General features: G+C 44.1%; 1 non-coding gene across 1 annotated transcript; it reads left to right on the forward strand.

Moving 5' to 3' along the window:
* The first annotated feature begins 18,034 nt into the window (after positions 1-18,034).
* Positions 18,035-18,118, forward strand: Trnas-gga (transfer RNA serine (anticodon GGA)). The gene is given in 2 exon segments: positions 18,035-18,074; positions 18,084-18,118. It is a non-coding gene; the product is annotated as a tRNA-Ser (tRNA).
* The last annotated feature ends 53,971 nt before the right edge of the window (positions 18,119-72,089 follow it).

The raw sequence follows: 72,089 nt of genomic DNA on the forward strand, positions 1-72,089 counted from the left end.
TCGCGATGGCTAAATGTACCAGTCACGAATCTTTTCGTTCTTCTTTGGATCTTCTCAATCAATTGAATCAGACTCAAATGGTAAGGAAGAATAGTCTAAGACGGGACGAAGTAACGTATTGTAAGCTATTTCCTTTGTTGAACGACTGCATCGCTTCAGGATTCTACGAATAAACCGCAATCTAGAGTTCGCCTTAGGCGTTACTTGTGTAATCTGATCATTCCATTTGAGATCATTTCGAATAGTCTTACCCAGATACTTGACTGATGTTACCGCTTCCAAAAACTGATCACTTATTTTGTACTCATACATTAATGGGGATTTTCGCCTTGTTATACGCAGTAGGTTACATCTACTAATATTGAGAGATAACTGCCAGTCATTACACTACGCATTTATTTTCTGCAAATCCTCATTGATTTGTTCACAACTTTCGTGTGGTACTACTTTCCTGTAGCCTATAGCATCATCGGCAAACAGTCTAAGGCCGCTGTCAATACCATCAACCAGATCGTTTATGTAAATAGTAAAAAGCAGAGGACCTATTACTGTGCCCTGGAGCACACCTGAAGGTACGTTTGTTTCTGTTGAAGTCACCCCGTTCAGGACGACATACTGCTCCCTGTCTGTTAGAAAACTTTCTATCCAACCGCATATGTCATCGAATAGACCGTAAGCGCGCACTTTTTGTAGCAAGCGGCAGTACGGAACTGAGTCGAACGCCTTTCGAAAGTCGAGAAATATGGCATCAACCTGGAAGCCGGTATCTAGAGCCTGTTTTATATCATGCACGAAGAGGGTCACCTGTGTGTCGCATGACCGCTGTTTCCTAAAACCGTACTGGTTTCTGCAGATGAGCTTACAGAGTCTAGAAAGGTCATTATGTCTGAACACAAAATATGTTCCATGATTCTAAAACAAATCGATGTCAGTGAAATTGGCCGGTAATTATGTGCATCCAATTTTCTACCCTTTTTATAGATTGCTATAACCTGGGCGTTCTTCCAGTCCCGTGGAACTTTCCGCCGTTCCAATGATCTCTGATAGATGACGGATAAGAGTGGTGCAATATTTGTAGTGTAGTCAACATAAAATCTTACGGGGAAACCGTCTGGGCCAGATGGCCTTTCTGGCGTCTAAGGATCTTAACTGTTTTACAATCCCAGATACACTAAACACTATGTCAGCCATCCTTTCGTTTGCTCGATAATTGAAAGGGGGAATGGTGCTCCAGTCCTCTATCGTAAAAAAGTTTTTGAAAGCTAGGTTTAGAATTTCGGCCTTCTGTTTATCATCATCAGTTACATTACACGAACTTTCAGAAAAAACAGGACACATTGGACGACTAGAGATACGACGTTCACATTCACAGGACATGTACATTAGTATGTTCTGCACAAATGGTTAGCATTTCGGTCACCTCGGTTCAGCACGTATCCTGTTGCCTAATAGGCACAGGGTCCGTCATGGGCCCTGATAACTTGTTCCAAACGTTGTGGCATCGACGCGTATAAGGGGCGAATGGCGTCCTGAGGTATAGCCATCCACGCTGCATTCACCTGGTTCCAAAATTCATCTGTGGTAGTTGGGATTGGGTCACAGTGCTTCATCCGTCATTTCACCACATACGAAAAATGTGTCAAATCTTAATATGCCTGAATGAACGTATGCCTGAGAGAGTGGAAGCTCTCATCAAAGCTAAGGGTTAGCCAACACCATACTGAATTCCAGAATTACCGATGGACGGCTCCACGAACTTGTAAGACATTTTCAGCCAGGTGTCCGGATACTTTTGATCACATAGTGTAAGTATAAGCTACCAGTACATGACATACGTTTTCCTTATTAAATAAAGTCCGTAAAAGTAAAGAAGGGACAAAAGGAAAGCAACACGAAACAAGAACAGCTTTTGCTTGGTTACAGCAAAGACAATAATTCTGAAACTTCTCGTTCACAACAGATCACATTTACAAAAGGTGTTCGAAAAAGAGTAGCCTAGCAGAGCAATATGCAACACTACCCTCCTACCGGCGAAGACAGAATCGACAAGCCCAACCACTGCACGTGCCGCGAAGTACGTTATCTGCTGAAGTCACATTTCCAACATTTGTCACGATTCTTCGTGTATTTCCTGATATTTGCGGCTCCGTCTGTCTAGGCATTATGTACGTAGGTTTGTGGGTATTTAAACGTTAATAAGTATCACCCTGTATATACGGGGTGCCCCAAAATAAACACCGAAAAACTTTAGGGACAGGTTTCGTACACCAAAGCAAGAAACAAATGTCTGGTAAACATGGGCTCTAAAGCGCATACTTTCTATAACATCAGGTTTCGAAAGCTACTATTTTCTTTTTTTCTAAACTGTTTATCGTCCATGTTTCACTTCCATACATGTAAGGCAAATACCTTCAGAAAAGATTTCCTAACACTTAAATCTAAGTTCAGTGTTAACAAATTTCTCTTCTGCAGGAATGCTTTTCTTGTCGTTGCCAGTCTCCATTTTATATCCTTATTATATGTTCTTCGTCCATCATCACTTATTGTGTTGCCCAAACAGTAAAACGCATCTACTACTTTAAGTTTCTCGTTTCCTGATCTGAGTCCCTTAGAATCACCACATTTAATTAGACTGTTGTTGTTGTCTTCAGTCCTGAGACTGGTTTGATGCAGCTCTCCATGCTACTCTATCCTGTGCAAGCTGCTTCATCTCCCAGTACCTACTGCAACTTACATCCTTCTGAATCTGCTTAGTGTACTCATCTCTCGGTCTCCCTCTACGATTTTTACCCTCCACGCTGCCCTCCAATGCTAAATTTGTGATCCCTTGATGCCTCAAAACATGTCCTACCAACCGATCCCTTCTTCTAGTCAAGTTGTTCCACAAACTTCTCTTCTCCCCAATCCTATTTAATACCTCCTCATTAGTTACGTGATCTATCCACCTTATCTTCAGTATTCTTCTGTAGCACCACATTTCGAAAGCCTCTATTCTCTTCTTGTCCAAACTAGTTATCGTCCATGTTTCACTTCCATACATGGCTACACTCCAAACAAACACTTTCAGAAACGAGTTCCTGATACATAAATCTGTATTCGATGTTAACAAATTTCTTATTTTATATCCTCTCTACTTCGACCATCATCAGTTATTTTACTTCCTAAATAGCAAAACTCCTTTACTACTTTAAGTGTCTCATTTCCTAATCTAATTCCCTCAGCATCACCCGACTTAATTCGACTACATTCCATCATCCTCGTTTAGCTTTTGTTGATGTTCATCTTATATCCTCCTTTCAAGACGCTGTCCATTCCGTTCAACTGCTCTTCCAAGTCCTTTGCTGTCTCTGACAGAATTACAATGTCATCGGCGAACCTCAAAGTTTTTACTTCTTCTCCATGAATTTTAATACCTACTCCAAATTTTTCTTTTGTTTCCTTTACTGCTTGCTCAATATACAGATTGAATAACATCGCGGAGAGGCTACAACCCTGTCTCACTCCTTTCCCAACCACTGCTTCCCTTTCATTCCCCTCGACTCTTATGACTGACATCTGGTTTCTGTACAAATTGTAAATAGCCTTTCGCTCCCTGTATTTTACCCCTGCCACCTTTAGAATTTGAAAAAGAGTATTCCAGTCAACATTGTCAAAAGCTTTCTCTAAGTCTACAAATGCTAGAAACGTAGGTTTGCCTTTTCTTAATCTTTCTTCTAAGATAAGTGGTAAGGTCAGTATTGCCTCACGTGTACAATCCATTATCCTCGTTTTGCTTTTCTTGACGTTCATCTTATATCCCCCATTCAAGGCACAATCCAATCCGCTCAACTGTTCTTTCAAATTCTTTGCTGTCTCTGACAGAATTACACTGTCATCAGCAGACCTCGGAATATTTTTATTTCTTCTCCCTGAACTTTAATTCCTACTCAACATTTTCCTTTAGTTTCCATTACTGCTTGATCAGTACACATATTGGATGACGTCGGGGAGAGGCTACAACCCTGTCTCACTCCCTTTTCAACCTCTGCCTCCCTTTAATGCCCCTCGACTCTTGTAACTGCCTTCTGATTTATGTACAAGTTGTATCACTGCTGCCTTCTGAATTTCAAAGAGAGTATTCCAGTCGACAGTGTCAAAAGCTTTTGTCTAAGCCTACAGATGCTATAGATGTAGGTTTGCCTTTCCTTAAACTGTCTTCTAAGATAGGTAGCAGAGTCAGTACTGTCTCTCGTGTTTCTACATTTCTCCACAAAAAAAAACTTGCTAAAGGTATGCTTGTATCAATTTTTCCGTTCTTCTGTCATAGTAAGGCATGGATCCCTGTACTACCCGACATCAAAACAGAACGTTCATCGGTGCTGCTGGGCCGATCGTTGCCGCCGGTGTTCTACTAAGGGCAGCGCCATTTGCCCGGTCTTGGAAGGCAGCAACTGAGATGGGCGGCTCGCTTCCCGCGCCCGGGTTCCCGGGTTCGATTCCCGGCGGGGTCAGTGATTTTCTCTTCCTCGTGATGACTGGATGTTGTGTGATGTCCTTAGGTTAGTTATGTTTAAGTTTTTCTAAGTTCTACGGGACTAATGACCATAGATGTTAAGTCCCATAGTGCTCAGAGCCATTTGAACCATTTTTGAGATGGGCGGCGCATATGCCATGTTCGGTACGGAGGCCTATATAAGAAGACGATCTGCAGACTTGTCATCAGTTTTCGGCAGGTCTCAGCAGCAGAAACGTTCTATTGAAAATGGTGGAAAGTCGGATCGATACCTACAACGTGCTGACATGAGGAAAGTTTCCAACCGATTTGGCATACACAAACAGCAGTTGACCTGCGTTGCATGGTGAAACGTTGTTGTGATGCCTCGTATAAGGAGGAAGAATGCGTAACATCACGTTTCCAACTGTGACAAAGGTCGAATTGTAGGCTATCGCGATTGCGGTTTATCGTATCGCGACATTGCTGCTCGCGTTGGTCGAAATCCAATGACTATTAGCAGAATATGAAATTGGTGGGTTCGGAGGGTAATACGGAGCGCCGTGCTGGATCCCAACGGCCTCGTATCAGTAGCAGTCGAGATGACAGGCATCTCATCCGCACGTCTCGATCCCTGAGTCAACAGATGGGGACGTTTGCAAGATAACAACCATCTGCACGAACAGTTCGACGACGTTTGCAGCAGCATGTACTATCAGCTCGGAGACCATGGCTGCGGTTACCCTTGACGCTGCATCACAGACAGGAGCGCCTGCGATGGTGTACTCAACGTCAAACCTGAGTGCACGAATGGGAAAACGTCATTTTTCGGATGAATCCAGGTTCTGTTTACAGCATCATGACGGTCGCATCCGCGTTTGGCGACATCGCGGTGAACGCACATTGGAAGCGTGCATTTGTCGTCGCCATACTGGCGTACCACCTGGCCTGATGGTATGGGGTGCCATTGGTTACACGTCTCTGTCACCTCTTGTTCGCATTGTCAGCGCTTTGAACAGTGGACGTTAGATTTAAGATGTGTTACGACCCGTGGCTCTACCCTTCATTCGATCCCTGCGAAACCATACATTTTAGCAGGATAACGCACGGCCGCATGTTGCAGGTTCTGTACGGGCCTTTCTGGATACAGAAAATGGTCGACTGCTGCCCTGGCTAGCACAGTCTCCAGGTCTCTCACCAATTGAAAACGTCTGGTCAATGGTGGCCGAGCAACTGGCTCGTCGCAATACGCCAGTGACTACTCTTGATGAAATGTGTTATCGTGTTGAAGCTTCATGGGCAGCTATATCTGTACACGCCATCCAAGCACTGTTTGTCTCAATGCTCAGGCGTATCAAGGCAGTTATTGCGGCCAGAGGTGATTTTTCTGGGTACTAATTTCTCAGGATGTATGCACTCAAATTGCGTGAAAATGTTATCACATGTCAGTTCTTTTATAATTTGTCCAAAGATTACCCGTTTATCATCCGCATTTCTTCTTGGTGTAGCAATTTTAATGGCCTGTAGTGTATAAGCGAGATCAAACAAACACAGAAAAGTACCGATTATTCACTACTGAAATACTGGTATCGGTTTTCCACATCCCCAGCGCACAGGTGAAAACGGACTTTATATATATACAACGACGGCGCAAAGGATGAGCAAATTCGGTGACCCGTTCGGTGTCCGCCTCCCCTGTCAATAGCGCACCATTAGGGCGGCATTTCAGACGGGGTGGTTTATCGGCGCGCGTGGCCTGCCAGTCATATTAAACACGCCTGTCGGCGCCGCGACGCGAGAGTCCTGCGTGGCGAGAGCGGCTGTCTTCGCCGGCTCGGCGGTATACGAGCTGCTGGCGCAGGCCGGCCGGTGTCGGCTCGCCATTAGGGACGGCGCGTTGCACAAAACGCGGGCAGCGCCGCCGAATGCAGCCCTGCAGAACGCCGCGCAAACAAACAGCGGGGCCGGGCGTGGCGTGGCGCGGCATGGCGTCTGGCGGCGGCCAGAATCCGGGTCAACGCTCAGCCCGCCGCGCCGTAGCCTACACACCGTAAACTCTGGGCGGCGACGCCACGCGAGACAGCGCCAAGGCAGGTGGGCCGGCGTTGCATTCCATGCTCTGGTGGCCGGCGAGGCGGCTTCACACGCACAGAGCTCACAAACGCATGCTGGGCAATACCTCTCTCTCTCTCTCTCTCTCTCTCTCTCTCTCTCTGTGACCTGATCTACTGTGCTGTGCCAGTCACCGTAGTGCCCTTCCTGAATCATACGCCACTGTGTTACATCGCTGCTATGTGTGACGAGATGGGGAAGCATACACGGTGAATCACCTACAACTTGCACCGCAAATATTGCGGCTATTGGAAGTGCTATTGATCTGTGGTTTCCACAGGATGGATTGCTAGTCAGGGACTCGTATTCTTAGCCAATAAGTATATTTCAAATAACTTCCGGGAATTCAGACAGGTAACACTTTCAGCGACCGCCGATATTTCGGAGGGGCCAACACCCCGCCATTTTCAAGCCAAACTGTAACGAACAGGCGGCGTACATGCAAATTTAAAACCTCGGTTCTCGGACTGAAGCAGGAAAGATAACACACACACTGATCACTAGTGCCACCAAAGATGACCAAAGTCAGAGCTATCGATAGTGAGACTACTAATTCGCAGGTGAGGTAGCATTGACTCTGTCCCTCTGTTTTTTGACAAGGGAGAGAGCCGGATTCCAAATATAGTTTAAACAGAAACCTCCATCCCTGTTAACGAGGTTGCTCGCTAATTTGCCCGCATCTCGTGGTCGTGCGGTAGCGTTCTCGCTTCCCACGCCCGGGTTCGATTCCCGGCGGGGTCAGGGATTTTCTATGCCTCGTGATGGCTGGGTGTTGTGTGCTGTCCTTAGGTTAGTTAGGTTTAAGTAGTTCTATGGGACTGATGACCATAGGTCTTAAGTCCCATAGTGCTCAGAGCCATTTGAACCATTTTTGCTAGCTAATTTAATCTCAACTGCCTCCCTAATAACACTGTCTCAATAGCTGGACGTGCATGCCAATATCTCGGTGTTATTATATAACATGGGGTGACCAGTATCCAAGCGATCTTCGGCAATAGCAGATCTACTTGGCTGCTGTAATCGTGTGTGCCGTTTATGCTCAGTACATCGGTCCTCCACGGTCCTAATAGTTTGACCAATATATGCCATGCCGCAACTACAAGGAATACCGTATACACCCGCCTTACGCAGTCCAAGATCATCCTTAAAACCATCAACATTTGTTTTCTAAAAAACAGCCACGGTCTCCAACCATGCCATGATATGACAAAATTGCATCACTGCAATGCTGAGCCAGAAAGAATTTTCGGCTTCATGAGGAACACTTGATGAGCTGACAGAAACGGTTTGTCAATGACTATATTAGAAACTGAATTAATCGTTAAGATGAATTACTCATTTAAGTGTCTGCAGTTTCATCGATTTCTTGACAGAGAATGCAGAGGTTTTTATATTGTATTTTGAATGTTATGCATGCCTGTGTTTCGTATAGGTTACGTAACAATTTTCGATTTTGTTCAGAAAAAAAACCTGTATAGTGTCAAAACACAGTCCAGAGTCACATTTCATGGAATATTATCTAAATTTCTTTCTTATTTTTTTCATTTCTGATCGTTCATCCGATAAAAAGAGAGTGGCTCCATCTAGTAGCCGAATATGAAACACGACTGTTTCCGTACCACGGAGAGCTAGGTCATATTCAACTGCTGTTCAGCAGAGTCCATTCAGAATCTCTAGCCATTTACCATTTTAATGTCCTATAATACTTTTTTCTTCCGCTTATTCTTTTCCCCTCCTACTCCGATCCCCCACATTCCCATTTTTTTAAAGTCAGTGTTTTTCTCGACCGTCACAGAAATTTATCACGATAGAAACGTCGCCAGGACGCGCGCCCAGATTGCACACCCTAGTTCGGCCACTGATCCAGTACATCTTTCTCTCATTCTTAAGTCCCTCTACCTCTCCAAATTCGCCTAAGAAATAAATTTAAGCCAATTTATCCCTTGATAAGTTCTCGCTGACTAGACCCTTCATTCCCAGAAGAGTACATCTCGCACCACTTTATCTCTAAGTTTCTACACGTACCTATCTACCTCGTGTATTTACTAATCATCTGTTGCATAAACCACTGTACGCCACTGTCTTACGTCCAGCCAAAATGTTACCACCACGAGAATCATCACCACCATCACAATTTCTTTGTATGGTAAACCTGAACTCCACGGACGAAATTTCAGAGATTTTTCTGGTTTATTTTGTGAGTATTTCGGTATGACGGACCTGTAGTCTCCGGCGGCTCGTTACAGAGTAATCGTGTTTCGTCTGATTTTTTGCACCATTTATCATTGTGTCTGATCAGCGATGAAATATCTGCACAACAGAGCAAATGTCGACGACGCGCGCTGTGTTTATTGACTGGAAACAACCTTCTTCCATTCGCTCACGGTACTTGCTGTTGACATCAGTAACGACCACATTAGTCTTCGCCCTGCAGCCTAAATTCAGTGCTGTTTGGTTTTGTTTCGAGTTTAATTTTCTGGCAATTTTAGTTATAAGTAACAATAATACATAGCAGTATGCATAGGATAAATCATGAATAGTTGTGTACTGCTTCACTGAATTCGACGGAGCAGCAAAACAATGACTGTATGCTGACCTCTTCACGCAGTGGCCGCAGGCGACACACAATACTTTTGTACTTGAAAGTTGTAACAGTACTCTTTGTTTTGTCTTGTACGTTAGGTGATTCCATATAATAGGCTTTTTTACTGTTTTGAAGTTTGTTTCATAGAAACGCAATAAATCATTAGTACATTATTTTATTAAAGTGCCATCGGGGACGAACCGTTCCTTCTGCAAAAATACTTAGAAAATATCTATAAAGAATCGTCGAAATTTTATACATGGAGTTCGGGTAACTGCAACCTCAGAATTGCCTCTCTAATGTCTTTATCTTTTCTAAAGCCAACCTGATCGTCAGCTAGGACATCCTCAATTTTCCTTTCCATTCTTCTGTATATTATTCTTGTTAGCAAATTGGATTCATGAGCTGTTAAGTTGATTGTGCGATAATTCTCGCACTTGGCAGCTCTTTCAGTCTTCGGAACGGTGTGGATCATATTTTTCCAAAAGTCATATGGCATGTCGGTATAATACCCACGATATATATATATATATATATATATATATATATATATATATATATATATATATATTACTTATAATGTGACGAGTGGAGTATGAACGTGTGGAAAATTACGTAACTCAATAATATTCATTCAATTATGTAATAATTTCTTAAAAAGATGATAATTATGTAAAACAGAGACAATATTTGTCTCACATTCTTTGTTCATCCATGTCATTCTTTTCTTTTGTTTTGCACCCTTTTGTAGTTTCTTCTGATGTACGTCGCCAACGCAAGAAGCGAATCGATTTGAGGTCTGTTGAATGAAAAACATTTAACGTAAAATTATTGTAGTTTTATGTTCATTTGCTGGTAAAAAACAAAATAGAGCCAAATGCGTTAAAACTATTCATGATTAATTATTGAAAAATCACTTCCATTTTTAATTATAATTTTGTATTAATTGTTTTATCGTAGCTGCAAGAAGCGCAGCCATTGTTGTTGCGATTATATAGCAACTTCGTCTGTACTTCTGGTCGATATATCAAGGGTTTGTGTTAAACTGATTTGCAAAACACTATTAATAATTTTTTTGGTGGCATCAATTTAAATGATTAATTATTTATTGAGCAAAGGAAAATCTTAATTAAAAAAGAAATCCTCTATCTTTTGTTGGCCGCCATCTTAACTTTTATACCAGCGGAAAATTTAAATTACTTGAAACTGCAAAGAATATTCCGGAGTGTAAGAAATAAATGTGCACCAATGGTACTGCACTCTTATAAAAAATAATAATCGAATCAGACTCCATCTTCTAAGAACAGTGCTGATGGTATTTATTGTTGAACAGGATTTCATTGCTGATGTATGAGGCCAAAATTAAACCACGCAGGAATCACGGGGAAAAATATTTCTGGTAGAATACGTCAGTGTTGTGTGCGGGTGGTATTCTGTGGTTCCTTTTCATGATCAATTTGCTAAGAATAATTAAATCCATCAAAGACAAAAATTATAAAAGCTCTGATGTACGATCTGTAATTTTAGTGATATGAACACAACTTACAGTCAACATTATTACACGACGTCAGGCGGAATTCTTCTGCAGTTTGAACAAAATAATTATCCGGTATAAGTTGTAGTATGAATATTGCATTATACATGTCAGTATCATTTACAAAATCAAATCAATGCAACTGCTAAATATCAGAGTGAATTCAAACCGCAGAATACCATATATATCATCCCTATTTATTGCATTTGTCCATGTTGATGATACGCAACACCGCCACACTTTAAGTTGATTGTGCGATAATTCTCGCACTTGGCAGCTCTTGCAGTCTTCGGAATGGTGTGGAATCATATTTTTCCGAAAGTCATATGGCATGTCGCCAGACTCATACATTGTACACACCATCGTGAATAGTCGTTTTGTTGGCACTTCCCCCAATGATCTTAGAAATTCTGACGAAATGTTATCTATCCCTTCTACCTTATTTGATCTTAAGTCGTTAAATGCTCTTTTAAATTCGGATTCTCATGCTGGATCCCCTATCACCTCTAAATCGACTCCTGTTTTTTTCTTCTATCACATCATACAAATCTTTCCCCTCATAAAGGCTTTCAATGTATTCTTTCCACGCATCCGCTGTCTCCTCCGCATTTAACAGCGGAATTACGCTTGCATTCTTAATGTTATTACCTCTGCTTTTAATGTCACTGAAGGTTGTTTTGACTTTCCTGAATACTGAGTCTACAATCCCGGCACTCATTTTTTTTCGATTTTTTTTTTTTTTTTGGGGCCATTTCGACTTAGCTTCCATGTACTTCCTATTTATTTTATTCCTCAGCAACCTGTATTTCTGTATTCGTGAGTTTCCCGGAACGTTTTTGTACTTTATCCTTTCATGAATCAACTGAAGTATTTCTTCTGTTACCCATGGTTTCTTCACAGTTACCGTCTTTGTATTTATGTATTTCCAACTTCTGTGCTGGCCCTTTTTACTAATGTCCATTCCTCTTCAACTGTTTTGCCTACTGAGCTACTCTTTATTGCTGTATCTAAAGCCTTAGAGAACTTCAAGCGTACCTCGTCATTCCTTAGTACATCCGTATCCCACTTCTTAGCGTTTTGATTCTTCCTGACATAAAATTGGCCCACTCCACACTCAATTACTTTTTTGCGTTCTCTGCACCTCGCGTTTCAGTGACCCCATCGCAGTATCCGTTTCATAATTTACGGTCCCTCATTTGTGATGGTTTCTATCACGCTGTGGATCCTTATTTTGCAGATTATGAAGGTAGATTGAGAAGCAAATTCCCATGTCCTACATTGCCTCAAAATGTTTAGCTTTTCCACTCTTCCTTGCTAGTATATTATCATCTTACATGAGAAGTACATACAGTAGATCAATGATTTTACTTATCTTTAGTACAACAGTAGTAAATAGTACTCTAGTACGCTAGACTTTCCAAGCATTTTCGAGAAATCAAAGTTCAAAGTATTATGAACCTGTTCAGTAGCACACAAAAGCGGCAGTCTTCAAGCAGCAGCATTAGAGCAAATAAGGCAAAAGCGGCAGATTAGAAGTCTGCTTTAGGTGCATTGGAGCCTCGTCATTTAACATGTTTAAATAGGTCGCTTTCTTGTCTGTCCGTCTTTCTGTTCAGCACCAACTTTTGCAATTGATTTTAAAGTAACTACCTGATCAACTAGACTCTTGAAATTTTACATGCAGCTCATAAATGGATGACAATGCAATAGTAACTCGCTTTCTTGTCGGTCTGTTTGGCAGGGGTGAGGGTGAAAACATTCGGTAACGTCTGACATCTCGGCTGTCCTGCAGGACCAGCTCGTTGTGAGGGTAGTATCGGAATGTTTTCCATGTAGTATGTGAGCAGACAGGCACAGCTGAGCAGAGAAGGGGGCATGAGGAGATGGACAGACAGAGGTGGAGGAGGAGATGATGGTGGTATAAGTACATGGCTGAAGACGCAGGTGAAATGCTTATATATTTACTTAAATAAAAAACATAAAGTCATCAAAATCCACTGAGAAATTTCACTCACACAAGACAAAAAAGCAGAAAATAATTATCTAAATAAAAATAAAATTTAAATATAACCTATTTTTATACTGAACTGAAAAGTATCAAATAATTTCCTCTAGCTCCAAACAGCTTGCTAACTCCATAAAGATAGTCTCAGAAATTTGTGCTTGTGAATTTTTAATAGTTGCGATAATACTCAAGGTTTATAACAAAACTCATGAATTACCTGCAACAGACAGTATATAGGATATGAACTATACAAGGATCAATTATGTATTGAACACATGCAATGCTTTTCGTTGTAAATCTTACAAGTATTTTCATAACTATTAAAAATTCACTAGCATAAATTTTGAGGACTATCAGTGTGTCTGGGATATGCCGAAATTATTTAACACTTTCTAATCAGATTTATAAACATGTTACACTTAAAATTTATTTTATTTTAAATAATTGGCTTCATAATATTTCACCTAACAATTGTAAGACTACAAAGAACCATGTTTCTTCAGTAAGGAGTAATAATTAAAAAAATTATAATGACAATAATAATAATAGTCATGGCGAGGAACAGTGATAAAACGTATGCATCCATACATGAGTATGCATAACATAAGTACAGCGTATGTCGTCCATAGGCGATAGTTCTTCAGTATTTCATTCATATGGGCACGAATTTATCTATACTTAAATTTTCCTTTTACACTTCATCATGAATGTACCACTATCATTATTATTATTGTTACTATTATTACTTTTTTCTGAAGAATCATGATTAGCTATAGTGATACAAGTACTTCATGGAAGACAAGGGAAAAAAGTCAGTATGAGCAGACTTCTCATCTGCCATCTAAGATGGTTACACTAATGTCGCTGTTCGACAATTAGCCCTTTGTACGCTCTAGAGCAGCATTGGCTGTATCTAAGAATGTGCACTGAGGTGTCAAAAGTCATGGGATACCTCCTAATACCGTTTCAGATCTCCTTCTGTCCACATAGAGCAGCGAATCGACGTGGCATGGATTCAGTAAGCAGTTGTTAAGTCCCCTAAAGAAATATTGAGCCGTTCTGCCTCCAGCCATCAAAAATTGCGAAACAGTTGTTGGTGTAGCATCTTGTGCACGAGCTGGTCTTTCGATTATGTCCCACGAATGTTTTATGGTGACCAAATCATGCTCTCGAATTGGGAGAAATCCTCTTCAAACGTGAAACCGATGAATGGCTGCAAATGGTCTCCAAGTAGCCGAACATAACCATTTCCAGCCAACTATCGGTTCAGACGGACCAGAAGACCCATTCCATGTAAACACAGCCCACACAATTGTGGAGACAACGTCAGCTTGCACAGTGCATTATTGAAAATTTGGGTCCATGGCTTCGAGGGGTCTGCGCCACACTCGAAACCTACCACCAGCTGTTACCAACTGACCTCGGGACACATCTGATCTGGTCACGGTTTTCCAGTCATCTAGGATCCAATAGATAGGATCACGAGACCAGAAGTGGCGCTGCAGGCGATATCGTGGTGTTAGCAAAGGTATTCGCGTCAGTCGTCTGCTGCCATAGCCCATTAACGCCAAATGGCACTGTCCTAATGGATACGTTCATCGTATGTGCCACCTTGATTTCTATGGTTATTTCTCGCAGAATGGCTTGTCTGTTAGCAGGGAAACTCTAAGCAAATGCCGCTGCTCTTGGTAGTTAAGTGACGGCCGTCACTTTATACGTCGTGAGAGATAATGCCTGATATTTGGTATTCTCGTCACGCTCTTGACACTGTGGTTCTTGGAATACTGAATTACCGAACCAATTCTGAAATGGACTGTCCTATGCGTGTAGATTCAACTACCATTTAGGTTAAAAATCTGTTAATTCTCATCGTGTGACCATAATTACACTAGATTAGATTAGTTTTTCGTTTCACATATCCGTGCTGAGGGGATTCTCGTGGATGTGTAACATGTCAATTTAAGCTGAAATAACAATACTAATGGTATGAATATATGCAATACATCATTTATTTCTATTAAAAAATTCGTCAATGGAGTAGAAGGAGTTGGCCACTAGTAAGTCTTTCAGGCTCCTTTTAAACTGATCTTTATTTGTAACTAAATTTTTTATGTTTGCTGGCAAATTATTGAAGATGGGTGTTCCTCAGTAGTGGCCCCTTTTTTAATTAAAGTAAGTGCTTTTAAGTCCTTGTGCCGATCATTTTTGTTCCTGGTATTGTATGTATGAATTGAGCTGTTTGTTGGAAAAGAGATATATTATTTAGGACAAATTTCATTAAGGAGTAATTATACTGAGAGGCAGTAGTTAGTACAGCCAACTCTTTGAAGAGGTTTCTACAGGACGTCCGTGAATTTACTCCACATTTTTTTATTTAGCGCATGGCTCATAACATCACAGTAAAAATTACAGAAACAACACGATTAAAAAAATCACATATGTATAAATAGAACAATAAATAACTGTTTGTATATAAGGACACCACCAATTGTAAATTTACACTCACAGAAGAGCAATCACAAACAGACGTCCAGCTTAGATCACATATAGTCGATTGCCTCTTGGGTCGCCATTAGGACATCCTGTGGGTCACCCTCATATGCCCTTAGTGGGCATTCCTGCACTATGTGTTTGACCGTCTGTCTCTCAGCGCCACAGTCGCAAGCGGCCGAAGGAAGTTTACCCCATCCTATTACACGCTTTTGGACTCTGAAAACTTTTATTTGACTTGAAGAGTTACCCCAAAATATTATACCATATGACATTATTTCATTTTTATGTCGCCTATGTCTGCTAACACTCGAATTGCAAATACAGATTTGTTAACGCGTTTCTGCAGTTCTGGGGTGTGCTCCTCCCAACTGAATTTATTATCAAGTTTTAATCTCAGGAATTTAAGACTGTCAACCTCTTCTATCTGCTCTCCTTCATACTTTTTGCACATGCTGGGTGGAAACTTCTTACGTCTTTTCGACGTTTAATGTCAGTGAGTTGGCTTCAAACCATTTATTAATATCCATGAAAATATCATTAACAGATCTTTCTAGAACTACACTCAACATACTTTTTATTGCAATACTTGTGTCATCTGCAAACAAAATGAACTCTGCTTCTGGCAGTGTAACTGATGAGAGATCATTAATGTACACAAGAAAAAGCAATGGCCCTAAGATGGATCCTTGTGGGAGACCACATGTAATTTCTTCCCATTCTGATGATGAATGATGACTTAATTCACTAGTCCCTTGCATTGACACCTTTTTGTGTCCTGTTAGCGAGGTATAACTTGAACCATTTTGCAGCATTGCCTGTGACACCATAGAATTTTAATTTATTTAGAAGGATATTGTGGTTCACACAATCAAATGCCTTTGACAAATAACAGAAAATACCTGCTGCTTGTAATTTGTTATTTAATGAATTAAGTACATATTCATTGTAGGTGTAAATAGCCTTTTCGATATCAGAACCCTTCAGAAAAACGAACTGTGTTCTTGATAATATGTTATTTGTGGTCAGATGGTTGAGAAGATGCCTGTACATTACTTTTTCTATAATTTTTGAGAATGCTGGCAAAAGTGAAATCGGTCTGTAGTTTGATGGTATCTCTTTATCCCCTTTCTTCAATAGAGGCTTAACATGTGCATATTTTAGCCAGTCAGGAAATGTCCCAGTTATAACTGACTAGTCACACAAGTAACTTAGAATTGTACTAAGCTCACAAGATCATACCTTAATTGACTTAATAACATCGGAAACCTTTTCACGTGTATCACTTAGTACAAATAACAGTTCCATCAACGTATCTCATTTTATACCTTGTGTAGCGACACTACCGCCATCTGCATATGTGTATATCGCTATCCTATTTTGTTATCTCAGTGTAGGATTCACTGCAACAGTGTCACATGACACCAAAGTAAGAGGGTAGCACCGGTACTCTTGAAGGTGTCGTTAGATGACAAGCGTTGCTTGATGCGGCCAGCCATTATACAGCAGACGGCAGCCGTGGGTAGCCAGCAGCTGTGAGCTGTCCAGAGCTGCAGCTCGCCCGGACGTCCCAAGAGCAGCTCGCTGGCAGCGCTCACCTGTTGGGATGCGCTGCTAATGAGGTGCGTGCGTTATGGGGCCAGGGCTCCAGCCTCGGCGGCTAGAATCCACACCTGCCGCCGCTGGCACCGGCTGTCCCAAAATACTTGACTCCCATTCGCACACGCTAAGTGAATGTCACGAGGATTATATCGGGAGGGAAGGTTGCGCCCCGTGTTATGCTGCAGAGGGACCGAAGTAGCACCATATGGTGCGCTGAGAGGATAAGGCATTTTTTTCGTTTAAAATATCTTTTAGTATTTTAACCCTCTGCGTAACACATAGGCCTTTGTGCCTTTGTGACCGATGCAGTAAATTAAAGAGGTTTTGTTGGCAACAATGGAGGTCATGAGACCCCGGAGCGCCAATGTGAATACCTTTCAGTTACTTTTTGAATGGGTGGTGGCGTGCTTACTTCCTCAGCTGGTTCAAGGTTGGTAAAACTTTGTTTTTCCTACAATACTAGGGGCCATTTCGGCTCACACGTCATCCTAGCTATTTGAACGTGCGTGTCAGCGAATACATTTAGTCGTGTTGTGTCGGACTGTTGTCGTATTTTGTGCAAATGGATCAACCAAGTGCAACCAAAAACTGTTCAGTGTGGAAAATACTTCGAGTTGACAAAACAGATTTTGGCAAATGCATTTTGGTGATTATCATTCCACCCCTGGATAACAGTGACAATGATACAAGTACGCTTCATGAAGATGACGAAAATCAACATAAACCATTATGTAATAAAGTGGACCACCTACAACCATCATTATGATGCTATTTGTTATATAGCTCCCAGTTTCAATGCTTACGTGGACTATCTTGAGGCCTTAACTGACGGTGAGGGAGTTAACTCCAATTGGACACTGGTGAATCGTGTGTACCACTGGAACGACCGCCTCAGCGCCATTTAAGACCTGAAGACAGTGCACTGAAGGACCGAAACAACATCGTAAGGACGGCTTTCTTCCATTTTATTACATAAGTGAATGGTCGAAGTCCCTCAAGTTTCCAATTAGAAAGATGGAAGTACAGGAACCATTTTGTCCACCTTCTGCAATTGCGTTGTTAGATTCGGACATAAAATTTGGAAATTCGTTGTAATGTCTTATGGGATCAAACTGCAGAGGTCATTGGTCACTAAGCTTACACACTATTTACTCTAACTTAAACTAACTTATGCTAAGGACGACACACACACCATGCCCGAGGGAGTGCTCGAACCTCCGACAGGAGGAGCCGCCGGCCCGGGTGGCCGAGCGGTTCTAGGCGCTACAGTCTGGAGCCGCGTGACCGCTGCGGTCGCAGGTTCAAATCCTGCCTCGGGCATAGATGTGTGTGCTGTCTTTAGGTTAGTTAGGTTTAAGTAGTCCTGAGTTCTAGGGGACAGATGACCTCAGATGTGAAGACCCATAGTGCTCATAGCCATTTGAACCATTTTTTGGTGGAGCTGCGAGGACCGTGGCAAGAGGCCTAAGACCGCGCGGCTACCGTGCGCAGCTAGATTCGGACATAGATGATTCAGATGAGGACCCAGCTTATTCCCCAAACTCAAGCTATAGTGAAACTGACCTATCCTAAAGTGAAGACAAAGATGACCCGGACGAGGCATTAGCTGCTGATGGTAATGTGGTTCACGACAAAATCTGTGTAGCTAAAAATTGATTGGAATGGAAAACCACAGGACCAGAAAGGAGAGGGAGACCTCCTGCGCACAATATTTTGAGATGTAAGTTACCAGGTCCTGGTAGGTGTGCACCGCGGTGCTTGGGCGATGAACCTCCTGTGTCGGACGTGTGGAAACAATTCATTGATGGAGAGATAATGGAACAGGTTTTCGCAGTTCACTGCACTACACATAAACCGAATCAAGTCACGCGTCAGTTCGTCCATCGTCAGGAACTACTACGATATAACAAAGGACGAATTGTACGCGTTCATTGGGCTACTGGTACTGACATCGATATACAAATCCAACCATAAAAACTGTCAGGCTCCCTTTTCAGCCAGGTGTAAAGGGCGTGCTATTTTACGAGCTTCCATGTCTTTTCGCCGCTCTGTGACTATAAAAGAAACACTTTGGAAGGAAGTACCCACAGAGACCACCACCACTAAAAAACGATGCCCAATGATTCACTCTATGGATTTTCCCTAGATGGCAAAAGTACCTTGTTCTCTTTAAAAGTGAAAAGTAACAAGGCTTTGAAAATCACATGCTGTATACACCACCTTAGAAGAACAGGTAAAAATGGTAAATCTTAATCAACCTTTTTTACCATGTTACCAATTGAGTCGTTGACGCGTCAGATCAACAATACGCAATATACTCAACACAATGAAAGGATGACAGATGGCCTGTTTGTGTATTTAGTAGAATAATAAACATTGCCATGGTAAAGAGCTACTCTGTTCACAAAGTTTTGTCTCTAACCCAATGGAATGCAGATTCAGCTTTATTGAGACACTCGTGATACAAATTAGGGAACCACATATGAGAGCACGGCTAGCAAACCCTTCAACGAACAATCGTGTCACATCTTAGATAGGTAAAATGTTATAAATTGAGATATCTGCCTCAACCCTTCCGATGGATGATAAGCTGGAGAAAAATAGTGCCCTCTTTGCCCCCAACGAAGAAAGATAGCTAATCAATGTACCGACTGCCAAGAGCCTATTTGTACGCAATGTTCAAGGAAAATGTATACTCCGTGCCTCCAAAACGAAAACAAGTGGTGGTGAATGACGTAGATAATGATGCTCAATAGCCAATCTGAAATATATGGAGCGTTATATTCTTTTCTCATGGTATTTTGGTGTTTCGTAGAAACTAGATTGTATATTGCCATGTTGTTACTAATTTGTTTTTACTTTTCTGATGAAAATTTCTAGTTTATTACAATTAATAGGGGACTGATAACAATCAGTAATTACTTATTATTTACGTCTGTTTCGCCGAAATGTCTTCTAATTTCATAATTTGACTTTTATGATTGTGGAAGACTGAACAGAAAAAAAACAGTTAATTATAGAAGGATACAACTACGTTCGTTTTTAGTCATTTTTTATACTCATGTGCCGAACCATTTTTTGTCATCCATTTTACTCATTGCAGAAATGAAGACATTACATACAAAGAAATTAGAATTGTTTTTCCCTGGTATTCAAAGATAAGAAACCTTTTATTTTCAATGTTATTTTAAAAAAGTTACAAGAGCTTATGTTGAAATGAGTTTTTAATAAAAAAATTTGGAAGAAATACTGGTGACAATGTTTTTTTACTCCGTTTACATTTATTGTTATACATTTGGAAGTTAAGAATGTCACATTTTGTACAATCACAAAACAGAATCTGCATGACTTGGGGTGGTTGACAAAAAGGGCCTACATTTCACCATTCACAAGAAAATTCCACGTGTCATGCAAAGGGTTAAATATATTCATTTTAAATACGTTCACGTAGACGATTAAAGTTCTCACATAGTGGTGACCATTACTTTTATCTATTTATTTTTTCAGTGAGAGCCTCACTCTATATAACGCCACTTAATCTTCAGTATGCAGTTGTTATACCAAGCCCCGAAGGCATTATTTATCCCATTTTCTGATTTTAGCACATTCTGCGATTCACTACCATACAACCAAGTGGTCCAGACTTACAGTAAGATTACCAGAAATTGCTTCTGTTTAGGGCCTATGTTTGATACTTGTAAAGTACTTTTAGAGAGGAATGTCCTATGCGCGTTTGCTGGTCTGCATCTTCTCATTCCGTCCGTCACGCGTTTTTTTTTTTTTTTTTTTTTTTGCTTCCAAGGCAGCGTAATCCCTTGACCTCGTCTACTATTTGGTACCCATTTTTAATGTCAATTTTATGGCTGATTCCATTTTTAATGTTCGTCACCAGTTTATCTTTGGTTTAGTCTCAGTCTATTTTCTGTACTCATCAGACTGTCCATTTTGTTTAACAGGTGCGATAATTCTTTTTTATTTCTTCTGGGGACAGCATCTTTATAATCGGATCTTGTAGAGGCCACCATTTCACCATGGATTTCAGTCCGTCCCCTGACTTTCTTTTTTTACCTTCATTGCTTCTTAGACGTACACGTAGATCAGAAGGGTCAAAGACAGTATCCTTACCTTATGTTGTTTTCAGTCCAGGCATTTCCCTCATGATTTCCTTCTTGGTTATCATACATTAGACATTAACCGTCTCTCTCTGTAGCTTGTACTTATTCCGCTGATATTTTCAAACAACTTGCACCATTTTACATTGTCGAATGGTTTTTCTAAGTAAAAAATCCTACGAAGACGTCTAAATTTTTCTCAGGTCTTGCCTCTATTATCAAGCACTTGCGGAACGTCACGACCGTTTCTCTGATAGCCTCACCTTCCCTAAAGGCAAACTGATCGTTATCTACCAGATCCTCAGTTCCTTTGCCATTCTTCTGTACATTATCCTTGTCTGTAAATGAGTCTCAGTTGTTAAGCTGACTGTGAGGTAATTCGCGCAACTGTAAACCTTCCATATCTTTGTCTGTCCAGTGTCATAGGTTTTACATAAAACTTTTTTTAAAATTAATTACTCTTCTCAGTCCCCGTGCAGTATTTATGCTACAGCCAACTTTTCTTTCTTTCTGATTCAGGGAATTAACTGAGCTTGCTTTTCTTGAGTCTAGTTATACTTTACACCATGTCCATTCTGCACATCACTTGTTTTACTTTCTGAAGGCTCCCAGCATGTTTCAGGATTTGATTGAAGAAAGTTGTCTATTACGGTGTAATGATGGCTTCGAGAAATAAAGGTATTTCCGCAATGCTTTTGGTAATTTTGAACTAAAATGTGTTTATAATTCACTGTAATGTGCCAACGTATAATGTGTTACAGAAGAACTAATTGTCGACTTCCTCACAAAATGCAGCAATACATTTTATTTTTATTTATTTATTTATTTATTTGAACAGCTGTGTCTACGTTCGGCAACGATCTATACTTTCGTATTCACAATAGACAATACAAAGCAAAGTAGGGAGTGAAGAAGTGGAGAAATAAGATGACGAAAATGATGCATTTGCAATGGGGAAACGACATAGCTTGTGCCAGCAATAGGAAGGATGTTCCATACCATGAACCTACCTGCGATTACATTACTGTCAGAAAGAGATTCCGAAATCAGACACTGGATTTGAAGGTGTAGCCAGCAGCAGATATAGACTCAGATCGTAATCAAGGAGTGAAGAAGAGTAAACTGAAGTTTAAGGAAATCGCACTGAAAATCAATGTGAAAGGAAGTGAGATATTCAGGTACGGAGGAATGATGAGGATGTGGATACTGCGATAAGAACTATCGCAGTAGGCAGTTCAGTTGATGAGGAATGGATAGTCAGACATATGTACAAGGAAAGTAACTCCAAGTAAACCATGGGTAACAGAAAAAGTACTTCAACCAATGGAAGAACAAAAATTTTCCGGGAAAGTCAGGAATATAGCTATATAACTCCCTTAGGATTGAAATAAATATCAAGTGTAAGACATGCAGGGCGAAATGGCTGAAGGAAAAATTTGGAAAAATCGAAAAGAAATGATTACCGGAAGGGCTGACTGAAACAGAAAAGTCAAAACATCATTCGGTGAAATTAAAAGCAGGGTTGGTGACATTAGGAGTGCAACGCGAATTCCACTGTTAAAGACAGAAGGAAGAGTATGTAGGTGAACAGAGACCTGAAGGCTTCCGTGAGGGAGAGGACTTGTCTGCTACTGACTTGATAGTAGAGGAACTAGGCTCGACAAGGAAAACATAGGGATGCAGTATTAGAGTCAGAATTTAAAGGAGCTCTGGAATTCTTGACACAAAAAAAGGTTCAAATGGCTTTGAGCACTATGGAACTTAACATCTCAGGTCATCACTACCCTAGAACTTAGAACTACTTAAACCTAACTAACCTAAGGACATCACACACATCCACGCCCAACGTAGGATTCGAACCTGCAACCGAGACTTGAAACCAAATAAAACAGAAAAACATTACCCACACAATTCCGAAAATAGGAAGGTAGACAGGTGCCGAAACTATCACACACTCAGATTAACGTCTCATGCATCCAAGCTGCTGACAAGAACAATATGCTGAAAAAACGGAAAAGAAAACTGAGGTATTGATGGACGACGATCAGTTTGACTTCAGGAAAGGTAAAGGTACCAGGAAGGTTTTTCTGACTTGGCGCTTCATAATGGATGCAAGACTGAAGATAAATCTATGTACGCCTAAAGGATTTGTCAATCTAAAAAAGCATTTCACAATGAGAAACATTGCAAGATGTTTGAAATTCTGGGAAAAATAGAGTAAGCTACAGGGAAAGATGGGTAATATTCAATATGTACAATAACTAAGAGGGAACAATAAGCTTGCGAGATTAAGAACGAATTGCTCGGATTAAAAAGTGTGTAAGATGCAATAATGGAAATAAAAGAAAGGCACAAGAATGCGATTAAAATTCAAGGCAAAAAAACATCAGTGATAAGATTCGCTGATAAATGGCTCTCCTCTGTCAGACTGAAGCAGAATTACGCGATCTTCTGAGTGGAATGAACAGTCTGACGGATTGTATACTGATTGAGAGTAAATCAGAAAAAGACAAAAGTAATTAGAAGAAGCAGAAACGATAAAACCGAGAAACTTTAACATCAAAGTTGGTGGTCAGGAAGTAGACCAAAGTAAGGAATCCCGCTGCCTTGGAAGCAAAATAACCAATGAAGGATGAAGCAAGTAGGGCATAAAAAGTAGACTAGCTCATCCTTCTTATAGCATAAAAACATCATTTCTCGACATCAGTAACGGTACTAGATAGGAATGGTTGGTGTTGTTGACGAGCCAGTTGATGATAAGCAAGCAGAGATGCACAAATGACACCTGGTGATTTTCGTGATTTTGGCTTGGAGCAGGCGGTGCAAATATACCCAATTTTTGAATCATCCCCATTGCATAGAAACGTCGTGTGATGGTGGAATGACCACAATTTATCACATTCGCCAGTTCTTAGTACACTGACGTGAATCATTGTGGATTAATGCGCATAAACGGTCTTCATCAAATGCCGAAGATCTTCCTGAACATGGTGAATCACTAATGCCAAACGATCCCCCTTAAAACGAGTAAACCATTTTCTTGGCGTGCGCTATCCAATGGCATTATGCCCATACAATGAGCAAATATTTGTGGCTGCCTTCCCTGCTCTCGCACCTCTACTGAAAAACAAATGAATATGTAGGAAAAGTTCCGATTTCTCCACTTGGTACTCCACTTTCTAGCGTCCACAGCTCCACCCATTATGTCCAATGACAAAACGTAAATATCTAAGCTCAAATACCTGGAGTGAACTACAAATAAAAAATGACAGTCGATAAATAGACCCATAGCAGTACCAATATTCAAAACAAAAACGCTACGAACTTATGCACCAGCCTAATATACTTTCTATGAAAAGGTCTCTTTGCCGAAATGGGCTCAACATAAAACCTTGTGGTTACATGAATATTAACGAACGCAAAATCTGGAATTCCCCATGACCTAGTTAGAGAGATTTTTAGGAAAAGCGCGTCTGAAGAGAGCAGTAAGCTGTATTCTATCTGGGTCAGCCCCGTCGGCGCACATATTAATCCCGGGGATTTACGCCCGGTTTTGCGTAAACAGCGAAACAGGCGCCGACTTTAAGAGCCCTGCTGAGTCTGTGGAGTACGGTCCGCTGGTTTCCAGCACCGGAGCTGTCACGCAGTGTTGCGGATCTCTCTCGCCTCTGGAGGCTTCAAGGGCAAGCGAGAGCTGCCGGAGAAACGCCTAGTTTCTTCTACGGCTGCGTCTGCATTCATACTACACAAGTCGCAGTGAAATATATGCGTAAAGTTCCTACAGTATTTACTTACGAATCTCGTTCACAGTTCACGTACCAAAGAAATGGCTATATTATTCTTGATTTTCCACTTTCAGTTTGTGATGCTATAAAATTCCTATTCTCTTTTTTATTGGTATTACGCGCAAAAACGTATCGTGAAACTTTGTAAGACTTGTATATTTCTACTGTCTATTGTCAAACCACAATTTATGAAAGATGTTTATATTTTATTAATAGGATTAAGTACGGACAATTAATATTTGTCATTTTGGAAATAACAGTGGTAGCAGGGAATGTCTGCACCTAAGTATAATTTTAAAAAGGGCGGGAGAGACCGCGTATGGATACATTTTAAGAAAAGAGCGGGAAAGACCTCGTATTGATACATTTTGTAATGGTAGCAGGGATTGTCTGCACCAGAAAGCATTGTTGTCGCGAGAGACCGCACTTCAGCGTTCGTAGAAAGTCAGTAGCAAGAGAGATGTGAAGCGAGTCGGTAGCAGGTCTGAAGCGAGAGATTGAGAGGAGCGGTGTGCCTGCCAGCCACCAGCTATGATTTACAAGAGATTATAAACGGATGTACAGAGACATCAGCTAACTGTTATCAAAACAGGAAGTAATATTACTTTTTTTTGTTGAGAATCTCAAGACTACTAAGGTAGATCTGCGCAATGCTAGTTGTATGATTATTGTAAAAAGTAAGTCCCATTTGAACGTTTGTAAAATCATTTCATTACCAACAGTAAATATTTGAAGAATCGTTTTCAGAATATAATTCATTTTTGCTAACAATATTGCATTACTGATTATAATCCATCCCAAAAACATCAACGTAAAACTCTGCAAAATTTATTATTGTCAAGAAAAAGTTTAACTATGAATTACGTAACTTCAGTCAAATTAATTGAAGAATAACATCAGCTTTGCTATTAAAGAATAACGTCAGCTTTGGTAATAAATACAGCCACTTATTATGACAGCCCACCAGCAGCTAATAGAGTATACTAAAATTCATGTCGCAGTTCGATGTAGCAATCAGATGGCGATCCAGTAACAGTAAAAAAGGTAAGGAACAGTTTTGGGTTACTGCAGGTAACGACTGAGGACCACGACGACGACACATTCTATGTTTCGTCGAAATAATCAGAAAATCACATTTAATAAGCAGCAACTAAATTTGTATGCGAATATTGTATTTATTATTATTGAGAAAGAGAATTAATTTCAAAGGGAAGATTTCATTTGTTATTATTAAGGAAGAGATAGAAATCCTAAGGCAAGGTTTCATAGGTTATGGTAGAAGGGAATGTCGCGTAAAAAAAAAGATATAGAGGAGACGGGAAGTTTTCAACTTGTCCTGAGTTAAATTTCCGCTTCTAAATTTTGTTTAGCCTGTGAAGTGATATGATAACGCTGTCTGAATAGAACAAGTTAATGTAGGAAAACAATTTTGACGTCTTCTTTTGGAAAGCTTTTTATTTTCCAAGATCGCAAGACAGGAGAATTGGCAAACAGAAAGTTCTCCTGAAGGAGATTGCAACACTATTTAAATAACTTCTCCAGAAATTCACAGTGTCAGGTAATTGTAATATAGGAGTAGCTTACACAGCACAATGTAATAACAATGTGCATAGATGAACAATTGACTGAATTCTGCCAACGTGCTAAGTCGTGATAAGTGAAATCGGGGCGGCAAGCGATTCGGACAATAAGAAAGAAAGATCTCGTTAATGTGGTGCAACAGGTATAAGTTGAAAACTAGGTGGATATATCGAACAACTAATGAGAAGGTATCGAATCGATATGACAGAAAAAAAACTTATGGTACATATTCAGTAAATGAAGGGGGTCGGTTGATACGACACATTCTGAACATTCGGAGACATCAAAGAGTGGTTTGTTCGGTATTGGAGGACAGTGTGGGGGGCGGGGGGGGGGGGGGGGGGGTCAGAGAATAAATTGTAGGAGGAGAGCAAATCTTGAATACAGTAAGCAAGTTATAATGGATGTACGTTGCAGCAGTTATTGAGAGCCGAAGACGCTTGCACAGGATAGATTAGCGAGGAGAGTTCCATCAGAACAGTCTTTGGACTGAAGACCACAGCAACAATAACAACAGTAACTGAAGCCTTTTTTAGTGAAGAAAACAACGTACTAATTCGTTCCATACGTCAGTATTTGAACAACCAAGTCTTATTGGTGTCAAATTTGTTAACTTATGCTGTACAGCTCAAATGTCAAGATTCCTTATCCAATCTGCTGATAGATAACTCATTTTACTATTTCGTCGACCATCGCCGGTTATTATTATGAGATGTTATGGTCACCTGGAATGTTGTGAGCGTACTGGTGACCATCATGCAGTCAGTAGTGAACTGGGACGCCTTGCCACGGTTTGAGCGGCTCCCCCTGTCGGAGGTTCGAGTCCTCCCTTGGGCAGTGTGCTTGTTGTCTTTTGCGTAAGTTAGTTTAAGTTAGATTAAGTAGTGTGTAAGCCTAGGGACCGATGACGTCAGCAGTTTGGTCTCATAGGCACTTACCACTAATTTGAAACTTCCTGGCAGATTAAAACTGTGTGCCGGACTCGAACCTTTGCCTTTCGCGAGCAAGTGCTCTACCATCTGAGCTACCCAAGCACGACTCACGCCCCGTCCTCACAGAATTACTTCTACCAGTACCTCGTCTCCTACCTTCCAAACTTTACAGAAGCTCTACTGCGAACCTAGCAGAACTAGCACTCCTGAAAGAAAGGATATTGCGGAGACATGGCTTAGCCACAGCCTGGGGGATGTTTCCAGAATGAGATCTCATTCTTACCACTAATTTGTTTGTGTTAATGAAGCCGATTTTGGATCAGTTACACAGACATTGGAAAATATTCCGTATCACAGACGTAAAAGCAAGTTAATCATATAATGAATCCAATGTCTCTTCTAAATGACATATAGCTTAAATGTAAACTAGGCATTTCACAATCGTATTTTGTGCTGGGTATAGTAATATTTTGTGCTGGGTATAGTACGCATTGTACAGAATTCCGAAATATTTTAGTCTGGCCGGAACAGTGTTCTGGCTAATTTTACTTTGAATATGTTGGAACTATATCTCACAACATCCGTTTATTTGTTTGTGTGAAGCAAAATACAAATGCTTGGAAATAATGGTTATCTCGTTAGTTACATGTTCTATAGAAATAATTTTAAATCCGATTTAAAACTTGCTTAGCTACCTGTCAGACATTATGTTTTTAGGCAAACGATCAAAATTTTTGTTGCTGCAGATTAAACTCCTTTCTGAGCCACTGACAGCTTTAACGGTGCTTAGTACGGTCATTTCCCCTCTAGTGCTATGGGTATAGAAGTAACTGTTCCGCTCAAATTGTGATGGATTATTTATGACGAATTTTGTTAACGAATATGTGTACTGTGACGGCACAGCTTAAGGGGACCCTAACCCATGTTAATTTAGGCAAGTATTTGGCCCATTTCTGAAAAAACTATTTGATGCAGCACCTTAATATTTTTACTGTATGTTAAATGATGCTAATAGAGTCAACTGTACTAAAAAATACTTTATCTATTTTGTAGTTTTTAAGAAATACTCTTTTAAATTTATTAACAAAAATATTCAGTTTTTTCTGCAGAAAATATATTTTTGTGAACTTTCTAATGGGAGAATATTAAAGAATGTGGTACCAGAAGTGGCTTTTTATGTTATGCAGAGTCTTTGAAACTTTCATTCATTTATCTATGATAGTTTCTGATATAATAGGGCATACGTACTGAAAATTTTAGTTTGCGGGAAATTCACTTTAAAGAATAACTTTTGAAATTTGTTACTTACTGCTAAGTAAAACTGTCCTGCTGCATATGATGGCCCTTCTTTGGCCTCTAGCAGGTCTTCCAGCTTCTTTTTCGCCTTCCTGGATGTTGGTCTTGCTTTCTTGCCCGTATTAGATGCAGATCTGTCTGCATCGGCCATCGTCATTTTATCGCAATGTTGCAGCCCAGTGATCATATTTTCAACAAGATTAATTACCAGCTTTTCAAGTACCCAATACTTACTAATATTACCACAGCTGAATGTAATAACAATATCATGAACTCCTAGTTTCATCGTATACATGCCTATAAACACAGTTTTAGGAAGGCGGTTCCAAATTATGCTGTCGAAACATTCATTTGGGTTCTGTGTCTGGCCATGCAGACATTTCCTTAGAAGGTCAGGATGAGCCAAGTCTCTGAGAAAGGTTTAATTCCTGTAATAACAGCAGCAGGAAGAGAATGCTGGTGAGAATAAGATTCTCCAGTTGCCTGAGCCCTATTGTATTTGCACCACGAATTTTCTCCTGATGGACACCATCCATTACATGGCTTATCAACAGTAGAGGACTTACGGAAGAATATGGCCCAGACATCTCTCTTCATTGCCTCCAGATTTTCTCTATTTCTCCTAATTACCTGCCCATAGTATACCTACAAGTTTTCTACTTCAGTTTTAGTTAACCGACCCTGTCCGGTCAACAATTCTACAAACAGCAGAAACAAAAGAATACCGACCGTTGCAGTCCAAGGATACCCAACACACTCGAGAGTACCAAAAAAATCCCTAACGTGCAATGTAGGGGATATAAAGATCTAAAATATATGCAGAAAACTGGGTGATAGAAAAGTGGACGTAGCACATAAACACACGTGGTAGGAAAATACTCTTTAAATGCTGGTAAAACATTTTTTTTTTTCAGAAAAATCTTTTTCAGAGTACTTAAGTAAAACCTTAATCTATCGAAATATGATCAAAACCGAAAATCGATTGTTTTCGGCCTCAACCACGGTGTGGTCCCCTTAAATGCCTGACTCCTCGAAGAAGTATCTACATGACGTCCGTGGGTGCACACCACTTGTTATTCTTACTGATCGCTTTTTTGCAATCGATACTTCCTTCCTAAGTGATAAGTTACACCACAAAATTGTTCCATAAACATCACTGAGTGGAAATACGAAAAATACTAGGGCAGTTCGGAAAGTAAGGAACGATTGTTCGCAGAACGGAAAGCACAGTGAAAAGCCGATAAAGATCTGGATAGATGTGTTACGCAGTGTCTCTAGTACGTCAGCTGATAGCGTCAGGTAGCGTCGCTCTTCTCGATTATGAACACGCAGTGAGAACGTAAAGATGTCTATAAAATGGTGTTTTCCGCCAAGTATGAGAGCCTACTGAGCGATCACCTAATGTCACACAGCCCACAAAACATAAGTGTCACGTGCTTCCTTCTTCACGACATTTCTCACCCGCAAACTGTAGGAGCAATGAGGATACTTCTGATTTCTGCTCATACAAACCACTCGCTATGAAGACAACATACTGACACACACACACACACACACACACACACACACACACACACAGAGAGAGAGAGAGAGAGAGAGAGAGAGAGAGAGAGAGAGAGAGAGAGCTGCAGGCCAGCGTATAAACTTGTCGGAATGCCCTGGAGGCTGCCTTCTATGACGAGGATATTGGAAGGATGGTATAACTCTAAGATATATGTCTAAGTCGGAGTGGAGAAGTATCTGGAAAGTGTAGGTAACTGGTGCAAATAAAACAGTTTTGATTTTCACTGTGCTTTCCATTTTGCAACCCATTGTTCCCTGCTTTTCGAAAAGCTCTCGTAAATCAGGAAGCTGATGCCTTACAATTCTTTCCAAGACCAACAATTACACGAAGAGCAAAAGTAGCTGAACTTAACTGTTTGAGAAGTTCAGTAACATGCTTCATCCAGTTCGAGTTTTCGTCAGTATCTACGTCAAAAACTTTGAAGCATTCTACCCTATTTACTGACTCATGCTCATTTGCTGCATCAATTGTTGGTATGACTCTATGACTGTATGACATATAATGTAAGATTATTTGTCCGTCGCTGACATAGAAGACTGCAAACCTTCTTTCCTTACCGTCTGGGCAAGCTGTGCAGTGACTAGAGTACATGTAAAGCTTACTGGGACAAGTTAAATGCTAGCTACATTGAAGTCGATAATTCGATTGTGATGCTGGCATTTTAATTTGACATCCCCCAGAACTGACAATTTTTTTTTAAAAAAGTGAATTTCCTTGTCCACCCACACACTCCTGAGAATGGCACATTAACAATTTGCAATTACGCGCATCTATTACAGTCAGCTACGTTGACAAATACTTGGCATCTCGCAAGGATAACTACCACATCAAGAATATTAGGTAAGTTATTGGCAGTGGTTAAGCGTCGGTGAAAATCTCTCTTCTGAGCAAACATAAGAGCTCTAACCGCAGAACTCTGCACGGAACACGCGTTGGTGCAGTGCTGCGATACAGACCGTATATCTCCCTTCGAAGACGATGGCCAAGACGCCGTCTCCAAGTCCGTACCTCTCGATGGCTGAAGGCGAAGTCCACTCTCTCCACAATTTTCCCGTCTCCCACGCGTGCGAAAACGCGGCTGAAGAATACTCAGTTTCGGCCAATGTCGAACGCTCCATCATCGCCGAAATCCCTCCAAGGGCATTTCTGATATCTACCCAATGATCGAGTGCGTCATATCGCCCCTAGGCAAACAAAATTCTCGTCTTCGCCACGTGTTGCCCAGCACAGGTGGCTCCGGATGCCGGGCTACCCCCAAATGCGCCGTATTGTCCCGCGTTTCCGGTGACCGCTACCTGCCGCCCATGGCGGCCCGGCGAGCTACGGCCATCTGCAGACTTTATGTTCCACAATTCTCAACTTCCGACACTTTTCACCAACGCTTTAAGTTAGTGGCTCAGTCATGCTGACATGCAGGGATACTGCTCGAGAGTGCCTCATGTTGTAGTTGTTGTGGTCTTCAGTCCTGAGACTGGTTTGATGCAGCTCTCCATGCTACTCTATGCTGTGCAAGTTTCTTCATCTCCCAGTACTTACTGCAACCTACGTCCTTCTGAATCTGCTTAGTGCATTCATTCCTTGGTTTCCCTCTATGATTTTTACCCTCCACACTGCCCTCCAGTACTATATTGATGATCCCTTAATGCCTTAGAACATGTCCTACCAACCGATCCCTTCTTCTAGTCAAGTTGTGCCACAAACTTCTCTTCTCCCCAATCCTATTCAATACTTCATCATTAGTTATGTGATCTACCCATCTAATATCCAGCATTCTTCTGTAGCACCACATTTCGAAAGCTTCTATTCTCTTCTTGTCTAAACTATATATCGTCCATGTTTCACTTCCATACATGGCTACACTCCATACAAATACTTTCAGAAATGACTTCCTGACACTTAAATCTATACTTGATGTTAACAAATTTCTCTTCTTCAGAAACGTTTTGCTTGCCATTGCCAATCTACATTTTATATCCTCTCTACTCCGAACACTGTTGCAGAGGCAACGGAAAAAGCATGCGAAGTTCAGAAGAACGCGAAATCCCGAAGATGGGCTAAAATTTACAGACGCGCGAAATTTGGCACGTACTTCGATTCGAGGTGCCTGTAATAGGTTCCACAACGAAACATTGTCTCGAAATTTGGTAGAAAATCCGAAGAAATTCTGGTCGTATGTAAAGTACACAAGCGGCAAGACGCAGTCAATACCTTCGCTGCGCAGTGCCGATGGTACTGTTATCGACGACTGTGCCGCTAAAGCGGAGTTATTGAACGCAGTTTCCGAAATTCCTTCACCAGGGAAGACGAATGGAATATTCCAGAATTTGAAACACGAACATCTGCTAGCATGAGTCTCTTAGAAGTAGATACCTTAGGGGTTGCGAAGCAACTCAAATCGCTTGATACGGGCAAGTCTTCAGGTCCAGATTGTATACCGATTAGGTTCCTTTCAGATTACGCTGATACTATAGCTCCCTACTTAGCACTCATATACAACCGCTCGCTCACCGATAGATCTGTACCTACAGATTGTAAAATTGCGCAGGTCGCACCAGTGTTCAAGAAGGGTAGTAGGAGTAATCCATTTAACTACACACCTATATCATTGACGTCGGTTTGCAGTAGGGTTTTGGAGCACATACTGTATTCAAACATTATGAATCACCTCGAAGGGAACGATCTATTGACACGTAATCAGCATGGCTTCAGAAAACATCGCTCTTGTGCAACGCAGCTAGCTCTTTATTCGCACGAAGTAATGGCCGCTATCGACAGGGGATCTCAAGTTGATTCCGTATTTCTAGATTTCCGGAAAGCTTTTGACACCGTTCCTCACAAGCGACTTCTAATCAAGCTGCGGAGTGCGACTGGATTCGTGATTTCCTGTCAGGAAGGTCGCAGTTCGTAGTAATAAACGGCAAATCATCGAGTAAAACTGAAGTGATATCAGGTGTTCCCCAGGGAAGCGTCCTGGGACCTCTACTGTTCCTGATCTATATAAATGACCTGTGTGACAATCTGAGCAGTTCTCTTAGACTGTTCGCAGATGATGCCGTAATTTAGCGTCTAGTAAGGTCATCCGAAGACCAGTATCAGTTGCAAAGCGATTTAGAAAAGATTGCTGTATGGTGTGTTAGGTGGCAGTTGACGCTAAATAACGAAAAGTGTGAGATGATCCACATGAGTTCCAAAAGAAATCCGTTGGAATTCGATTACTCGATAAATAGTACAATTCTCAAGGCTGTCAATTCAACTAAGTACCTGGGTGTTAAAATTACGAACAACTTCAGTTGGAAGGACCACATAGATAATATTGTCGGGAAGGCGAGCCAAAGGTTGCGTTTCATTGGCAGGACACTTAGAAGATGCAACAAGCCCACTAAAGAGACAGCTTACACTACACTCGTTCGTCCTCTGTTAGAATATTGCTGCGCGGTGTGGGATCCTTACCAGGTGGGATTGACGGAGGAAATCGAAAGGGTGCAAAAAAGGGCAGCTCGTTTTGTATTATCACGTTATAGGGGAGAGAGTGTGGCAGATATGATACACGAGTTGAGATGGAAGTTATTACAGCATAGACGTTTTTCGTCGCGGCGAGACCTTTTTACGAAATTTCAGTCACCAACTTTCTCTTCCGAATGCGAAAATATTTTGTTGAGCCCAACCTACATAGGTAGGAATGATCATCAAAATAAAATAAGAGAAATCAGAGCTCGAACAGAAAGGTTTAGGTGTTCGTTTTTCCCGCTCGCTGTTCGGGAGTGGAATAGTAGAGAGATAGTATGATTGTGGTTCGATGAACCCTCTGCCAAGCATTTAAATGTGAACTGCAGAGTAGTCATGTAGATGTAGATGTACTTCGACCATCATCAATTATTTTGCTCCCCAAATAGCAAAACTCCTTTACTACTTTAAGTGTCTCATTTCGTAATCTAATTCCCTCAGCATCACTCGACTTAATTCGACTATATTAAATTATCCTCGTTTTGTTTTTGTTGATGTTCATTTTATATCCTCCTTTCAAGACACTATCCATTCCGTTCAACTGCTCTTCCAAGTCTTTTGCTGTCTCTGACAGAATTACAATGTCATCGGCGAACCTCAAAGTTTTTATTTCTTCTCCATGGATTTTAATACCTACTCCGAACTTTTCTTTTGTTTCCTTTACTGCTTGCTCAATATACAGATTGAATAACATCGGGGAGAGACTACAACCCTGTCTCACTCCCTTCCCAACCACTGCTCCCCTTTCATGCCCCTCTACTCTTATAACTGCAATCTGGTTTCTGTACAATTTGAAAGAGAGTATTTCCGTCAACACTGTCAAAAGCTTTCTCTAAGTCTACAAATGCTAGAAAAGTAGGTTTGCCCTTCCTTAATCTAGCTTCTAAGGTAAGTCGTGGGGTCAGTATTGACTCACGTGTTCCAACATTTCTACGTTATGATCTTCTCAGAGGTCGGCTTCTACTAGCTTTTCCATTCGTCTGTAAAGAATTAGCGTTAGTATTTTGCAGCCGTGACTTCTTAAACTGATAGTTCGGTAATTTTCACATCTGCCAACACCTGCTTTCTTTGGGATTGGAATTATTATTTCTTCTTGAAGTTTGAGGGTAGTTCACCTGTTTCACACATCTTGCGCGCCAGATGGTAGAGTTTTGTCAGGAATGGCTCTCCCAAGGCCGTCAGTAGTTCTAATGGAATGTTGTCTACTCCGGGGGCCTTGTTTCGACTCAGGTCTTTCAGTGCTCTGTCAAACTCTTCATGCAGTATTGTATCTCCCATTTCATCTACACCCTCTTCCATTTCCATAATATTGTCCTCATATTTATTATAATTCAATAGAGTCATGATCTGATGCCCTTGCCAGTCCCTTTATTAATAATACTAATGTTGGTAAGCTAACGTGTAAGTGCCCATGTCCTGCCACCTTGCAATAAAAATCCAGTAACGGTCTTCTTTCTTCATTCTCAATAACCTTAAATTTTATGGGTTCACCTCCTACATAACTATTAATCGTCAGTCGATTCATATAAATACCGAAAAAGCGGGCGTTCTAAATACTGTGATTGTTCAATATCAGCATTTCACATACTGCTTTAAGTGCGGTCTTTAATGAACACAGGCTGGCGGCCAAGAAATATCTGACTTCCGAAACCATCTGGCAGCGCAGTGAGCAGCTAGGAGCAGGGAGATAGGGGGAAGGGGGGAGGGAGCGAGGCGCGAGTAACCCAACCGCAACCTCGCCGCAGAGGACACAGTGTGGCCGCTTGCAGCCGTCCCCCACAGCTCGCCGTTTCTCGTGGCGGCCGAGCCATTACCGAGTAGGTTGCCCGAGGTCGGTATGCGTCCCCGGATGTGCTACAATACGACTGTGGAGTTGCCGCGCTGTGACAGGGGGCGGGGGGGGGGGGGGGGGGGGTTAGTTTTTGCGGAAAACGGCTCTGAAAAAACTCCATTAATCACATTAGGTTCATAGCGAGTGTCGCAATCGAGCCGGATTTAATTTGTGAGTACAGTGGTACGAAAGAGTATTGGCACAGACACCTTTTCGGATCTAATACAAAAATACACTACTGGCCATTACAATTGCAACACCAAGAAGATTATACTAGAACTGCCATATGATTACATTTTCACGCAATTTGGGTGCATAATTCCTGAGAAATCAGTACCCAGAACAACCACCTCTGGCCCTAATAACGGCCTTGATACGCCTGGGCATTCAGTCAAACAGAGCTTGGATGGCGTGTACAGGTACAGCTGCCCATGCAGCTTCAACACGATACCACATTCCATCAAGAGTAGTGACTGGCGTATTGTGAAGAGCCAGCTGCTCGGCCACCATTGACCAGACGTTTTCAGTTGGTGAGAGATCTGGAGAATGTGCTGGCCAGGGCAGCAGTCGAACATTTTCTGTATCCATAAAGGCCCGTACAGGACCTGCAACTTGCGGTCGTGCATTATCCTGCTGAAATGTAGGATTTCGCAGGGATCGAATGAAGGGCAGAGCCACGGGTCGTAACACATCTGAAATGTAACGTCCACTGTTCAAAGTGCCGTCAATGCGAACAATAGGTGACCGAGACGTGTAACCAATGTCACCCCATACCATCACGCCGGGTGATACGCCAGTATGGCACTGACGAATACACGCTTGCAATGTGCGTTCACTGCGGTGTCGCCAAATGCGGATGCGACCATCATGATGCTGTAAATAAAACCTGGATTCATTCTAAAAAAGACGTTTTGCCATTCGTGCACCCAGCTTAGTCGTTGAGTACACCATCGCAGGCGCTCCTGTCTGTGTTGCAGTGTCAAGGGTAACGACGGCCTAAGTCTCCGAGCTGATAGTCCATGCTGCTCCAAACGTCATCGAACTGTTCGTGCAGGTGGTTGTTATCTTGCAAACGTCCCCATCTGTTGACTCAGGGATCGAGACGTGGCACGATCCGTTACAGCCATGCGGATAAGATGCCTGTCATCTCGACTGCTCATGATACGAGTCCGTTGGGATCCATCTCGGCGTTTCGTATTACACTCCTGAACCCACCGATTCCATATTGCCGGCCGCGGTGGTCTCGCGGTTCTAGGCGCGCAGTCCGGAACCGTGGGACTGCTACGGTGGCAGGTTCGAATCCTGCCTCGGACATGGATGTGTGTGATGTCCTTAGGTTAGTTAGGTTTAAGTAGTTCCAAGTCCTAGGGGACTGATGACCACATCAGTTGAGTCCCATAGTGCTCAGAGCCATTTGAACCATTTATTTTTTTAAATCCATATTCTGCTAGCAGTCTTTGGATCACGACCAATGCCAGCAGCAATGTCGCGATAGGATACACCGCAATCGCAATAGGCTACAATCCAACCTTTATTAAAGTCGGAAACGTGATGGTACGCATTCCTCCTCCTTACACGAGGCATCACTACAACGTTTCACCAGGCAACGCCGGTCAACTGCTGTTTGTGTATGAGAAATCGGTTGGAAACTTTTCTCATGTCAGCACGTTGTAGGTGTCGCCATCGTCTCCAACCTTGTGTGAATGCTCTGAGAAGCTAATCATTTGCATATCACAGCATCTTCTTCCTGTCAGAAGTCATCTTGGTGATGTAGCCATTTTAATGGCCAGCAGTGTATAAATACTAGATACATTATATCTAGACCATTAACTCAATAAAGGCCGGCCGGGGTGGCGGTTCTAGACGCTACAGTCTCGAACAGTGCGACGTCGCTACGGTCGCAGTTTCGAATCTCACCTCGGGCATGGTCGTGTGTGATGTCCTTAGATTAGTTAGGTTTAAGTAGTTCTAAGTTCTAGGGGACTGATGACGTCAGAAGTTAAGTGCTCGGAGCCAGCCAACTCAATAAAAGAAAAAAATTTTTTTAGTTATGGTTTTAGGGCGCAAAACTGCTACGGTCATTAGCGCTCGGTCTGTGACTTAGGGAAAGCTAAAAAACGAAACTGGAAACCAGCAGCAAAGGGCGCAAAACTCAAAAAAGTGAGGAGCTTCAAATTACTGACGTCATCTCACTGGCACTAATGAACTCGAGAACCCGATCGGCTTATCACTGGTCATCTGCTAAAGTGAAAGATATGTCAAGCGACAGCTGTAGACGGTCGCGTAACGGAGTAAAATATGGGCACTCAAGTAAAAGGTGTCTCACAGTCCACAGCTGAGAGCAGTGGTGACAGAGTGGGGGGATGATCGCCGCTTAAAAGATGTCGATGGCTAAAAAGACACTGCCCTATGCGGAGTGTAGTTAAAATTACCTCCTCCCGACGACGAGTTCGGGAGGAAGAGGGCCAAGCACTGGGAAGAGTTTTCACGTCCCGCAATTCATTACTGGGAAGTGTCGACCAATGTTGGTGCCATGAAAGAGCAACACGACGACATAAAACACTCCGTAGATCGGCGAAGGGAATCATACGAATAGCTGGCCGAAGAAGAGAGACTTGCAGCCTTGGCCGCTATATCGGCCGCCTTATTTCCACAGATACCAACATGTCCTGGGATCCAAAGGAACGCCACAGAGACGCCCCTCAAGTGGAGGCAGTCCTGAATCCGGTGGACCAGAGGGTGGACAGGGTACAGAGCTTGGAGACTGAGGAGAGAGAGTTGTTGTTGTTCTTGTTGGGTTGTTTTTGGGGAAGGAGACCAGACAGCGAGGTCATCGGTCTTACCGGATTTGGGAAGGACGGGGAAGAAAGTCAGCCGTGGTCTTTCAAAGGAACCACCCCGGCATTTGCCTGGAGCGATTTAGGGAAATCACGGAAAACCTAAATCAGGATGGCCGGACGCGGGATTGAACGGTCGTCCTCCCGAATGCGAGCCCAGTGTTTAACCACTGCGCCACCTAGCTCGGTGAGGAGAGACCTGAGAGAGTCTGAGCAGATAACATACTGTATCCGCTGATGGCGGCGGATGTATTGGACAGCCTGGAGAACAGCGTAAAGCTCCGCAGTATAAACCGAACACTGGTCGGGAAGCCGAAATCAATTTTGGGCGTCGCCAACAATATAGGCACTCCCAACAGCAAACGATGTTTTTGAGTCATGAGTGTAAATAAATATGGCATCCTTCATTTGTGCGCATAGAGCAGCAAATGCCCAACGATAAACAAGACAAGGGTACCATCTTTGGGAAACTGACAAACGTCACGGAGCAGGCAGGTCCGGGGCCGGAGCCAAGGCGGTGCTGTATCCCAAGTTGTCAAGAAAGTTTCAGGAACGTGGAAGGAAAGAGAATGGAGCAGTTGACGGAAGCGGACTCCCGGTGGTAGTCGGGAGGAAGGGCGGCCAGCATACCCTAAATCCAAGGAGGTGTCGAAAAAAATGTCACGGGCCGGATTTGCAGGCATGTGGGACAGATGGCCAGCATAACGACTCAGAAGGACAGCTCGCCGATTGGGCAGCGGAGGTTCAGCAGTCTCAGCTTAAAGGCTTTCCACAGGGCTGGTGTAAAAAGCTCCAGTCACTACACGTAATCCACGGTGGTGGATAGAGTCGAGACGCCGAAGAATAGACGGCCGAGCAGAGGAGTAATTTAGGCTTCCATAGACCAATTTCGAGCGCACTAAGGCGCGATAGAGGCGGAGAAGGACCACTTGGTCCGCTCCCCAGGAGGTGCCATTCAGGAGGGTGTTGAGGGATCGCAGACAGCGAGCCAAAATATAGCAAACGTGGGAGGACCACCACAGCATTATGTCAAACATAAGACCCAAGAATTTAGCGACGTCCGCGGACGGAAGGTGACAGGGCCTACATGTAAGGAAGGCGGAAGAAACTCCGTACGATGCCAAAAATTAACACAAACGGTCTTACTGGGAGAAAAGCGGAAACCGGATTCGATGCTCCAAGAGTGGAGGTGATCGAGACATCCTTGAAGACGTCGTTCAAGAAGGCTGGTCTTTTGAGAGCTGTAGTAGATCACAAATCGCCCACAAAGAGGGAGACATCAGGAAGGAGACAATCCATAATTGGATTTATGGCAATGGCAAACAGTACAACACTTAGCACGGAGCCATGAGGTACCCCGTGTTCTTGGGAGAAGGTACGGGAGAGAGTAGTGTTCACCCGCACTTTAAATGTGCGCTCTGCCATAAATTCACGAAGAAAAAGGGACAGCCGACCTCGAAAGCCCCAAGAGAACAGTGTGCGGAGGATTCCTGTCCTCCAGCAGGTATCGTATGCTCTCTCCAGATCAAAAAATATCGCTACTGTTTGGCGTTTCCGGAGAAAATTGTTCGTGATGTAAGTGGAGAGAGCAACAAGATGGTCAACTGCAGAACGATGCTTTCGGAAACCGCATTGGGCAGGTGTTAAAAGACTGCTGGACTCCAGCCACCAGGCTAAACGGCAATTCACCATACGCTCCAAAACCTTACATACACTACTCGTGAGAGAAATGGAGCGATAGCTAGAGGGGAGATGTTTGTCCTCTCCAGCTTTCGGAACAAGAACGACGTTACCTTCTCGCCATCGTCTGGGAAAAGTACTGTCGGTCCAAATTCGATTATAAAGCGAAGGATATAACGCAGACTATGGTATGATAAATGCAGCAACATTTGTATGTGGATACCATCCGGTCCTGGGGCAGAAGAGCGAGAAGAAGAGAGTGCATATTGGAGTTCCTGCATGGAGAAAACAGTATTGTAGCTTTCGCGGTTTTGAGAGGAGAAGGCAAGAGGTTGCACTTCCGCTGCACATTTCTTCGGGAGAAACGCTGGCGGGTAATTTGAAGAGTTCGAAATCTCAGCAAAGTGTTGACCCAATGAGTTAGAAATTGCGACGGGGTCCACTAATTTATCATGCGCGACAGTGAGCCCAGAAACCGAGGAGAAACTAGGCGCTTCAGATAACCGCCGAATCCGACTCCAAACTTCCCAGGAGGGAGTGAAGGTGTTAAATGAGCTAGTAAAGAAGTCCCAGCGTACTTTCTTGATATCGCGGATGACGCGACGGCATCGCGCACGGAACTGCTTATAGCGGATACAGTTGGCCAAAGTAGGATGGTGTCTAAAAACGCGAAGAGCAAGTCGCCGCTCACGTATTGCGTCACGGCATGCCTCGTTCCACCAAGGAACTGGGGGGCCGCCGGGGCAATTCGGAGGTGCGAGGTATTGAACGTTCCGCAGCTGTAAGAATAACTTCTATAATATGAGTGCCTCATCGTCGACGCTAGGAAAGTGGCGGTCATCGAATGTCGCTAGAGACGAAAAATCGGCTTGGGCAAACTTCCAGCGTCTCGGGCGCATATATGGCAGTTGCGGCTGCAATCGAAGGACACATGGAAAGTGGCCACTTGAGTGTGTATCAGCAAGAGCGAACCATTCGAAGTGCCGAGCTAGCGGAACAGTACCTACCAAAAGGTCCAAATGAGAGAAATTTGTCGTGGAGGCAGACAAAAACTTAGGGTCCCCAGTGTTGAGGCAAACAAGATCCGCTTGGTGGAAGACGTCTATCAATAGTGAGCCGCGCAGACAAGGATGCGGAGATCCCCAAAGGGCGTGGTGGGCATTGAAGTCCCCAACCAGCAAATAGGGGGGCGGAAGCTGACCAAGAAGATGGAGATCAGCTCGTACCATTGGTGTGGACGATGGAATATAGACAGTACAAAGAGAGAAGGTGTATCCAGAAAGGGAAAGACGGACAGCGACTGCTTGGAAGGAAGTGTTTAAGGGGATTGGGTGATAATGGAGAGTACGATGGAGAAGAATCATCAGTCCTCCATGCGCTGGAGCGCCTTCAACACAGGGGAGATCAAATCGGACTGACCGAAAATGGGGGAAAACAAAGCGGTCGTGGGGACGCAGCTTTGTTTCCTGAAGACAGAAGATGACCGGCGAGTAGGATCGCAAGAGGATCGACAATTCATCCCAACTGGCTTGAATGCCGCGGATATTCCAATGGATAATGTACATAGGGTGGATAGAAAATGGGAGAATGTGACCAAGGTTGCCCTCAACTCGACGACTGCTCAGAACTTACGACCGACAGCGTTGAACGCCATTCAGCCGAAGGCAGAAGATCCTCATCCATAGGTTGCTCGGGAGCAGCTCCTGCCACCAGCGATCGGCCGGTTGATCGGCCGCCAGCAGTGCGCCTCGGCGACACAGAAGACGGCCGACGGCAGTGCTGTAGAGGAGACACGCCGTGGCGGAGAAGGAGAGGAACTGGGTTTCTTATTAGCCTTTTTGGAAACAGAACGTTGAGATGAAGGAGGAACCGATGGTCGAGAAGTTGGGGTACGTAAAAAATCTTCATATGTAGGCTCCTTTTTGGAAGTCCGGGTGTCTGATTTTGGGGCTTGTGATTTAGCAGAACCCGATGAAGGGTGAGCCATAGAACTGAGCAGGTGAGAGTGTGGAGGTTGAACGGGCGATCTTTGCGCTGGCCGATCTGACGACTGTGGCACTACAGGTGAGATCACAAATCTGAGTGGCTGCCTCCTTTGTTGGCCGAAGAGAGGCAAGGACAGTGCTGCATTTACCTGTGTGAGGCACAGTGGGCTTTCGACTGGTTAATAACTTTCGAGCAGCAAAGGTCGACACCTTTTCCTTCACTCTGATTTCCTGAATGAGCCGTTCGTCTTTAAAAATGGGGCAATCTCTAGTGGAAGCAGCGTGGTCACCCATACAGTTGATGCAATGAGGGGATGGAGATGGAAAAGCACCCTCATGGGCATCCTTGTCACACGTAACGCATTTGGCCGGATTGGAACAGGACTGGCTGGTAAGATTGAACCGCTGACACCCATAGCAATTCGTAGGATTTGGGATGTAAGGGCGAACGGAAGACCACTTTTATTTTCAATGGGAGTTGAACTCTGTCAAATGTCAAGAAAACAGTACAGGTTGGAACGATGTTCGTGTCAACCCTTTTCATGACTCGATGAACAGCAGTGGTGCCCTGGTCAGAGAGGTAGTTGTGAATTTCCTCGTCGGACAATCCGTCGAGGGAGCGTGTATAAACTACCCCACGTGATGAATTTAAAGTGTGGTGCACTTCCACCTGGACAGGGAAGGTGTGTAGCAGCGAAGCACGCAGCAATTTTTGTACCTGGAGGGCACTGACTTTTTCGAACAACAAGGTGCCATTTCGTAATCTGGAACAAGACTTTACAGGACCTGCAATGGCGTCGACACCTTTCTGAATAATGAAAGGGTTGACTGTGGAGAAGTCGTGACCTTCGTCAGACCAAGAAACAACAAGGAACTGTGGCAACGATGGAAGAACTGCTGTGGCTGAGACTCATTGAACTTACGCTTGTGAGCACACATAGTAGATGATGAGGAAACCATTGCAGAAGAATCCCCCATGATTACCGGCGTCTCCGATGGCGCGCTTCTCCCTTTTGGGGGCCCTCTCTGAGGGCACTCCCGCCTTAGGTGATTGTTGACACCTCAGGCGACACCTCCCAAGAAACGGACGGAGGGACCAACCGGCACGTTCGGTAGGTATCAGCTCGGGTAATCACCCCTCCCTGGGCATGGCCGTTACCACGGGTACGTACGTGTCCTACCTGTTTACCTGTGGCAGGGAATTACGCGTTACCCCGTCACCGGCTACGCATGGGAATGCGTGGGTCGGCTTTCAGACACGCACAGGGAGGAAAAAGGAGAAAGGGAAAAACAAAGAAAGGGAAAGGAAAGAAGAGAGGTCTCAAACGCCGCACCGGAGAAAGGGTAAAGAGAAGAGGTAAGGAAAAGAGAAGGACAGAGGAAGGACAAGGACTTGCCAGCAGATAAAGCGAAGCTTCCGTCTCCAGACGTAGGCACAAAACATACTTCCAGAGGGGAGAAAGGGAAGGAAAGAGGCGGTGGTGAGGAGGGGGTGGCGAAAATGGGGGATGGGGAAGGATGCGGATAAGGAAGGTATGCAGCCCGGAAAGGAAGGAGGGCCACATTAGCTCGGGGTCCGGTGCTCGCTACGCACGTATCCACAAAAGAGTTGTGGGCCCCCTGGGGGGAGGAAATAATTTGTATTTTAAAATATTTTTTCCCAACACAAAAGAAACAGATGTAATCATTTAAATAAGGGGTTCTCCTGCTCAAAAAAAAGTATTGGCGCCCTATACGACGTTTCACGGTGCTTGACAGACATCGCCGCGCATACTAGATTTGTGCACTCGGAGATGATAAACAGTTCAGTCGCTTGCTGCACGGCTACTGTAAGGGACGTTCACTTGTCACGATGCGCCCGATGGAGAAGGAACATTCAGTGTTCTTTCGCAACAAGGCAGTTTTATTGCATTCGCGGGGTAAAAGTTACCGCGATATTGGTTTAATTATACAACAGTGCGGGCGATCATCAACAAGTATCAAAAGACTGGTACGACAGACAGTAAAAGCGGATCCGGACGTCCAAGAGGTCTTGCATGTAGGGAGCGTCGAAGGACAGTTCGTCTTGCACGAAAAGAGCCTTTTAGAAGTGCGGGGTCGGTTATATCGTTCATCAAGTCAACATCCAACAAACAGGTCAGTGAACGGTTAGGAATGTTTTGAACGCAGCTGATATTGATGAAAGATCTCCTCAGAAGAAACCATTTCGTTCGGAAGTTAACCGAAGAAAACGTTTGCAGGTCGCCAAAGATTATGTCAATAAATCGACTGAATTTTGGAATACTGGGCTATTTTCTGACGAATCGAAGTTTAACTTGCGTGGATCTGTTGGAAAGGGATAATTGTAACATAAATCAAATACAGAGCTCCAATCACAACATGTCCTACCTAAGGTAAAACATGAGGGAGGAATCATAATAGTTTGGGTATCAATGAATGGCATCTTCTGGAGTTGGTGACTTGGCTATTACTGAAGGAGTCATGGATCATCGTAAATATGTAGGTGTGTTGCGAGGCCATTTACGTAGCAGTGCACATAAACTGGGTCGTGAAGGTGTCTTTTACTTTCAACAAGGCAACGATTCTAAACATACTGCTCTGAAAACTCGAGAATGATTATTATATAATGCTCCAAGAAGGGAACACACATGGATGCAAAAGTTCGAAAACGTCTTTCTACAGGAAGCGGAAGGTCAGATGGTTCAAATGGCTCTCAGCACCATGGGACTTAACATCTGAGACCATCAGCCCCCTAGAACGTAGAACTACTTAAACCTAACTAACATAAGGACATCACACACATCAATGCCCGAGGCAGGATTCGAACCTGCGACCGTAGGAGTCGCGCGGTTCCTGACTGAAGGGTCTAGAACCGCTCGGTCACATGGGCCGGCGTGCAAGGTCAAACAGTGTTATCATAGTAAATGAGTTACGTGAATTAGAGACACTTTAACTTATTTTTCTATGTACGTGTGCCAATTTTGATGTGTGGAGCAACTGATTTCTTTTTGAAAGGTAATAGTTTTGTTGTGAGTAACCAATTACACTAGAAGAACCTTATTTTTATACTGTACATTTAAATAAATATAACAGCGTCGTGGCATCGCCTTTATTTGTTTGCAATGTATATATAATGGTAGGTGGTGCCACTGCAGATTGTGCTCAGAAACATCTGCTAAGAAAAAAAATGGAAAGTTTCCCCGTTTCCGCGGTAATTATCACTGAAGTCATCCAACCAGGTCGTTGCGCTCTCAAATTCAAGCAGCGCGCCAAAGAAAGTGTCACCAAACGTGCTCTTCATTTGGTTTCCTAAGCCGTAAACAGAGAGCGATACAAAAATTGGACATGGGACGTTAGTAGGGATCGAACCCGAGCCAGAGGCTGGGCAGTCTCGTGTGCTATAATCTAAGCTACAAGGACAGCTGACAATTGTATCTGGTGGGATGCTTGAATCTGCACGCGCAAAGGCCTGATTGGCTGACTTCAGAGTTAATTAACTCGGAAACGGTGCAGCGTATTGAATTTTTCCGTAACAATTATTTCTCAGAACTACCTACTCTGCGACACTCTTACAAGCTTTTCAGACTATTTATGACCACTCTGTACGTAAGAACACCACGTATTACAAAAATTCCCTTAAGAGCTGTCACTATGCAAGGTGAGACTTTTTTTATGAGTGCTAAAGTACAGCGTGCAAGTGGATAAGAGTAATATCGCATAGCACGCAGACGATTTGACGAAATCGGAATGACACTCCTTAACTCGAGGTCTAGGTCCTAAATCAAAACTCAAATGAGTACTAGGCCTAATGGTGAAGGTTGATTTCATACTAGAAGAAGCAACCGTATGTAGCTGTCATATGAAAAATAGCGTAGACTTAAATGGAGTAACAATAAAATTAGTACTGAAGTCTACAACCGGATTTTTGCTGCCTACGGTGTCATTAACTCGGCTTGTAATCTATTAGATAATAGAAGTCGTCCGTATTTGTTGTGATAATAGTGGTAGTGGGCTTGTGATTGCAAGAAACATCGCGGTCTATATCAAAACACTCTAGCTAAGAGGTCTGTTACATGCGTAGCGACAAAGTAAGACTAAACACTCTCCAAAAACAACGAATAGTAAAGCAAATAAAATGATTCGGGATAGGCTTCGTCAGGAAAATTACACAGAGCAATAAGGGCCACGTAGTCGGTAGTCTAGGCCAGTCCAAACCGAGGCTTAAGTTCTGAATCGAGAATGTTGATTTCATATTGCTGTTAAATTACCTTTGTTAATTATAATGTCATACAAACGTCGGGGTCCTATTAAATTACTTGCTGTTGACGTCTTGCGTGCAAACCGCCATCTGGTGGTACCTCTCAGCATTCTTCGTTTCCGCTGTGTTCTAGGTAGAGTCGTCAGTTACTTTGTAATGGCTAACATACTATCAAACTATGAAACGACACTCCGCAGCATTTGTGTTGTATATACTTCATGGTTGCACATATGACATGTTAATACAATGCATCGAATTTCTTGTGATATATTTTTATTTAACTTTACTATTAGATGTAACTATTTCACTACTGTATTCTGGCTCTGGATTTCTTCCACCCATACGAACAGAATTTTAAGAGAGTTATTATTCACAGCTCATTGCATATTCTCTTGTGACAGAATGGTTTAAATCATTGTGTGATGTAAGTACGACTACGCGGTTTTATGGATAGGATTTTTTTTTTTTTTTTGAATTTTTAAGTAGGCCCTGCTGTGTTTTTATATTGCTTTAAGCCTGTAACCCTGGCATATTTTCTTTTATATATCTGAAGATGACACTTTATATTGCCGAAACTAGTAATCCACTAGTATGTTAACATAGCGATATTGGCAAATAGCAAAAGTTTTTCATAAGAAGGCTGTGGTACAAATTTATAGAGCGCCTTCATGTTCAAATGTGTGTGAAATCTTATGGAATTTAACTGCTAAGGTCACCAGTCCCTAAGCTTACACACTACTTAACCTAAATTATCCTAATGATAAACACACACACCCATGCCCGAGCGAGGACTCGAACCTCCGCCGGGAGCAGCCGCATAGTCCATGACTAGAGCGCCTTCATCATTGACTGATCATGTCAGGTGACCATAGCACTAAGAAAGTTGTCTAACCATACGATTGACACAGTAGTACGGACGAAAGAGACTAGTATGAAACTAAATGTACAATGCAATTATGGAACCAATTACAGCGTATGGTGTGGGGGGTTTTTACTAAAGGAGAAACACATAATCAGGATTAATGCCACAGAAATGAAAATCATGGGGTTAGTAGCAGAAAACACCAGAATAGACTGAGTTATAAGTGAAAGAATTCGAAAAAAGACTGGGCAGAAGAAAGCAATGAGTGTGGTGGTTGAGGAGTGTCAGTTGAAGTGGTAAGGGCATGTTAAGAGACTGGGACAGGAAAGGAAAGCTAAGCAACTGGCTGAAATGCGTGTGCAGAGAAGCGCTGGACGACCCCGTACAACATGGGAGGGCAGGGACGAGAAATCGGGACAAAGGTGTGGAAATGAAGAGATCTTGCGAAAACAGAATATGATGGAAGAAATGGATAGAGCGAGGTTACTCCGACGCTCGAAACCACTAGGGAAGTGAAGAAGAAGATAATTAATTGAAATATTGTGAAAAAATTGTATTACATTAGCAATTTTTATTATAAAATTATATGAAGAAACTCTTGAGTGGAATACAAGGAGTTGCCAAATAGTGTTTAAAGTGTCTTAAACTCCGTTTTAATGTGCTCTGGTTTGTTGTTGAATACATGTGTCCGACTCCTTTCTGTACTGACGTTAACCCTTGAAGTATTTGCAGGGATTGTTTTCTGTCCATTGTTTTCATTAATTTTTGATGAAAGTGAAATATTCCTAACGACAACGTACATTGATGAATATGCAAATGTTATTAGGAAGTTGACAAAATACGATTCCTGCTGTAACTCTTCTTTCACTCAAGAGCAACGGTAAATATTTTACAGCTATGTACCTGTTAAAAGCCACATCATCTATATTTACACATGGTCACTTCGTTGCGTTAGAGGTGGTGTCGAAACAAGTCGGGAGGGAACCTTATCCACGGGGGTCAGTGAGGTCGTGTCGTGTGGTCCCGGTCTAGGAAGAATGCTCCGCAGACAGCCGATTGGTAGGTGCGTGACTTCCCAGCCGTGCACAGCCGAGAAGATGCCACACGTCTACCGTGTTGGTGTAGCTGACATCAATGGTATTGGCAACCCAGAAAAGATTCAAATGCTACAAGATATGTTGCAGCCAGCGAACTTCGACATAGTTTTTCTGCAGGAGGTACGAAACGATGCCCCAGTTGAGTTTTATGACGTATAACGTTTAACAGGTTACGACGGTAGCGGTGGCCCAGCCATACTGTTACGAGTAGGAATAGTGTCGGAAGAAGTGGAATACTTACCATCGACCCGTGGTGTTGCCCTGACAGTAGGGGAAGCCTACTTTGGGAATGTTTACGCACAATCTGGGTCGACAAAGAGACACGAACGCACAACCTTTTTAGACAGCGGAAGCGTCTCCGCTATTTTGAGAACGTCAGGAGAATTATACTGTCGGCGGCGACTTCAACTGCGTTCTGCGGCTCGAGGACCAATGACCACGCTTCGTCCCTTGCCCAACGTTACAGAAACTGGTCCAGGATCTTGCGCTGCATGACGGCATGAGAAATGATGCACGGCTACAGTCGCTGGTATAGCCACTTTACAAGCCACTCAGCCAAATGACTAGACATGGTGGATGTGTCACGTGGGCTACGCAAGGCGACGATTGACGCCGAGGTGTGACCTACGGCCTTTACAGACCACCAGGCTTAAATCTGCACCATCGCTCTGCCACGACAAAAGACGTGGTGCAGTACGTGAGCCGTGCGTGCTCGCGCTCGTGGTATCTCTTATTTTACATCCTGTTTCTTTCGTGTTGCCACCTCGTTATGTTAGTTTCAATTTCTGTTGTCACTAAGTTGCTGCTTTTGTCTGCCCATCAGCGGCAGCAGCAGCGCCTATCGTTTAGACCTCATGCGTTATCTTTGTAGCACTGCTATTACTTCCTAGTTGACGTCTGTTGTGGAGTCAGTTGGAACGTGCCACGAGGGCAGTCCGGACCTGCCAGTCGTGGAGTTGGAACGTGGCACTAGTTCAGTCGGGTTGGAGCAGAAGTGAGGCCTGGCTCGTCTGAACGTGGCCGCCACGCATCATTTGAGCTAGGGACGGTCTTCGTGCATCGTCAGTCGGTCGTCCTACTGGATGAGGTGAATTGGCTAATTGATCACTTATGTATTGGCTGGGTGTGTATCGACTCCTAATTTGCCTTTGTGACTGCACAGCCACTGCTAAGTGTCGTTCATGTCTTTGTGCAAGTGTGTGTGTAGTTGGTGTCATTTCCGCTGATAACTTTTTTTAGATATTGTCGGCGTACTAGCCGGTCGGTCGGTTGGAGCAGATAAGCAAGCAAGTCTCCGCGCGGTGCAGCCGGCCGGGCCCGCTGGCGGTCTCTAAGCAGTGTCGGAGCGTGTGGGGGCTGTTCCAAGTGCTGCGAGGTTCGTAGCTCACTGACCCAGGACATGAAAGTTGAGTGGTGATTTAATTACCAAAGCCACGTCTGTTCACGTTGTCCCCTTGGTTGGTGGTTCGCTGTTGGCGGTATTCCTGAGAGCATCAGCGAGTGTTCGAGTAGGTGAAGATTTTGCCGCTGTGTGGTGGAATTAACTATATTTGACAGTTTGAAATTCAAGTGCACCAGCGGAATTTTCTGCCTTGTGGCCGTTAGTGTTCCGGTTAGCTGCCTTGGCCGCTGATGTAAATTCAGGCAATGTCCTTTCCTCACCTGTTGTCGATGTCCATCATGGTGTGTAGTTCAAATAAGGTTAAGGTATCAAATGGAGTGTAGTTTTTGACAGCTTAATGTATTTTTGGTTGTGGTAGACTATGTCTAACATTTTGGCTTTGGAATTCTCGTATACTGGTCGGTGGTTAGGAAGTTGTCTTGTCGGTGGGTCCCTGACTGTCTTATGGTTGTGTTGCCGGCAGATCGAGTATAACTGGGCTGACTTCTTGTCTCACCTAAGCGAACACTAAGATTTCAAGGGCAGACCGAGCCCCCTGGAAATTTCTGAGCGCCGTTGCCTATACTGCCTTTCTTGTTGGCGTTTAATTGTGTATTTTTAATGGCTCATAGCCGATGGTTGGAATTTGTATGCTTGTAATTGTGTTTTTAAAATCAAAGTTTTAAAAGTAAGTTTTCCTAAATTGAGCAAGTCTTACATTGTCTGAAGATAAAGCTTGGGCTTTCTGCCTGGTGGAAATTTATTGTAGTGTATTGTTTTTAAAAGCATCGGCCTTCAGTAGCTTTACGTTCTAAGGATCTTACTTATCAAGTATTACATTCTTTCAAGATAAGCTGTGGGTCTTCTGCCTGCTGAAAATTTACTGTAGTTGTGTTGTTCTTAAAATGGTGATCCTTCAGCCGCTTTAAAATTTTGGATTCTTACTTACCAAGACTTACATCACTTGGGTTTAAATACTATTTAAGGTTAAAAGCTTTAGGCCTCGTGCCTTGGAAATTCGGTTGCAGTTTTTTACTTTTAAACAAAGGCCTTCAGCCATTTAGGAGTAAGGTTTCTTATGGTCATAAAGCTTGGGACTCCTGTATATTGAAAGGTTATTCTAGTTATATTGTTTTACATTATTCGCCCTCAGCCGCTTTTAAGAGACTTAATCTGACTAGATAAGTCTTACATCGCTAGGCCTTAAATACTATTTAATGTTAAAGCCAAGAGCCTTCTGTCTCAATATATATACAGGGTGAGTCACCTAACGTTACCGCTGGATATATTTCGTAAGCCACATCAAATACCGACGAACCGATTCCACAGACCGAACGTGAGGAGAGGGGCTAGTGTAATTGGTTAATACAAACCATACAAAAATGCACGGAAGTAGGTTTTTTAACACAAACCTACGTTTTTTTAAAAAAAAATGGAACCACGTCAGTTTTGTTAGCACATCTGACCATATAAACAAATACGTAATCAGTGCCGTTTGTTGCATTGTAAAATGTTAATTACATCCGGAGATATTGTACCCTAAAGTTGACGCTTGAAACCTCCGACGTTCAGTTGCGTGTTGTAACAAACAAGGGCCACGGTCGGCGAGCAGCATCTGCAGGGACGTGTTTACGATGACGACCGTGTTTACGAGTGTGGCTGTAGTGCACTGTTGTGGTTTGGTCTAGCTGTCGCAGTGTCCGCATGTAGCGCTTGCTGCTATTGTTATTCTGCATTCGTCTCCGCACGCAGACCAACTGTAGTACACCGTGTTACCAGACGTCTGTGATAATGTAGTGTTGTAGGAACTGTGACCATGGTGTATTCGAACTCTGAAAAGGCGGAGATGACACTCATCTTTAGCGAATGTCGACGAAATGCAGCTGAAGCCTGCAGGGTGTATGCAGAACGGTACCCGAACAGAGAGCATCCAACGTGCCGCACATTGCAAAACATCTACCGCCAACTGTATGCAACAGGTATGGTCGTAGCACGCAAATTGGTCCGTTACAGGAGAAGCGGGTGCAGTTGGTGTGTTACCTGCTATTGCCATGAACCCACACATGAGTACACGGGACATTGCGAGAGCCGGTGGACTGAGTCAAAGTAGTGTCATGCGCGTACTGCATCGTCACCGCTTTCACCCGTTTCATGTGTCGCTACATCAGCAATTACATGGTGATGACTTTAGTCATCGAGTGCAATTCTGTAAATGGGCATTAACAGAGAATGCGTTGCAGTTCTACCTGCTTACCGATGAAGCGGATTTCACAAACCACGGGGCAGTGAATCTACGGAACATGCATTACTGGTCCGTGGACAATCCTCGCTGGCTCAGACAGGTAGAGTGACAGCGACCGTGGACTGGACCGTAAATGTATGGTGCGGAATCATTGGCGACCACCTTATTGGTCCTCACTTCATTGCAGAGGCCCAAACATCTGCAGCATACATCGCGTTTCTACAGAATGATCTGCCAACGTTGCTCGAAAATATCCCACTGGAAACGCGTCGACATATGTGGTATCAGAGTGATGGTGCACCTGCACATTCCGCAATTAACACTAGGATGACCTTTGACAGGATGTTCGATGGGCGTTTCATAGGACGTGGAGGACGCATAAATTGGCCAGCCCGTTCTCCTGCTCTTACACATCTGGACCTCTTTCTGTGGGGTACGTTAAAGGAGAATGTGTAACGTGATGTGCCTACAACCCCAGAGGATATGAAACAACGTATTGTGACAGCCTGCGGCGACATTACACCAGATGTAATGCGGCTTGTACGACATTCACTACGCCAGAGATTGCAATTGTGTGCAGCAAATGATAGCCACCACATTGAACATCTATTGGCCTGACATGTCGGGACACACTCTATTCCACTCCGAAATTGAAAACGGAAACCACGTGTGTACGAGTACCTCACTCCTCATGGTAATGTACATTTGTGTCAGTGAAAAAGACCAATAAAAAGGTGTTAGCATGTGGACGTAATGTGCTGTTCCAGTCTCTTCTGTACCTAAGGTCCATCACCGTTCCCTTTGGATCCCTACGTAATTCGGCGCTCTCCGACACACACGATCGAACAGCGGAGGAGTGGTACTCAAGCGTCAACTTTAGGTTACAATATCACCGGATGTAATTAACATTTTACAATGCAACAAACGGCACTGATTACGTATTTGTTTATATGTTCAGATGTGCTAAAAAAAACTAACGGGGTGCCATTTTAAAAAAAGTAGGTTTATGTTAAAAAACGTATTTCCGTGCATTTTTTATGGTTTGTATTAACCAATTACACTAGCCCCTCTCCTCACGTTCGGTCTGTGGAATCGGTTCGTCAATATTTGATGTGGTTTACGAAATACATCCAGCGGTAACGTCAGGTGACTCACCCTGTATATATATATAGCAGTTGTATTTAATTCATGGGCCTTTAGCCGTTGCAGAATTAAAGACATTTTCTGTCGATTTTCAAGCTTGGAAGTTGCGCTGTAATGTTTGGAAAACGAAATAAAGTGTTATGTTTGGAGTGTAACTGACAGCCGCTCTTTCTGGCCCTCTTCCACAATTCCTACTACTTTTCCTGCCAGCAGGGCGTCTCAGTAGGGGCCCATGTAAGCTCAACGTTATCCACCTGCGGGATGAGAACTATTTACGGGAGGTTGAAGACACATGGCTTCAATGTCAACGGCGTCAACGATCGTACGATTCAACGGTTAAGTGGTTTCTCTGCTGTGTCAAACCGGCTTTTCGCAGAACGTTCGTACGATTTGGCCAAGACAATTCAAAAAATGGCTCTGAGCACTATGGGACTCAACATCTTAGATCATAAGTCCCCTAGAACGTAGAACTACTTAAACCTAACTAACCTAAGGACATCATACACACCCATGCCCGAGGCAGGATTCGAACCTGCGACCGTAGCAGCCCCGCGGTTCCGGACGGCAGCGTCAGAACCGCACGGCCACCGCGACCGGCGCCAAGACAATTCACATTGGCAACAGGCGACTTCCGAATTTTATTTCACAGACCTACATGTACGGACGACACAACAACCGTCTCCCGACCAGGCTGTCCAACGTATGGAAGCACAACTCCTGCGTCTAAAGGCAGTGAAGATGCAAGGATTTAAAGTACGTGCGAGGATGCTCGACGGATTAAGCAACGAACGGCCGTCATTACACTATATACTGAGAGAAAGAAGGCAGCGACTGCGTACACTTGTACAGGATGTCGAAATGGCCGATGGATCGCAGGCCACGTTGCAGAAGGATATTGCACATGCTCTTGCTCACCACTATCGCATCTTCTATGCGGAGGACCAGCTGGACAGAGCAGGACTGGCAGGCGTGCTTCGCTAAATGCCAGCGGACGAGCATGATACTGAAGAGGTCGGCCTTATGGCTGAAATGACCTATATGATCTGGACGCTGCCCTAAAGTGCTACCGAGCGAGGTGGCGCAGTGGTAGCACACTGGACTCGCATTCGCGAGGACGACGGTACGATCCCGCGCTCGGCCATCCTGATTCAGGTTTTCCGTGATTTTCCTAAATCGCTCCAGGCAAATGCTGGGATGGTTCCTTTGAAAGGGCACGGCCGACTTCTTTCCTCATCCTTCCCTAATCCGATGAGACCGATGACCTCGCTGTTTGGTCTCCTCTCCCAAACAATCCAATCCAATCCTAAAGTGCTATCTTAAGGGTCCCTGCCGAGTTCACAGAGGGTAACACAATACCCGTTCCAAGACCAAGTAGTGGTTGTAGACCACAAGACTACCGGTCTTTGACATTACTGAACGGAGACTGCAAAATCTTTGCATGTATCCTTCGTGCTCGCCTTCAAGTGGTGCTAAAGGACAAAATACATTTCGATCAAACGTGTCTATGTGGGAAGAGCAATATACGAGCGTTATTCGGAAAGTAATGAGAGATTGGTTCAAATGGCTCTGAGCACTATGGGACTTACCATCAATGGTCATCAGTCCCCTAGAACTTAGAACTACTTAAACCTAACTAACCTAACGACAACACACAACACCCAGCCATCACGAGGCAGAGAAAATCCCTGACCCCGCCGGGAATCGAACCCGGGAACAAGGGCGTGGGAAGCGAGAACGCTACCGCACGACCACGAGATGCGAGCTGAGAGATTGGTCGCGAAATGGAAACCACTGTGAAAATCCGATGAAGTTTTGCACAGGTGTGTTGGGCAGTGGGTCTAGTATGACAATCGATCGCGTTACGTCGTTCTTTTTAGTTCTGAGCTCACAGGGAGCACATAAAGATACCTAGAACAATAGTGTCTCCCGACAAGTACGAGGGCCTGGAGAGAAATTTCGCCTGAAGCTATGCAGCCACTATTACATAACTGTCTTGCGTTTTCTTTTTCGAGACAATTGTCAGCCGCATTCTGCAGGGGCAATGAAGATGCTCCTGCATCGTTTCCAATTTGAAATGTTTTATTACCCACAATACAGCCCGTAACTGTCTCCCTCTGAGTTTCATCTCTGCTCACATGAACTGCTGGCTATGAAGACAACATTCTGGCACAGACAACGAGCTGTAGGCCAGAGTAGAGAAATGGCAGAAAGCACTGGCGGCTGCCTTGTATAACGAGGGTATTGGAAAGTTGGTATAACTCTACGACAAACGTCTAAAGAGGATCGGCGACTATAGAGATAAGTAGCTGGAAGTTGTAGCTAACTGTTAAAAAAAAAGCAGTTCTGATTTTCACTGTGGTTTCCATTTCGCGACCTGTCGTTCCTTACTTTCAAAATATCTCTCATACACACAGTACTAGTGCCATACAGGGATGTCATAGCATTAATGTAAGCAAGCAGATTACGAGCAGCCCTCGTGGCAGTGAATTTCGATCACGCTTTCGACCAATGGACCATGTGTTCCCGAGGGGTCACGGAACGGATGGGAATCCCCGTCACGTTTCTGGACACGAGACTGATTAATGGCGCGCACTCGAGAGTCTTGGTGAATGGCGCTAGACCAGAACCTAACTCTATCCAGTGCTCAGTGCGGCAAAGTCGTCCCCTTTCGGCCACCTTATTTGCAGGCACTCTTGAACCTGCACTACACGGCCCCGACGACGCCTTGAAGGCGTCCAACTACGGACCGCATCTCTCCAATGATGCACATACGCCGACGACGTCGTTCTATTGGTCAAGTCAGGAGACGAAATTCAGGCGGCGCTGAAATGGCTTCAGCAGTGTGGAGCGTTGGCGGTCAGTATCATCAACCTACGAAAGACCCGATGTAAGGAAGTGAGCAAAGGGCTGCCAACAGGATCAGCAGTGCCCATCACTCAAGAGTTTGAGATTGGTATTCCATTGAAACATACGACGTTTAGCGGCGGATAATTACCGACCACTTCTGCCACAGATTCTCGCTTCAGTACGACAACACGCACTGCGCGCCACAGATATATTCCAGCGCGCACATTATGCCAACGTCTGTTTGAAACCAAAAATAAGTCACTTGCCAAACATTCTGCCGTTGTCCACCACGATCGCGTGAAGACTACATTCGGCCTTCGGACACTTCGTAAGTGCTGACCTACTCTTCAAAGTCCGCTACGATACTTTGACACTGCCACAGAGAGGAGGAGACATCGGACTCGTAAACGTGAGGAACAGGGCGCGTGCGCTATTTCTTAGTACGAATGCAACGCTATTGGAGAACCGAGCACGTCGCCTTAATGGGCGCTGTGATCAACGAAGTGGCTTCCCATTCACTCTGTCCACCAGTCAGTGTTGGCCCCATCACGGCACCGCTCGCACACCTGCGGGACTTTTTCGTCGATTACAGTTACGTCATGACAGATTGCCGGAGACCAGGCCGCCCACAACGAAAGACATATATCGAAGCTTCCTTCAGCAACAATCTCGCAATGTGGTCGAACGGAAGTACTCGGAGATACAGTTGGCAGAGAATATGGAGAACGGTTCATCTTCCTTCTCTCCCTACAGAGGTCCTTGCTTTGTGGGGAATTGCGAGAAAGTTAACATCAGGATTGATAGTCACGAAGTAGATGAAGTTAAGAAATTTTACTATCTAGGACGCAAAATAACCAATGACAGGCGGAGCAAGGAGGACATCAGAAGCAGACTAGCACTGGCGAGAAGGGCATTGCTGGCCAAGAGAACTCTACTAGCATCAAACATAGGCCTCAATTTGAGGAAGAAATTTCTGTAATCTACGTTGTATGGTAGTGAAATATGGACTGTGGAAAAACTGGAAGAGAAGAGAATAGAAGCGTTTGATATCTGGTGCTACAGGTGAATGTTGGAAATTAAGTGCCGGCCGGTGTGGCCGTGCGGTTCTAGGCGCTTCAGTCTGGAACCGCGTGAGCGCTACGGTCGCAGGTTCGAATCCTGCCTCGGGCATCGATGTGTGTGATGTCCTTAGGTTAGTTAGGTTTAAGTAGTTCTAAGTTCTAGGGGACCTATGACCTCAGATGTAAAGTCCCATAGTGCACAGAGCCATTTTTGAAAATTAAGTGGACTGATCAGGTAAGAAATGAGGAAGTTCTGCGCAGAATCGGAGAGGGAAGGATGACAGGACACCTGTTAAGATATGAGTGAATGACTTCCATGGTACTAGAGGGAGCTGTAGAGGGCAAAAACTGTAGAGGAAGACAGAGATTGGAATACATCCAGCAAATAACTGACGACGAAGATTGCAAGTGCTAATCTGAGAAGAAGAGGTAGGCACTGTAGAGGAATTTGTGGCCACATCAAACCAAAAAAAAAAAAAAAAAGTTATGTAGAAAAATTTCATACTATTATTTACTGGACATTTGGCTTAATTTTGCACTCCATTTTATGCCAAGAATAAATTTTTGATGCAACAGAGTGTAAATCTCGTAGTGTCCGAATATTAAAGTTACTCACCGTATGTGTATGACAAACTCCCGCAGTAACGGCAGAAGCACACGAGGCAGCTGTTGTGAGAGAGGAAGGGAGGGCAAGGGGCCAAGCGTCGATGTCAACACCGCACCAGAATGCGGCGAGCAGCGCCCCGTCATGTCCCCATTGCCGCGGTCCAAGATGCTCACATCACTGCCAGCAACGCTGATGTAGTGTCACACCACCAAGGACCCAGGCAGTCCGCGAACCAATGACAAGCACACGAAGAGAAAGTCTCCTAATCCGGCCACCAACAAACTTACCAAGTAGTGCCCTAAGGTAAACGCTGCAACCTTAATCCGTTTCATAATGAAATACGAAAGCGAACGGTGCAAGTAATACCATACCGGAGGACGTCATGTAATCGCGTATCTGTAAATGATACCGTGTGGAAAAACGTTCAAAAGCGAATGCGACACCACGAAGTGCTATTTGTGTCGATATTCTTAACGAGAACCGATTATTTCGTCAGAGTTTCGCAAAGCTTTGGGCTCGTCGAAGAGTTACTTTGTGGTACAGGGAATTCGCGGCCAAAAGAACACCGGCAAAGGACCCGAATGGAAGGTTTTCTTTACAACAATATTCGCCGTTTTATCGAAACTACAAATACATCTACAGGGTGTTTCAAAAATGACCGGTATATTTGAAACGGCAATAAAAACTAAACGAGCAGCGATAGAAATACACCGTTTGTTGCAATATGCTTGGGACAACAGTACATTTTCAGGCGGACAAACTTTCGAAATTACAGTAGTTACAATTTTCAACAACAGATGGCGCTGCAAGTGACGTGAAAGATATAGAAGAGAACGCAGTCTGTGGGTGCGCCATTCTGTACGTCGTCTTTCTGCTGTAAGCGTGTGCTGTTCACAACGTGCAAGTGTGCTGTGGACAACATGGTTTTTCCTTAGAACAGAGGATTTTTCTGGTGTTGGAATTCCACCGCCTAGAACACAGTGTTGTTGCAACAAGACGAAATTTTCAACGGAGGTTTAATGTAAGCAAAGGACCGAAGAGCGATACAATAAAGGATCTGTTTGAAAAATTTCAACGGCCTGGGAACGTGACGGATGAACGTGCTGGAAAGGTAGGGCGACCGCGTACGGCAACCACAGAGGGCAACACGCAGCTAGTGCAGCAGGTGATCCAACAGCGGCCTCGGGTTTCCGTTCGCCGTGTTGCAGCTGCGGTCCAAATGACGCCAACGTCCACGTATCGTTTCATGCGTCAGAATTTACACCTCTATCCATACAAAATTCAAACGCAGCAACCCCTCTGCGCCGCAATTGCTGCACGAGAGACATTCGCTAACGATATAGTGCACAGGATTGATGACGGCGATATGCATGTGGGCAGCATTTGGTTTACTGACGAAGCTTATTTTTACCTGGACGGCTTCGTCAATAAACAGAACTGTCGCATATGGGGAACCGAAAAGCCCCATGTTGCAGTCCCATCTTCCCTGCATCCTCAAAAAGTACTGGTCTGGGCCGCCATTTCTCCCAAAGGAATCATTGGCCCATTTTTCAGATCCGAAACGATTACTGCATCACGCTATCTGGTCATTCTTCGCGAATTTGTGGCGGTACGAACTGCCTTAGACGACACTGCGAACACCTCGTGGTTTATGCAAGATGGTGCCCGGCCACATCGCACGGCCGACGTCTTTAATTTCCTGAATGAATATTTCGATGATCGTGTGATTGCTTTGGGCTATCCGAAACATACAGGAGGCGGCATGGATTGGCCTCCCTATTCGCCAGACATGAACCCCTGTGACTTCTTTCTGTGGGGACACTTGAAAGACCAGGTGTACCTCCAGAATCCAGAAATAATTGAACAGCTGAAGCAGTTCATCTCATCTGCATGTGAAGCCATTCCACCAGACACGTTGTCAAAGGTTTCGGGTAATTTCATTCAGAGACTACGCCATATTATTGCTACGCATTGTGGATATGTCGAAAATATCGTACTATAGAGTTTCCCAGACCGCAGCGCCATCTGTTGTTGACAATTGTAACTACTGTTCGCCTGAAAATGTACTGTTGCTCCAAGCATATTGCAACAAACGGTGTATTTCTATCGCTGCTCGTTTAGTTTGTATTGCCGTTTCAAATATATCGGTCATTTTTGAAACACCCTGTATATTACACCAATAAACAAATTCCGGAAACAAATATGAGAGATTAGATAGCTGAAATAATTTAGGAGGGCCCTAATAAAAATTAGCTGTGCCAAACTCGGTAATAAGGAAAATATTAAAGGCATCTGAATATTCTGAGCAAATACATGCTCTTCTTTAAGCTAAACACAGAAACATGAACTCGTTACACAACTTGGAAATAGGTTAAGAATTTGAAAACAATAAAAAGTCACAGCTATGTAATCGCGAGTGAGCTCACTTGCGCTAAAAATAAGGAAGGCGCAGCTGGAGTACAGAAAGAGTTATTAGCTGAATTACAATATCACGTACCCACCTGATGTACTCAATAAGTAATGTGCAAATTATGATTACGGACAATTGTCCAACTAAGTGCCAAGGAGCAGAAACACAGGTTTCACAGTTACTGTCTATTTACAGTGGCGCTGGAACAACATTTCGTGTCAAACCCTTACGGAAGAGTGTGACGCCTCCTATTGCTGGCTCCTGGCACTTCTACGGTCGGCCAAAGTGTTGCGTCCTTTTTCTGTGCCCAGCCAGTATGCTCCACCGCGTCGAGATACGTGAAAGCCAGGCAACACTACACTATCTGTTACTGCAATCGATGTTTGTTGATTATGTCCGCTCTTTGCAATAACTTGACTCAGACTCTTTTTGTCAATAACATTACATTCAAAATATTACTATCGCCTAGTTGCGTTGTTTAGCAGTTGACGCCAAAGATGCTCATTAGCCGTTACTAGGCGACCGATTCGCGTTTCAAAATGAGTTGATATCTGTGATTTGCGTAGCACAAGTACACCGAATTAATTTCTTCAGAAGTGGCAGGGTTCATTTAACACAGCACAATGTTTTGTCCGCTGAAAATTATTCCCTTTAATATTAATGTACAATAAACTATTATTGTTATTATTTTTCAGCGATAATTCAATACATCTTATGATACTTCGTTCAGAATCGTAGGACACTACAGTTTTTCCTTAACTCAATTTTTATTAACACGATTTCTCTGATATCATTCACCACTATGAATGGACACACTTCAGTCCGATAATAAATCTGCAAACAGGGCCTTTAATCGAAAGTCAAGTTGCAGCTTAGGCAACAACTGAAGTTCTTAAATTGGAATTAATGAAGCGACCTTTTATGGATTGAGATGTTACCTGAATGTTAACGTTATCTAAGTTCTGTCAGTTTTCGTACTTTCGGCAATGAATTAAACGAACAGAAATTTACTTTTAAGTAGCCGGGCTTCGAATGAAGTTAACTATTTCACGCAGTGGCGTGTAAATTTAAGAGAGGTGAATACTCAGGATTCAAATGCTAAAAGTTCGGACATTAAAACCTCGAACACAAAGACTCCCAGATGTTTGAAAATTCCTAATGCTAAAGACTCTCAGACACTAAAGACTCCCAGACGCTAAAGACTTAACAATACATGCGTTATATATTAGTTATCACATAAAAAAGGACTTTCGTTAGAAACACTTTCAATAAAGCCCTCTGCTATTTTCTATGCAATGCTCAATTGCATTGGCTCTTACTATTCTTTAATTTTCTGAACTTTAAAACTGGAATTCGTGTTTTTATGTAAATTATGGGAATTGTTCATGGCCAGTTTGAATAAATTTTAGTTTCAAAATAAACCAGATATGTAACAAGGGGCAGCACGAGTTAAAAATGATCTAAAAAAAACGACATAATTTCAAATGCGTCTTCAATTCAGGAATTTTAATGGCTTGTATCGACTAATCAACACAAAACAATAATATCTCTTAAACATTTTTCGCCTGGATGGCACAGAAAATCATGAATGGCAATTCCAAGCAAGTATCTTTCTTAGTAATAAGGAATTAAAAGCAACTCCATAAAACCTTAAAACTACAAACAGCTCAGAGCCCTGAGGGGGCGTACGTCATACATTGAAATTCAGTGGGGTTTAAATACTCGGAGGAGCCAGAAATGTGCCTTTAGCATACAGTTTGCACCCTGGCCGAGCCGTTCTAGGCGTTTCAGTCCGGAACCGCGCTGCTGCTAAGGTCGCAGGTTCGAATCCTGCCTCGGGCATGGATGTGTGTGATGTCCTTAGGTTAGTTAGGTTTAAGTAGTTGTAAGTCTAGGTGACTGTGACCTAAGATGTTAAGTCCCATAGTGCTTAGAGCCATTTGAACCATTTGAACAGTTCGCCCCGCTCCCGCCAACACACACAGGCAAAATAACACGCCCAGAACATCAACCGGCACGAACGCAAGCTGACGCAGTATATACAGTCTGCCCGGAGCTACGTAGGCAATACTAAAACACAGTAAAGTACGAAATTAGGCGACCCAGTGCTTAGAATTTACATTCAATATGACAAGGAGCTGCTCCTTGCGTAAAGCAAAAGTCCTCTAAGAAGCCACTCAAACAACTTGCAGCTTTAAGAAGCCGTAGCACACAAAACGTATACTACACTCCTGGAAATTGAAATAAGAACACCGTGAATTCATTGTCCCAGGAAGGGGAAACTTTATTGACACATTCCTGGGTTCAGATACATCACATGATCACACTGACAGAACCACAGGCACTTAGACACAGGCAACAGAGCATGCACAATGTCGGCACTAGCACAATGTATATCCACCTTTCGCAGCAATGCAGGCTGCTATTCTCCCACGGAGACGATCGTAGAGATGCTGGATGTAGTCCTGTGGAACGGCTTGCCATGCCATTTCCACCTGGCGCCTCAGTTGGACCAGCGTTCGTGCTGGACGTGCAGACCGCGTGAGACGACGTTTCATCCAGTCCCAAACATGCTCAATGGGAGACAGATCCGGAGATCTTGCTGGCCAGGGTAGTTGACTTACACCTTCTAGAGCACGTTGGGTGGCACGGGATACATGCGGACGTGCATTGTCCTATTGGAACAGCAAGTTCCCTTGCCGGTCTAGGAATGGTACAACGATGGGTTCGATGACGGTTTGGATGTACCGTGCACTTTTCAGTGTCCCCTCGACGATCACCAGAGGTGTACGGCCAGTGTAGGAGATCGCTCCCCACACCATGATGCCGGGTGTTGGCCCTGTGTGCCTCGGTCGTATGCAGTCCTGATTGTGGCGCTCACCTGCACGGCGCCAAACACGCATACGACCATCATTCGCACCAAGGCAGAAGCGACTCTCATCGCTGAAGACGACACGTCTCCATTCGTCCCTCCATTCAAACCTGTCGCGACACCACTGGAGGCGGGCTGCACGATGTTGGGGCGTGAGCGGAAGACGGCCTAACGGTGTGCGGTGCCGTAGCCCAGCTTCATGGAGACGGTTGCGAATGGTCCTCGCCGATACCCCAGGAGCAACAGTATCCCTAATTTGCTGGGAAGTGGCGGTGCGGTCCCCTACGGCACTGCGTAGGATCCTACGGTCTTGGCGTGCATCCGTGCGTCGCTGCGGTCCGGTCCCAGGTCGACGGGCACGTGCACCTTCCGCCGACCACTGGCGACAACATCGATGTACTGTGGAGACCTCTCGCCCCACGTGTTGAGCAATTCGGCGGTACGTCCACCCGGCCTCCCGCATGCCCACTATACGCCCTCGCTCAAAGTCAGTCAACTGCACATACGGTTCACGTCCACGCTGTCGCGGCATGCTAACAGTGTTAAAGACTGCGATGGAGCTCCGTATGCCACGGCAAACTAGCTGACACTGACGGCGGCGATGCACAAATGCTGCGCAGCTAGCGCCATCCGACAGCCAACACCGCGGTTCCTGGTGTGTCCGCTGTGCCGTGCTTGTGATCATTGCTTGTACAGCCCTCTCGCAGTGTCCGGAGCAAGTATGGTGGGTCTGACACACCGGTGTCAATGTGTTCTTTTTTCCATTTCCAGGAGTGTATAAATATACCTGAGCACAAATCCCTCACAGCAATTCAGAAGTGACTTTCTTCCTCACACAATCAGCTCGTCACAATTTCGGCAGAGACGACACCCAGTGCATGGAGTGAGAGTATAACAACATGTAGTACCGCTGTTTCCAAACAGTAGAAATCTTCAGATTCATATCCGCCCAAAAACCACCGTCGGGAAAGGTGAAAGGAAACTAAGACACTTGCTGGTAAGGCACGTGCGACAAATCTGTGGCAGCAAGATGAAGACAGCCACCATTCCAGCCCACTGCCAGCCCCGCAGCAAAACACGGCAGCCATCACCTCAAAGCATAGCCGACCGCGAACCTTCCCGATCTGCCTTCTCCGGACTAGGCTCTGCTCCACCGACTGCCGACTAGTGTCCGCTAAGGCTGTGTTCACAGTGCCACCGACAGCGGTGGTCGGACACTGTCGCCAGAGGCCGCCGATAACATGGACCGACAGCGTGGTCATAGTGCGAACGATCTCCGTCGTCAGTTTTTGGCGGAGTCAAGGAGGTCAGATTAGGTTGGAATCTATTCTATGTATGAAATATGTTACATTTTAACCTCTTAGGGTGGAGTGGATACCACGATGTCTCTGTGCTTGGATATGAGTGCGGCACGAAGATGACGTGCTACACACGCGAAATTTAACCGACAGGAAGAAGATGCTGTGATATGCAAATGATTAGCTTCTCAGAGCACTCACATTAGGTTGGCGCCTGTGGCGACACCTAAAACGTGCTGACATGAGGAAAGTTTCCAACCGATTTATCATACACAAACAGCAGTTGACCGGCGTTGCATGCTGAAACGTTGTTGTGATGCCTCATGTAAGGAAGAGAAATACGTACCATCACATTTACGACTTTAATAAAGGTCGGATTGCAGCCTATCGTAATTGCGGTTTATCGTATCGCGACATTACTGCTCGCGTTGGTCGAGATCCAATGACTGTTAGCAGAATATGGAATCGGTGGCTTCAGGATGGTAACACCGAACACCGTGCTGGATTCCAACGGCCTCGTATCACTAGCAGTCGATATGACAGGCATCTTATCCGCATGGCTGTAACTGATCGTGCAGCCACGTCTCGATCCCTGGGTCAACAGATGGGGACGTTTGCAAGACGACAACCGTCTGCACGCACAGTTCGACGACGTTTGCAGCAGCATGGACTATCAGCTCGGAGACCGCGACTGCAGTTTCCCTTGACACTGCATCACAGACAGGAGCGCCTGCGATGCTGTACTCAACGACGAACCGGGGTGCACGTATGACAAAACGTCATTTTTTCGAGTGAATCCAGGTTCTGTTCACGGCATCATGATGGTCGCATCCGTGTGGGGCGACGTCGCGGTGAACGTACATTGGAAGCGTGTATTTGTCTGCACCTTTCTGGCGTATCACACAGCGTGATTCTATGGGGTGCCCTTGGTTACACGTCTCGGTCACCTCTTGTTCGCATTCACGGCACTTTGAACAGTGGACGTTACATTTCAGATGTGTTACGACCCGTGGCTCTACCCTTCATAAGATACCTGCGAAACCCTACATTTCAGCAGGACAATGCACTAGCGCATGTTGCAGGTCCTGTACTGGCTTTTCTGGATATAGAAAATGTTCGATTGCTCCCCTGGCCAGCATATTCTCCAGATCTCTCACCAACTGAAAACGTCTGGTCAATGGCAGCCGAGCAACTGGCTCGTCCCAATACGCCAGCCACTACTCATGATGAACTGTGGTATCGTGTTGAAGCTCCATGGGCAGCTGTACCTGTATACGCCATCCAAGCTCTGTTTGGCTCAATGTCCAGGCGTATCAAGGCCAGAGGTGGTTGTTCTGTGTACTAATTTCTCAGGATCTGTAAACACAAATTTCGTGTAAATGTAACCACATGTCAGTTGTAGTATAATATATTTGTGCAATGAATACCCGTTTACCATCTGCATTTCTTCTTGGTGCAGTAGTTTTAATGGGCAGTAATGTACACACTGTACACCCCATTTGCGAACCACTTCATATTAATAGAATCACTGCCCTGCCGGCATAAAACGCCAGTAAACAGTACTCACAATTTTGTAGAGTGGCATACGTTGCCAGTAAGCAGTAATAATAATTTGTAGTCCGCAGCTCGTGGTCTTGCGGTAGCGTTCTCGCTTCCCGCGCTCGGGGTCACGGGTTCGATTCCCGGCCGGGTCAGGGATTTTTCTTGCGTCGAGATGACTGGGTGTCGTGTAGTCTTGTTCATCATCATTCATCCCCATTACGGTCGGATGAAGGCAACGCTAAGACCTTGCCTAGTCAGCGGTGCGGGTCTCCCGCGTCGTCCCCTGCGCTCCTCAGCGTGTGGGACCTCATCATCATCAATTAATGAGAGATGTGTTCTAGGGAAGCCGGATCGGTAACTCAGCGTGTACAATCAGAGAGCTGGCTGGTCTCTGTCATAAAAAAAAAAACTGAGTGAAGGGATCAACAAAAAACCTCAACGGCTGTCATTTGATGTCCGCTACGACCAAATACAACGAACATTAGCGAACAAGATGAAAAAAAGGAGTAGCGTCTTGATTCAAAATCCGTACCAGTCCGAGTTGATAGAGAAAGGAGATGAAATCCAAAAAAGAACAGTGCGTTTCGTAGCAGGCTTATGTAATAATCATGAAAGCGTCTAGAGGTAAACCGCCGCGCGGGATTAGCCGAGCGGTCTCAAAAATGTTCAAATGTGTGTGAAATCTTATGGGACTTAACTGCTAAGGGCATCAGTCCCTAAGCTTACACACTACTTAACCTAACTTATCCTAAGGACAAACACACACAGCCATGTCCGAGGGAGGATTCGAACCTCCGCCAGAGCGGTCTGAAGCGCTGCAGTCATGTGCGGCTGGTCCCGGCGGAGGTTCGAGTCCTCCCTCGGGCATGGGTGTGTGTGTTTGTCCTTAGGATAAGTGCGTCAAGATGTAATTAAAAGTGAGCAGTGCTGCCGATAACGGATTTGTGTATCTTCTCGTTGCGTGTCGCACAGCATCAATCAACCGCGCCGTGTCCGGTCTACCAGAATGAACTGATGTGAATGAGTAGAAATTAATTACCATAAAAGAGTGCAGTCAAGTGCCAGTGTCTTGTAGCGAGCGTGAGGACGTGCGTTCAATCATCGCGTTTCCGCATTATCAACAATCAGCCGCGCCGCGACGGTTACGTGCACGCTCGTCACAAGTGAGAACTGAGAACTGAAAAATTAGCTTTACGAACAGTGTTATATCATGACTCGTGTCAAGAAGGACTGGTACCAGATATCTGTATCTGTGACGAGCGTAAGAACTTTCGTTCGATCATTCGTCTTCCTGATGACTGGGTGTTGTTTGCTGTCCTTAGGTTAGTTAGGTTTAAGTAGTTCTAAGTTCTAGGGGACTCATGACCATAGATGTTAACTCCCATAGTGCTCAGAGCCATTTGAACCATTCGGCTTCCGCATCATCAACAATCACCCACGTCGTATCGGTTACGCGTACACTCGTCCGAATGATCTTTTTGGATTGTTAATCATGAAGATTGGGATAAACATTTACGACTTAGAGTGTAAACAGTGCAACCTGTGATTTCCATATCGTCTCAGAATATAGATGTTCATACCAGACATAGGACAGTGTTGTGCTTTAACGTTGAGTGGCTCCCCTAAACCCGCTTGCATATTTTGGTAGATAATTTCAGACAAGCCAACAGCAGTGTGGAGTAGAATCGCACGACCGGTGCGAGATTATCATGGACGTGGTGTGGACAGGGCTCACGGTCAAGAAAAGCAACGGTCACGAAACGAGAAGTCCGTTTAAAGTCCCCCATCCATTTGTACTTCCGCGCGTGTTACAACCCTTTTTGTCATCTCTGTATTACGAAACAGGATACAGTCACTTTATATTCCTTGTCGTTACGAGAGTCAAGCGTTGTTTCACAACAACAAGCCCAAAACGGTTCCGAATGCCGGCATGGTAATGAAATCTGTATTTTTAGTCGCCTTGTAAGTCCTGTCGCTCGGATTCATTTGTGCAGGAATGCCGCACGTGGGAGTCTGTCGGTCGGAGAAATGGCTACGGGCGCTACACTCTTAACGAACAGTAGCCTCATAAAATTTTACGGCCGGAGCTAAACTTTCAGGAGGGGTGAGAGGGACTTCAGTAGGTTACTGTGCTGTACCGGCGGGCCCTGCCGCGGCCCCGTTTCCAGGTCGCGTGCAGCGGCCGGCCAGTCGCCTCAGCTGCCGCCCGGCTGAGCTGTCGCTGGATCCGAGCCAGCGGGAATACCCCTGCCCGCAGCGCCGCGGCGCGGCAGGAACGCGAACCGCGAGGCGACACCAGGCCCTTCCTCATCTCTCTCCCTCGCACACATTACCAAACACGTCTCTCTCTCTATCTGTCTATCTCTACCTCTTCCTCTGGTCCAGGCAGCTGCGACCGCAACCCAAACTGGATCCCGCATAATATTTAGCCTTGTTACAGACTACACAGGCATCGCCATTGTGTAAGTCATTAAAATGCTGACTAATAGCGCTAGCATTAACGACACACCCACATCCTGCCAGCCGGGAACTGCACGCTTCTTTCGATCAGATAGCTCGGATTACTGTTGACAGTACGTATTTGGGTACAAAACGAAGAACAGGTTAACAGCGGCAACTCAGTGAAATCATTCCGACGGGGCTTTATTTCGCTAATTGGACGCGCTATCCACAGAAACGCAAACGTTCTATACTTAAACACAGAAACGTATGAGATGTCAGTATTACTGGTAAGGTTCTGGAGCCTATCAGATTGTTGAAACCCCTACTTCATGGACGGAATTCAAAAGTACTACACCATAAAGCATCAGTCATATACAGGGTGTTACAAAAAGGTACGGCCAAACTTTCAGGAAACATTCCTCACACACAAACAAAGAAAATATGTTATGTGGACATGTGTCCGGAAACGCTTACTTTCCATGTTAGAGCTCATTTTATTACTTCTCTTCAAATCACATTAATCATGGAATGGAAACGCACAGCAACAGAACGTAAAAACGTGACTTCAAACACTTTGTTACAGGAAGTGTTCAAAATGTCCTCCGTTAGCGAGGATACATGCATCCACCGTCCGTCGCATGGAATCCCTGATGCACTGATGCAGCCCTGGAGAATGGCGTATTGTATCACAGCCGTCCACAATACGAGAACAAAAAGTCTCTACATTTGGTACCGGAGTTGCGTAGACAAGAGCTTTCAAATGCCCCTATGAATGAAAGTCAAGAGGGTTGAGGTCAGGAGAGCGTGGTGGCAATGGAATTGGTCCACCTCTAACAATCCATCGGTCACCGAATCTGTTGTTGAGAAGCGTACGAACACTTCGACTGAAATGTGCAGGAGCTCCATCGTGCATGAACCACGTGTTGTGTCGTACTTGTAAAGGCACATGTTCTAGCAGCACAGGTAGAGTATCCCGTATAAAATCATGATAACGTGCTCCATTGAGAGTAGGTGGAAGAACATACTGGCGAAACTAAAATGAGCTCTAACATGGAAATTAAGCGTTTCCGGACACATGTCCACATAACATCTTTTCTTTATTTGTGTGTGAGGAATGTTTCCTGAAAGTTTGGCCGTACCTTTTTGTAACACCCTATACATATGAAACTTTGTTGATATGTCCATCTGATAACGGGTATTACATAATTAAATTTTCGCTCCATTCAGAACTGTTGCCCGTCATCAACATTAGACTGTATGAAGTATGACCAACGTGCGAACAAATACATTCTTTTACTGTACGAATGCATGCTTTCGCGGCGATATCCGTTAATAAAACATTCTCGGGTTTCAAGCTGCGTCAAGTAGTTTACTGCCCACTAGCTCTCTGCAGAGACCTCCTCTGCCATTGTCAAGTGGATGACTGTCGTGTGGTTGTCATTGCCGTGCTTATATAGCCACGCCCTCGCTCGGTCCCGCACCATATATGGTAATGTTTTGGCCACGCGACCATCGGGCCCGCTTTAACTCCCTCAACACCGGATTCCACTCTGTACTCAGCTGCAATCCACCGTCTCTATTGAAGGTGTTGTCAGAAATTCTAATCTCTACGGCCTCGTTTATCACGCTATTCCAGAAGCCATTAGTCCATTTAGCAATAGACGTCTCATAGACCATAGAACATGGGCGGTCTTGGTGCCTTGGGGAGGAGGTTCTGCCGAATGTGCATTAGGACACACCGTTGAGGCCGATAGTGAGTACCATTGGATCGCCACCCTATAAACTTGCTAAACATCTAGCCAGCCTACTCTCTACGCACGTTGGACACCGTGGACACCATATAAAGAATATGGCGGACTTCATCAATCGGATTAAAGGTCTGCGACTTTCTGAAGGGGATATTATGGTTAGCTTCGAAGTGGTTTCTTTATTCACGGGTGTCCCCACCACATACTCTATTGACTTGCTGTCCCAGCTCTTTGACGACACCATCGTGGATGTATTTAAGCACACTCTGACGTCATCATATTTCTTACATGATGAGGAATATTTTAACCAAACTGACGGCGTGGCGATGGGAAGTCCATTAGCTCCATTAGTAGCCAACCTCATTATGGAGCATTTCCAAGACATCACCTTGCACACGGCTCCTGCAAAGCCGAGCTATTTTTGTCACTACGTCGACGATACCTTCGTCATTTGGCCACATGGACAAGAAAAGTTAGAAGAGTTCCTGGAGCACCTCAGCAGCACCCACGACCACATAAACTTGACAATCGAAGTAGAGGAGGAGGGTTACCTGCCGTTCTTGGACATGCTTGCCTGCCATAAACCCAACGGGTCTCTAGGTCATAGCGTTTACCACAAGCCCACCCACACGAATCGGTATCTGCATGCCACCAGCTTCCATCACCCAGCACAGAAACAGTCAGTTCTGAGGGCCTTAGCACATCGAGCTGAAACCGTCTCAAAAATGGTTCAAATGGCTCTGAGCACTATGCGACTTAACATCTGTGGTCATCAGTCGCCTAGAACTTAGAACTAATTAAACCTAACTATCCTAAGGACATCACACACATCCATGCCCGAGGCAGGATTCGAACCTGCGACCGTAGCAGTCGCGCGGTTCCGGACTGAGCGCCTAGAACCGCGAGACCACCGCGGCCGGCGAAACCGTCTCAGACCCTGAAAATTTTCCTACAGAATTTAGCCACTTACGCCAAGTTTTTAAGGAAAACGGTTACAACAACAAACAGATTTCACAAGCAGTGTCATCCAACACTCAAAGGAAGAATACCTATGAAGAAGACACCAAGCAGATTGCATTCTTACCGTTTTGTGGTTCGACAACAGGGAAGCTTAGTCGGCTCCTGAAGTTGCATAAAACAGACACAATCTTCAGGGCTCCTACAAAGATCTGGCAATTAATGAAACCTGTGAAAGACAATGTAGACCTTAGAACGCCAGGAATTTACAAGGTACCGTGTGGATGTGGGCAGTTCTATGTGGGCCAGACTGTTCGCACTATTGAATAGCGCCGCATAGAACATGAAAGGTGTTACCATCTGCGCTATCCTGAAAAGTCAGCTGTAGCAGCTGACTCCGAAATGCATTCGATGAGATGTCTATTATTAAATGGACTAATGGCTTCTGGAATAGAGTGATAAACGAGGCCATAGAGATTAGAATTTCTGACAACACCTTCAGAAGAGACGGTGGATTGCAGCTGAGTACAGCGTGGGATGCGGTGTTGAGGGAGTTGAAGCAGGCCCGCTGGTCGCACGGCCAAAACATTACCATATATGGTGCGGGAGAATGCACCAGTGATGTCACAAACGACGTCACGAGCGACGGCGCGGCTATATAAGCACGGCAACGACAACCACACGACAGTCATCCACTTGACAATCGCAGAGGAGATCTCTGCCGAAAGCTCGTGGGCAGTAAACCACTTGACGTGGCTTGAAACCCGAAAATGTTTTATTAACACTCTCGTACTAGCTGACAACTTTGGAACTGCGTGGGTATTTATTTTATCAGTTTTCAATTAAAAACGAAAACCAAAAATGGACTGTGTTTGCAGTGTACTATAGAAAAAAATTTCATTTCCATGCACTCATGAAAACGCCTTTGAAACCATGAGACAGTTTCTGTACTCTGGGGGCAGCTGCTTCGAGTGTCTCAACACGATTCTGTAAACGTCTCTATGGCAACACCTTTTCATAGCTCCATAGACAGCCACAGCCATATGTGCTTTGCAGTTGAAAGCTGTCAAACGTGCTCTTAGGTGTCAGGGACTTCCTTCAGTTGACATGACTGTAGGAGAGTCTTGGTAGGAAAGAATAATGTAATAAAACTTCATTCAACGGCATATGTGGATTCTGCCTGCAAAATGTGTTGTGAATAGAGTTAGAAGCAACCAGGCACGATGCGGCAGTTTCTCAAGCGTTTTACTGTTTATGACGTCATATCTCGTGAACTATACGAGTATGTTGTACAGTGATATAATTTTGCGGTTACATTCAGTGCTACATGTGGACGCTGTCCGCAAAATGTATCGCGAATACAGATAGTAATACAGTTGTAATATCATGCCTCATGCCATACTTTGACTGCTTGAAC

This window comes from Schistocerca gregaria, chromosome 2, assembly GCF_023897955.1.
Source record: "Schistocerca gregaria isolate iqSchGreg1 chromosome 2, iqSchGreg1.2, whole genome shotgun sequence".
Lineage (NCBI taxonomy): Eukaryota > Metazoa > Arthropoda > Insecta > Orthoptera > Acrididae > Schistocerca > Schistocerca gregaria.